The 72,089-nt window shown below is 38.2% G+C and overlaps 2 protein-coding genes across 2 annotated transcripts; one reads left to right on the top strand and one right to left on the bottom strand.

The window, feature by feature from the left end:
- The first annotated feature begins 10,224 nt into the window (after nt 1–10,224).
- Nucleotides 10,225–12,423, top strand: LOC137659873 (uncharacterized). The gene is made up of 3 exons (XM_068394653.1): nt 10,225–10,752; nt 11,170–11,806; nt 11,972–12,423. The coding sequence occupies exons 1-3, from the start codon at nt 10,225–10,227 to the stop codon at nt 12,421–12,423; spliced, it is 1,617 nt and encodes a 538-aa protein (XP_068250754.1).
- Nucleotides 12,424–13,192: 769 nt separating this feature from the next.
- On the bottom strand, nt 13,193–37,123 carry LOC137659872 (uncharacterized). Its single transcript, XM_068394652.1, has 4 exons — nt 37,055–37,123; nt 27,853–28,293; nt 22,715–22,874; nt 13,193–13,200 (listed from the first exon to the last, which is right to left on the bottom strand). Exons 1-4 carry the CDS (start codon nt 37,121–37,123, stop codon nt 13,193–13,195), a joined length of 678 nt encoding a protein of 225 aa, XP_068250753.1.
- Between the last annotated feature and the right edge of the window lie 34,966 nt (nt 37,124–72,089).

The following is a 72,089-nucleotide window of genomic DNA, read 5'->3' as shown; positions in this document are numbered from 1 at the left end:
GAGTACGCTAGAAATTGGGAATGAATGGCGAGCAATTGTGACACAGTTCCAGTAGGCCCAGCCGCTTCCTCCGGTGCCTTGGATGACCGCGGAAGTAGCAGCAGTAGGGGATTCAGCAATATGAAGCTTCATCGGTGGTGGATAATGTGGGAGGGTGGGCTGTGGCACCCTAGCAGTACCAGCCGAACTCGATTGAGTCCCTTGTCAGGCTGGGAGGAACATAGAGAGGAGAGGTCCCCTTTCTTGTTTCATTTGTTTGATGTCAGCTACCCTCCAAAATTGGGGGAAGTGCCTTGGTATATGTATGTATTAATAACTTATATAATAAACTGCAAGACTTACATCTTATGTCAAATGTATTACATTAAATAACACAAAATCAGCCTAAACACTGTCCAATCATTACCGAGTTCAGTTCTTCTCAGGGTGCCTACCTAACTCGTGCAATTTTGGGGTTCTCAATTCAATTTCCGTTTCGTTCTACATCAATTATGCCGATGAAGAAAAGCTCTTATAAGGAAAAGAAACATAAAAATCATCAAGATGTCTGGATACAAGGAAAAGAAATAAAGCAAATAAATAAAATTAAGTAAACCTGACAATACTGAGTACTTCACAACTACATGATCTATAAGTTTGAACACTAATTCACTAGTGTCAGAGACTCACGCTAACCAAAAACTACGGAGATTATTATTATTATTATCATTAGTTGCTAAGCTACAACCCTAGTTGGAAAAAGCAGGATGCTATAATCCCTGGGCACCAACAGGGAAATTAGCCCAGTGAGGAAAGGGAAAAAGAAAAATAAAATACTTTAAGAGGAGTAACAACATCAAAATAATATTTCCTATATAAACTATAAAAACTTTAACTAAACAAGTGGAAGAGAAATAAGATAGAATAGTGTGCCCGAGTGTACCCTCAAGACAGTGGAAGACCATGGTACAGAGGCTATGACACTACCCACGACTAGATAACAATGGTTTGATTTTGGAGTGTCCGTCTCCTAGAAGAGCTGCTAACCATAACTAAATAGTCTCTTCTACCCTTACCAAGAGGAAAGTGGCCACTGAACAATTAGTGCAAAAACCCCTTGGGTGAAGAAGAATAGTTTGGTAATCAGTGTTGTCAGGTGTATGAAGACAGGGGAGAATATGTAAAGAATAGGCCAAACTATTCGGTGTGTGTAGGCAAATGGAAAATGAACCGTAACCAGAGAGAAGGTTCCAATGTAGTACTGTCTGGCCAGTCAAAAGACCCCATATATCTCTATCGGTAGTATCTCAATGGGTGGCTGGTGCGCTGGCCAACCTACTATATAAACCTAGGATTGTAATATGAAAAAAAAATATTAGAATTTATTTTAAAAGTATTTCATTATGAGGGAATTTATAATATATATGTACACTAACTCAGTAGTGTCAGAAAATCATGCTAACCAAAAACAATGGACATTAGACAGTAGAAACCTACGAGTCGGACGAATAAGGTCATCTTTGTCATGTTTCCCTTAAGAAGAACTTCTTATTATCTGGACAAGATTTGTCAAATACGATCCCATAATATTTTATAATCTAAAACAAATGCAGATTCAATGCAAGACCTTTGAATAACTTGCAAAACATTAGTCACAGAGGGCCATTTCACTCTCTCCTTTACACTTTTGATTGTGTCTGGTGGAAAAGCAGGATGCTATAAGCCCAGGGGCTCCAACAGACAATACCCCAATGAGGAAAAGAAATAAGGAAAAATAAAATATTTCAAGAAAAGTAACATTAAAATTAATGTTTCCTTTATAAACTATTAAAAACTTTAACAAAACAAGAGGAAGAGAAATGAGAAAGAATAGTGTGCCCAAGGGTACCCTTAAGCAAGAGAACTGTGACATAATATAAATGTATTTTATTAATTATAATTAAAACATGTTGCATTCTTTAAGTATAAAAATATTCTGATTGAGTAATGTACTTTAAAATCGATCGACCAAAGGAAATAATTTCCTCGGGATCTTTGCTGGTAATTTTATACAATACCATGATAAGAAACCAGACTGGCGTTACGTTATAACCAGCAAGACGAGTCTTGTGACAGAAGAGAAGTGTGCTATTCAAGATTAATTACCTTCGCCAACAAAGTTGGAAGGAGGTTATGTTTTTGCTCCTGTTTGTGGGTTTGTGTGCGTGCGTGTTTGTCTGTTTGTGAACAGCTCCCTGGCCACAATTTCAATCGTAGAGGAATGAAACTTGCAGGGATCAACTGTTATGTAAAAATCTGAAAATTATTAAATTTTGGAAGGTCAAGGTCAAAGGTCAAGGTCCTGGTCAAGCAAAATGTCCAATTCACATAATCAGCCTTAAGTTTGGGCATGGTTGTCACAGAGATTTCAAACTTGGTTCATATTTGAATGTATGAAAACCCACGACAATTAATACACGTTAATGTCAAAGATCAAGGTCGAGCAAAAGGTTGGGAAATAAGTTGCAGTGGCAGAGATCTGCGCTCTACTGAGTGGCCCTGTAGTATTATATTTTCCTTACCAATGTTACTATTTCTCAAGAGATTTTAACACATCCTAACCCCTTGCTAGAAATGTTCTCTTTGAGCATACAGTAGATAAGAACAGGATGAAGAGCTTAAGCGAATTGGAACAATGAAATTTAAAAGCAGCCTTATCTTAACTCAGTCCAAATTGACAATAATCAATTTTCATCATTATTAATACCTGTACTAGCTAAGCTACAACCCTAGTTGGAAAAGCAGGATGCTATAAGCCCAGAGGCTCCAACAGGGAAAAATAGCCCTGGAAAAGCAGGATGCTATAAGCCCAGAGGCTCCAACAGGGAAAAATAGCCCTGGAAAAGCAGGATGCTTTAAGCCCAGAGGCTCCAACAGGGAAAAATAGCCCTGGAAAAGCAGGATGCTATAAGCCCAGAGGCTCCAACAGGGAAAAATAGCCCTGGAAAAGCAGGATGCTTTAAGCCCAGAGGCTCCAACAGGGAAAAATAGCCCTGGAAAAGCAGGATGCTATAAGCCCAGAGGCTCCAACAGGGAAAAATAGCCCTGGAAAAGCAGGATGCTATAAGCCCAGAGGCTCCAACAGGGAAAAATAGCCCTGGAAAAGCAGGATGCTATAAGCCCAGAGGATCCAACAGGGAAAAATAGCCCTGGAAAAGCAGGATGCTTTAAGCCCAGAGGCTCCAACAGGGAAAAATAGCCCTGGAAAAGCAGGATGCTATAAGCCCAGAGGCTCCAACAGGGAAAAATAGCCCCGGAAAAGCAGGATGCTTTAAGCCCAGAGGCTCCAACAGGGAAAAATAGCCCCGGAAAAGCAGGATGCTTTAAGCTCAGAGGCTCCAACAGGGAAAAATAGCCCCGGAAAAGCAGGATGCTTTAAGCCCAGAGGCTCCAACAGGGAAAAATAGCCCCGGAAAAGCAGGATGCTATAAGCCCAGAGGCTCCAACAGGGAAAAATAGCCCCGGAAAAGCAGGATGCTTTAAGCCCAGAGGCTCCAACAGGGAAAAATAGCCCCGGAAAAGCAGGATGCTTTAAGCCCAGAGGCTCCAACAGGGAAAAATAGCCCCGGAAAAGCAGGATGCTATAAGCCCAGAGGCTCCAACAGGGAAAAATAGCCCTGGAAAAGCAGGATGCTATAAGCCCAGAGGCTCCAACAGGGAAAAATAGCCCTGGAAAAGCAGGATGCTTTAAGCCCAGAGGCTCCAACAGGGAAAAATAGCCCTGGAAAAGCAGAAGGCTATAAGCCCAGAGGCTCCAAAAGGGAAAAATAGCCCTGGAAAAGCAGGATAGTATAGGCCCAGAGGCTCCAACAGGGAAAAATAGCCCAGCGAGGAAAGGAAAAAAGGAAAATAGAATATTTTAAGAAAACATTAAGCAAGAGAACTCTAGACCAAAATAGTGGAAGACCATGGTACAGAGGCTATGGCACTACCCAAGAACAGATAACAATGGTTTGATTTTGAAGTGTCCTTCTCCTAGAAGAGCTGCTTATCATAGCTTAAGTCTCTCTCTCTTCTACCCTTACCAAGATCAAAGTGGCCACTGCACAATTAGTGCCAGATTAGGAAGATCATTCCACAATCTGGTCACAGGTGGAATAAAACTTCTAGAATACTGTGTAATATTCTAGATTGACTTATTGTCCAATAAGGTTATTAGATAATTTAGCACACATAGATACTCTAAGTTTTAAATCACCTTATTACCTTCGGCAAGTAACGCAAAAGAAACGATGCTGTTTACCGTAGAACACAACAGATGGTATGTGCAACCATATCAGTCTAGCATGGTGAGGAGTATGAACTTTTAATTATCTATTGGTAAACGTCAATTGGAATAAGCTTAAGTCTACGGACCAACCTTCCCCTTTCTCATATATTGCCTGTGAATGAGTCTACTGTATGATAAAACTAGAAAAGCACTCTGAGTGCAGACCTCCGCCACGGTAGATTATTTCTCGAAACCAGCTTGCCTTTCCAAGAATCAATTTAGACTGTAGGTGTATTTGAAGTTTGTGGGGAAACCATATGTGAACTTGGGGTTGAGGTTAGGGTTAATTCAGCTGACCTTGACCTTTGACCTAGGACTTTCAAAATTAGATCAATTTGTCTCGATATAAAAATGAATCCGTGAACGTTTCACAACTCTTTGAGTAAAATAGTGGCCAAGAAGTTATTCATAGAGAAATTGACAAAAACATAACCTCCTCCTAACTTCATTGGCAGAGGTAAAAATCCGGGCCCTAGTACAGCCAAAATCTATTTACTTCTAAGTCAGCCCATTTCTGATATATTCAGTAATTTTCATAAAAATTCATATGTAACTTTTTGAGTTAGGCTGGTGATAGACAGAGCTATGTACATAACATTTTTATTTCAAATTAAAAACCTATTTGTTGACTTTTGCAGCTTAACGTTGTAGGGATGTGAGTTAGGTTAAGCTTATCCTACAATAAAATTTAACAATCGACATATAAACCAGATTCTTGGAAGTTATTTGTTCGAAAGTTAGGGGGATGCCTTCTGTACTCTAAGATTGAGGAAATATCAGAAGTTATCAAATAATATAAGTGATCCAGCGAGTTATTCTCTATACCTATTAACCGAGAGACAAACCTTTATATGGCTGTAGAAACTGTTTGGACGGGGAGTACGCTCTCCCGCTGGGGAGAGCCGAAGGGCGAGGCTCGGAGAGAGAAATAGACCCTTCTCCCAACGGAGACTTATTACAGGTTGCCTACATTGGCTCTGTTCTTGACTCATCCTGCATCGTAGGTCACCTGCCAAATGAAAATAATATATAATGAACTGCAACTTTTGAGTCATTTCAGGAACTGATACAATTTGATTAACTGATATAAAATAAGTCATATTGGTGTCACCTAAACCTGGATTTAAAATATATATAAAGAATCCGGAAAATCACTGATATTAACCCTAAGAGAATCGGCAAATACATTTTATACATGAATAAATTTACTTCAGTTTACATGACAGTTTTGCAAACTTACAAAATTAAGTTATACGTACAAATATATAAACAACATATATGAGAATTTATTCAACTTTTAGTGTTGCTTTTTAAAACAAGAGGAGCACTAGGTAAAGGGCAGACCTCCGCCACGGTAGCTTATTTCTCAACCTTGACCTTTGACCTTAAAATGTATTAATGGCATAGATTTTCATACACTCATATATGAACCAAGTTTCAAGTTTCTGACAACACTGTCCAAACTTATGGCTGATTACGTGAATTGGACATTTTGCTTAACTGTAACCTTGACCTTTGAAATGCCCTTTCAAAATTTATTTATTTTCAGCTCTATACATAAGGTAATCCCTGCAAGTTTCATTACAATTAAAATTGTGGCCAGGAAGCTGTTCACAAGCAAACACAAATAAACAGGGGGTAAAACATAACCTCCTTCCAATTTTGTTGGCTGCGGTAAATAGGAAAATGATAGATATTGGACAAATTCAATAAACTTTAAGCGTTGCTTTTTGAAATTACAAAGCCTAATTGTCCAATGACTATTGACTCTTGGCTTACAATGCACAAACTCATTAAAATATTGCATTAGCAAACGATTCAAAATTCGCACAACGGTACTAATGAATAAAAATCCCTTCTGGCCTGGTTTTACAAACTATCCTGCATGCAGAGAACTATTAACAAATAATACCTATATACTTTTCTCTATTTAAAAAAATGCTATTTTTACAGAATATTATAAAAAAAACATTTCGCATTTGCGAATGTTTAATTTGCCTAATTCTCTAACTAAAAAACTGTTAGATTAGAATCAAAGTTCTTATATACATAAAAAAAATTTGGTATATTTCTGTGTCTTTTTACCCGTCTGGTTTGATTTAATAAAATGTAATATACTTTTAAACTTGAAATATAGAATGAATTATATCAGAAGTAATTTGTATTTTTCCTAACTTTACAAACTAAAGTTTTTTAGTAAGAATGTCTCTACAGATTGACTTAAATTCAGCTGTCAAAATACGAGATGTCGGTAGTTAGAGATCCATATTGAGCTTAAGATTCAAGCTTTAATCTTAAGCTTAAGGCTTTCATTTAAGATTTGCAGTTGTAGAGGGAAATGTACCTTAAAACTCAGGTTTGAATAATTATGAAAATTACAAATTACTTTTAAAACTTGAGATTTATTCCAACGCTAATATCAAACCTCGTTCTTTAATTGGAGACTTATTAACCTTAGGTAGGAGAAATTTCCTACGACCATACTGGATTGTTCAAAATCAAGGGATGTGAATAGTCTCGGACATGATAAACGAGCTTGAGTACTTTTGGTGTTCTTATACCCCATACTGAAAATCCTACGGTACCCTTCCCATGAAACCACACAAACATATTGTCTAGTCTCGAAACTCTTCGACAGATTTGCCGTCCTGAGTTTCTGTTTCCTTCTACCTCCTCTATGGTAGGAGTGCTGTGAAGAAATTGGTGATAGAATCAGGTGAATTAGTTCCCTGGTGATTCAAATGTGACGAACGCCAGAGGCAAGAGTGTACACTCTAATCCATGTTCCAGATCTTGCGGTTCTCCACCGACAGGTTTCGCATCTCAGTAAACGATTGTAATATGGTTCCCCATCGCGATAACCTTTTCTAAGGTTCCTGATAGCAGTAACTAACTTGGGTAACTGACTGTAACTTTTGCAATAGCAGCGGATAGCCGATGCAAAGAGAAAACGAGGATCAAGAAAAGCAAGGGAAACTTGTCTTGTAAGGAACAAACACAATCAGAATCTTGCCCTAAAGATGAAACACAAAATTGAAGGGCACACGGATGCCTTGCACTAGTGCCGCTAACATCTCGTAACCTCTACACACAATGGGAATGGTCCCAGATTGTTTCCTCTCTCCCAAAAGTTGGAGTCATTGTGCAAGAAAGGAAGAGAATGGAACAGTCCTTATCCCTACTGGTAGTGTGCTAACTCCCCTTTGTGAGATAGAACACAGGTAGTAAATATGTAAGTAGGTGTCTCTCATACCAAAATGTACAGTATAGTATTTTCAAGGAATACTATATTCAAAGTTCGAAGAACATACACTAAACGTATAGTGCGCGCATCCAGGTGAGTATACACTCACGGGAGAATGTTTGGGAACAGGTGGTTACCCAAAGTGTGAGCGGGCTTAAATAATGCGTAGATTTATGTCCTATGACGACAAAATTTTTCTCAGCAGGTATAATTACGAGAACTCTGAGAGATACTCCAATCTGCCCAAGAATCTTAGCCACCTGCTATCCCTACCTCAAACCTCTACCATATCTATTTGTCAAGGACACAACAGTGGGGCATTAGGTAAAAAAATGGCTCTATGGAAGGGGTACCAGTTTGCAAAATGGCTAATTTCAGCCGGTCATAAAAAACCTTGTGCATCAGACGAGTGTGTCCAATATATAGCCGACAAAGCAACTCGGTTGCAGCTTCCTTTACCTTTCTATCTGCCTCTTCATTTATGAGCAGGTTTGTCGGAACCCTGCAAAACTTGACTTGTAAACCTGCTAGAACCCAGCATAATTGAATTGTTATACCTCTGAGCCCAATAATAATGAGCACTCTAAAATCTTAAAAACTCAAGGGTTACTAGAATTAAAACCTTTGAAATTTTGTAGGAGACTCCTTACATCACAAAATATTGTAAAATTGGCCCCCCTTCCTATAAGGTTATTTATGTCCATAGGAGTCAGTATGCCATTAAGTTCGGTAGTAAATGCAGACGATACTCTAAGATAAAAATTCAACACCAGCATCAAATTTGGAGCCTTTAAACCGAAACAAGTTTATAATAGCAGGTTAAATATACAATACAGTCAGATGTACAAACTTTTTTCTTTCCAACGGCTATGGCCGAAATCCATCATAAACAAAGTAGCAAGCGAGTCCGCCTATTCCTCGACTCAGGAAGCCAAAGGAGCTTCATATTGGCAAAAACCGCGAGTCAATTAGGCCTACCGGTGGTAGGACGGGTAGCATTGAATATAGCTCCGTTTGGCTCCGCAGAAATAAGCGGACAATACGATGTTGTGAGCTGTAGGGTTGAGATGGGAAAAAGAACAGTGCTAATGAAGCTAGTGGCACACGAAAACGTTGACGTCCCAATACATAACGCTGGTTATGTAAAAGTCAGACAGCATCTGTTGAGTAAGGGAGTCACATTAGCCGATCCAGCAAACAAGTCCGATGTGCTGAAAAATTTCTACATATTAGTAGGGGCTGATTATTTTAGCTACTTCATCATAGGCGTAGAAAAGGTTGATGGGATCAATCTTTTCCTGACACATAATGGTATGTCGCCATATGGGAAAGTGCCGCAGTGGCTATTGCAAGGGGAAAGGATTGAACAGGTAAAAACGCTTAGAGTGTGCAAAATTGCGAGTGAACCATACCAGTTTGACGTAGATGAGTGGTGGCGTTTAGACCGTGTTGGCATCGCCCCATCAGAGCAATACACCGTTCGCGAGGCGGAAGCCATGTGAAAGGTGTCACAAAGTGTTGTGAAGAAACCTGAGGGATATCAGGTTAGCCTACCATTCGGGTCGGATGCTAGGCCAGATACGAACTATCGAAACGCTGTAGCGCAGTCAGAGTCGTTGCAAACTAAGTTCAGGAAGGATAGGGAGCATTTTGATCAATATCAGGGAGTGATAGATAAATATCTTGAAGCGGGTTTTATATCTGAAGTGAAAGAACCCAAGGTGGAAGGTTATTATATGCCGCACTTTGGAATTAGGAAAGATAGCAGCACAACCCCCCTTAGAATCGTGTTCAATGCCTCGGCGAAATCCAAGGGTAATAAATCATTGAATGAATCCCTCTTACCTGGCCCCAATCTGGTAGAATTAGCGTATTATTTGCTCATAAGGTTCAGGTTGAACCAATATGCTATGTTAGCTGACATCAGCAAGGCCTTCCACCGTGTCTTGTTGGATCCTCGTGATGCCAAATACACACGATTTCTATGGCGCGAGGTAGCAGGTCGAGCGCTCACCTTCGCCTTTAGAGTCGTGGTGTTCGGCATCACGGCGAGTCCGTTTTAAATTATCATTTCAAAGGGGAAGGTAGGCCAGATTTGGTGAAGTCCTTTTATGTGGATAATTATCTGGCCACTTTCGAAGATCTAGAGAGCATGAGGCAGGAGCATGAGTCTGTCAATAAGATCTTAAAAGGGGCTGGTATGCCCTTAGAAGGATGGGCGTCCAATCACTTAGCCTTCGATAGCGAGAAGCAGTGGAGTGAGCCAGTGAATGTGAACGTGCTTGGGCTGCGATGGGCCCGGGACGTAGACAGATTGTGTTTGAAAGAAAGTTAGAGAATCTGTGAATTGGAGGAGGGATGGGTACCTACGAAGCGTAGGGTACTTTCCATGTTGGTCTCAATTTACGATCTGATAGGTTTGATAAGCCCATTATTTGTAAGAGGAAATCTTTTCCTCCAACAACTATGGGAGGATAACGTGGCTTGGGATGATGTGTTAAAAAGAGAGAAAGCTAGAGAAGCGAGTGAGTTGTTGAGTGAATTGAAAGCGGTGAGCGACATCACCTTTCCAAGAACGATAGGTAAGAAAGTTTTAGAACTCCATGTATTCACCGAGGCCAGCAGTAAGGCATACGGCGCAGTGGCATATACTAGGGACAACTGCGATCAGGTAAGCCTAATAACTAGTAAAATGAAGATCACTCCGAGGGGGATGAGCAAATTGAAAATTCCCAAGCTAGAACTGTTAGCATTGTTGTTAGGCTGCAGATTAGCTAAGACACTCAAAGAGCTGATAGAGCCACGAGAGATAGTCATGTGGACTGACAGTAAGGTCACGTTGGCATGGGTAGCATCTCCCGATGCCAAGGACCACAAGAACATCTTTATATCTAACCAAGTGGCGGAGATTGTTTTTCTTCAGCAGGTTTGCCGTTTCAGTTTGAACCATGTCCCAAGTAAACAGAATCCTGCTGATGTCCTGTCCAGAGGTGCAACGACACAACAACTGCTAGATAACTCCCTTTGGAGGAACGGTCCAGAATTCCTCAGGACCACGGGAAAGCCTGTTCCTTACAAGGAGGACGATCCAACCCATGAAAACACCGTAGTGGCGGCGGTACAAGAACTGAGGGAGGAAATGAGTCCTGTCCCACCAGGAGAGATATGGGAAATTCTACAGAGGGAAGTAGAATTCCAATTCTTGTTGAGAGTTACTAGGGTAATCAAAAGGTTTACCAGAATAAAACGGCATCCGTTCAGTATTGTTGTCCAACTAGAGCAAAAATATTATTTGCCTACAGTTTGTGCTTACTTAGAGGGCGGATTCAGACCCCCTCGTGAAGTTGCCAATTTTGTCAGACAATCGAATCTATTATTAATAGATAGCCTAATTTGTACTAGTGGACGAGTGTCCAAAGTAGAAGAAACTAATCATTTAATTCTCTTGCCAGCCAAAGGGCACTTAGTTAGGATTTATCTAAGATATTTACACCGTTTGCACTTACATTGTGGTGTGATTACACTAATGGGTATCTTTCGACAGAAATGCTGGGTGGCGGGCCTACGTTCCATTGCGAAGCGGACCGTGCGACAATGTCCAGAATGCGTGCTAGCCTTCCAGCCCCTGTTGAGACAGCCACCACCACCACCCCTACCGAAGGAGAGGATTACCCTAACGAAGCCCTTTACAGCAGTCGCAGTGGACCACACAGCGGCCATACAGACTGAAACGCGGCCAGGCTACATACTGATCGTGACATGCATGGCCAGCAGGGCCGTGTACCTCGATTTCTGCCCCTCCCTGGAAGCAGAAGAATTCGTCGTAGCCCTAAGACAATTTTGCGCCACCCATGGTGCCCCGTCACTCATCACGTCTGATAATCATCAAACGTTCAAGACTGCCAGTAACCTCCTTCAGGGACTCTATGAAGAGGATGAAGTCCAGCAGTTCCTGAGGAGAAGGGGCATACACTGGCGCTTTCAGATGCCCGGTGCACCTTGGAAAGGTGGGTTCTTCGAGCGCCTGATCGGAGTGACGAAACGTACCCTCCAGATAGCCCTCGGAAAGAAGTACCTACCGGACACCCACGTAATAACCCTTGTGAAAGAAGCAGAGGCAGTGGTGAATAATCGGCCTCTTATGTATAGCGGCGACAAGTGCGAGGATGAAGTCCTCACCCCCTCCCATTTGCTGAGAGGACACCCAGTCCACCTCACGGCACCGATCTTGCCAGAAGACCACCTCAACGCAACCTTCACCTCCCAGAGGCTACGTGATTGCTACATGAAGCTGACAGACTCTTTGAAAGCCTTCCGAGAGAGGTGGAGAAAGGAATATCTGAGTGCCCTGAGAGCCCGACACGACTGTCGGTCTGGGGAACCCTCCAAGCTGCACCCTAGAGACGTCGTGCTGGTCAAGCAAGAAATTCAAAAAAGAGCTACGTGGCCCCTTGGACGTGTCGTGGAGACATATCCTGACGACGACGGAGTCGTGCGTTCGGCCAAAGTGTTATTCGAAGGTGTCGAATCCCTGCGAGCTATTAGCCACCTGGTTCCCCAGGAAATTGCCCCCTCTGAGGATGGTGTTGGAGAAGACGACGACGACGACGGAGAAGAGGGTGCGTACAGTTTGCCAGCAGGAATGCCGGGGATCGTTGAGACGTCTGGGGACAACCAAGAAATGGCTCAGGCTACGACATCTCAACAACCAGCTACAGAAACCTTCGATAACGACGCTAATAGTGAGAACAATACGGTTAGTGAGGCAAGTGAAAGTGAAACAGGATCGAAGCAGACGGACGCACAAGGACGTTCTGCGCGCCCATTGAGAAAGGCCGCCGCGAAGCAGCGAGAACTGTTGGACCGTCTGCTTAGGAGTGACGATATATAATGCATAGCTGCAAACAGTAAGTGAGAAAGGGAGTGCCCCATCTGGTAGGTAGGGAGGGTGAAAAGAAGAGAGTGTAGGTGTGCATGAATCCACAGAGGTTGGAAGTGCGTTGGGTGTGGAGAACGGGGACGGGATGGTCTCTCGTACTTACCAACCGAGCGTTGTACAGAACCAGGCCCCTCCCTCTTGTTCCCCCTAAGGTAATTGCCTATGTGTGGCAGTGTGAGAAGAGTGATTCTATTAATGTGATTAAGGGCAGATTGCCTTATGATTGAATTGGTGTACGTATTATATGTCTGAATACAATTTTTATTGCTATTCTTGTGTATATATACATTGAATGTCGATTGTCGTAGGCCCATTGCCTACTTGCCTTTCCATTTGGACCGTTGTATGTATTATCTGTCTGGGTACATTTTTCTTGTTATTTTTGTATACACCTGTAAGAGTTGATTGCCCCGGGGTAACATTGCTGTTGATGTGCATTGGGTATGCTCTGTTAGAGTCATTGTGAAGCGCTACGCAACGAGCCTAACAGAGTCTTGGAGTGGGTACTCCTCCCCCGAGTCCAGTCTTGCCTAATTGACCAACGTTTCACCGCCCCTTTATTTCGGGTGTGGAGGATGTCGGGAATTTCGAACTGATCATTCAAAAGTCCCGCCATTCAACTCCACAAACGTTACGTTAAATTGAGGAAAGGCTGGAAGATCTCGCGGGCATTGCTACAAATGACTATGGTCCAATACGCGACAGTATTGGGGCCTAAAATTTAACCACCTGGTGGGGAAGGAGCGGGTTTTAAAGAAATTAAGTATTTGTAATTTATGAATCACGAACGTAATATCATGTTACTATGCCATGATGAAAATGTATATGTTTAGAGCCGAGGGCTCTCTAATTTGGTGGATTATAGCAAATTATGGCCCTCAGCCGAATCATTAAGCTCCCCCTTGAATCTAAAGTAAGAATTTAACAGTTTCTCAGTCTTGTGGTAGATAAAGAAGTTTTAACAAACCCCTTATAACTTAATAATGTAAGAATTCCCTCCCCTCTACCAAGGACACTATAGTTAGCGCGGGAAATCGTAGTTTTCTTCGAAGCTGCGAGAGCTACGGTCGTTCTCTTTGCCTAATATCCCCGAACAAGTAAGTTGTATTTTATTGTTACGTCTCTGCTCCTAACCGTGTAAAACCAGGTCGGTTCCCCATAGTTTTTTCTAAGTGTCAAGTGAAATTGTATCTATTTATATTAAGGTGATCCCAGTGATTGGGGATCTAATTCATTCACTAAAATACGTTAGAAAACCTTGGTATGTGGTCTACCAAGGTATTTTGTTAAAATTAAGTGTATTTTGTTCTCTTTTTAAGTCCGACTTGGACTTAGTGTCCCACGAGCACGTGTAATTCCTCAAGTGAAATAGTTTCATTTATTAATCAGTGTAAATGTTTTAACATGTTATTCCCTCATTAAATAACTATTTTTGTAATAAAATTGTAAAGTGTAGGCGTATTTTATTCGATTCCTAGACGGTTTTGGGAGGCTAACCTCTTCAAGGTTTTGTTATCGGCCCAAACCATCGGACCTACAACTAATCATATAAAAGTCGGAGCGAAATTCACGACAATTATTATGATATGTTTATAATAATTGATCATGTTTTTATACACATTTTACGCTCGGCACCTAAAAAGAATTTCATGGACATGGCGATGGTATCGCCTCCTATTGAGTATAAAAACAACTAATTTTGCAACTATTAACTTTTCTATTATATAGCTATTGTATAAACTTTAAATTTATGCTTAATAAATATAATTTTTATTAAATGTTAAATTAGTGAACTAGGAAAATTCATTAAGAATAGCTTTTTATGCCAATAATTCTCTATTTATCAAATAAATATGATATATTGAAGGTACATTGCAAATATAAGTTGGTAATGCAAAAAATCAGCTGATTTTTTTAGCAAGAACACGTGGTCAAAATGAAAAAGATTATATAAATAAAAATTAGTGAAAATTTCAATGAAATTTCCTTAGATTTTATCAAAGTTTAATTTTAATCAAGAAAATTTGTTGAAAAGTCTGTATATTTTTCATAATTCTGAATAATTAAGTTATTTTGTTAGTGTTTGAATTCAGCGCCAATTTCTTAAGTGAAAATAACGACTTTGACGTCATCTATTTTGAGTTAAAATAATCGTTGACAATAATAGATATTTAAAAGGTAACTGTCAACTTCTTATGTAAACAATGGCAAATTACCTTTAATATCTCGCAAATATTTGGCAAAAAATAGCACATATTGAAAAAATGAATATATATTAGTTTGTTTTTCATCTCAATATATAAATATGCTATCAAAATTATATAAAAAATAAATATGCTTTAAAAGAGTAACTAAAAACTCATGCTTAATCCTTATCTAATATATAACTATCATTTCAACTTTAGATTCTTTATATTTAGAATATATTTTTTATCAAAATTTACTGTAAAATTTAATAAATTGATGAATTAATATATAAAAATGGGTATATTTTCTTTATTATTAATAAAAAATCAAATTTTGAAGGTATTTTTCTAAATTTTCCTGATAAAATATGAAAAAAAGACTTTTCTTCTTTTTCCAAATCTTTTAAGGAAAAAGCCGTTTCAATTTTTATTTTTACATTTGATTAAAATCAATCAAATTTTACAATTATTGAATCTGCAATTTTCATCTAGATTTATTATAAATGCCATCCGTCTAGCATTAAATGCTCTTTGACCTCTATTTAGAGGTGTCATCCTTCTAATATTAGATGCTCTTTGACCTCTATTTTGAGGTGTCATCCTTCTAGCATTAGATGCTCTTTGGCCTCTATTTTGAAGTGTCATCCTCCTAGCATTAGATGCTTTTTACCACTATTTCGAGGTGCCATCCTTCTAGCATTAGATGCTCTTTTACCATTATTTCGAGGTGCCATCCTTCTAGCATTAGATGCTCTTTTACCACTATTTCGAGGTGCCATCCTCCTACCATTAGATGCTCTTTGACCTGTATTTTGAGGTGCCATCCTTCTAGCATTAGATGCTCTTTTACCACTATTTCAAGGTGCCATCCTTCTAGCATTAGATGCTCTTTTACCACTATTTTGAGGTGCCATCCTTTTAGCATTAGATGCTCTTTGACCTCTATTTTGAGGTGTCATCCTTCTAGCATTAGATGCTCTTTTACCACTATTTCGAGGTGCCATCCTTCTAGCATTATATGCCCTTTTACCACTATTTCGAGGTGCCATCCTTCTAGCATTAGATGCTCTTTGACCTGTATTTTGAGGTGCCATCCTTCTAGCATTAGATGCTCTTTTACCACTATTTCAAAGTGCCATCCTTCTAGCATTAGATGCTCTTTTACCACTATTTCGAGGTGCCATCCTTTTAGCATTAGATGCTCTTTGACCTCTATTTTGAGGTGTCATCCTTCTAGCATTAGATCCTCTTTTACCACTATTTCAAGGTGCCATCCTTCTAGCATTAGATGCTCTTTGACCTGTATTTTGAGGTGTCATCCTTTTAGCATTAGATGCTCTTTTACCACTATTTCGAGTTGCCATCCTTCTAGCATTAGATGCTCTTTTACCACTATTTAGAGGTGCCATCCTTCTAGCATTAGATGTTCTTTTACCACATTTTCAAGGTGCCATCCTTCTAGCATTAGATGCTCTTTGATCTCTGATTTGAGGTAGCATCCTTCTAGCATTAGATGTTCTTTGACCTCTATTTTGAGGAGTAATCCTTCTAGCATTAGATGCTCTTTGACCACTATTGCGAGGTGCCATCCTTTTAGCATTAGATGCTCTTTTACCACTATTTCGAGGTGCCATCCTTCTAGCATTAGATGCTCTTTGACCTGTATTTTGAGGTGCCATCCTTCTAGCATTAGATGCTCTTTTACCACTATTTAGAGGTACCATCCTTCTAGCATTAGATGCACTTTTACCACTATCTTGAGGTACCATCCTTCTAGCATTAGATGCTCTTTTACCACTATTTCGAGGTGCCATCCTTCTAGCATTAGATGCTCTTTTACCACTATTTCGAGGTGCCATCCTTCTAGCATTAGATGCTCTTTGAACTCTATTTTGAGGTGTCATCCTTCTAGCATTAGATGCTCTTTTACCACTATTTCGAGATGCCATCCTTCTAGCATTAGATGCTCTTTTACCACTATTTCGAGGTGCCATCCTTCTAGCATTAGATGCTCTTTGACCTGTATTTTGAGGTGCCATCCTTCTAGCATTAGATGCTCTTTTACCACTATTTCAAGGTGCCATCCTTCTAGCATTTGATGCTCTTTTACCACTATTTCGAGGTGCCATCCTTTTAGCATTAGATGCTCTTTGACATCTATTTCGAGGTGCCATCCTTTTAGCATTAGATGCTCTTTGACCTCTGTTTTGAGGTGTCATCCTTCTAGCATTAGATGCTCTTTGGCCTCTATTTTGAGGTGTCATCCTCCTAGCATTAGATGCTCTTTTACCACTATTTCGAGGTGCCATCCTTCTAGCATTAGATGCTCTTTTACCACTATTTCGAGGTGCCATCCTTCTAGCATTAGATGCTCTTTTACCACTATTTCGAAGTGCCATCCTTCTAGCATTAGATGCTCTTTGACCTCTATTTTGAGGTGTCATCCTTCTAGCATTAGATGCTCTTTTACCAATATTTCGAGGTGCCATCCTTCTAGCATTAGATGCTCTTTTACCACTATTTTGAGGTGCCATCCTTCTAGCATTAGATGCTCTTTGACCTGTATTTTGAGGTGCCATCCTTCTAGCATTAGATGCTCTTTTACCACTATTTCAAGGTGCCATCCTTCTAGCATTAGATGCTCTTTTACCACTATTTCAAGGTGCCATCCTTTTAGCATTAGATGCTCTTTGACCTCTATTTTAAGGTGCCATCCTTCTAGCATTAGATCCTCTTTCACCACTATTTCAAGGTACCATCCTTCTAGCATTTGATGCTCTTGGACCTGTATTTTGAGGTGTCAACCTTTTAGCATTAGATGCTCTTTTACCACTATTTCGAGTTGCCATCCTTCTAGCATTAGATGCTCTTTTACCACTATTTCGAGGTGCCATTTTTCTAGCATTAGATGCTCTTTTACCACTATTTCAAGGTGCCATCCTTCTAGCATTAGATGCTCTTTGATCTCTATTTTGAAGTGGCATCCTTCTAGCATTAGATGTTCTTTGACCTCTATTTTGAGGAGTCATCCTTCTAGCATTAGATGCTCTTTGACCACTATTGCGAGGTGCCATCCTTTTAGAATTAGATGCTCTTTTACCACTATTTCAAGGTGCCATCCTTCTAGCATTAGATGCTCTTTAACCTGTATTTTGAGGTGCCATCCTTCTAGCATTAGATGCTCTTTGACCTGTATTTTGAGGTGCCATCCTACTAGCATTAGATGCTCTTTTACCACTATTTAGAGGTGCCATCCTTTTAGCATTAGATGCACTTTTACCACTATTTTGAGGTGCCATCCTTCTAGCGTTATATGCTCTTTTACCACTATTGCGAGGTGCCATCCTTCTAGCATTAGATGCTCTTTTACCACTATTTCGAGGTGCCATCCTTCTAGCATTAGATGCTCTTTGACCTCTATTTTGAGGTGCCATCCTTCTAGCATTAGATGCTCTTTTACTACTATTTCGAGGTGCCATCCTTCTAACATTAGATGCTCTTTGTCCTCTATTTTGAGGTGTCATCCTTCTAGCATTAGATGCTCTTTTACCACTATTTCGATGTGCCATCCTTCTAGCATTAGATGCTCTTTGGCCTCTATTTTGAGGTGCCATCCTTCTAGCATTAGATGCTCTTTGACCTGTATTTTCAGGTGCCATCCTTCTAGCATTAGATGTTCTTTGACCTCTATTTTGAGGTGTCATCCTTCTAGCATTAGATGCTCTTTTACCACTATTTCGAGGTGCCATCCTTCTAGCATTAGATGCTCTTTTACCACTATTTCTAGGTGTCATTCTTCTAGCATTAGATGCTCTTTTACCACTATTTCGAGGTGCCATCCTTCTAGCATTAGATGCTCTTTGACCTGTATTTTGAGGTGCCATCCTTCTAGCATTAGATGCTCTTTGAACTCTTTTTTGAGGTGTCATCCTTATAGCATTAGATGCTCTTTGACATCTCTACTTGAGGTGCCATCTTTTTAGCATTAAATGCTCTTTGACATCTATTTCGAGGTGCCATCATTTAGCATTAGATGCTCTTTGACCTCTGTTTTGAGGTGCCATCCTTCTAGCATTAGATGCACTTTTACCACTATCTTGAGGTACCATCCTTCTAGCATTAGATGCTCTTTTACCACTATTTCGAGGTGCCATCCTTCTAGCATTAGATGCTCTTTTACCACTACTTCGAGGTGCCATCCTTCTAGCATTAGATGCTCTTTGACCTCTATTTTGAGGTGCCATCCTTCTAGCATTAGATGCTCTTTTACTACTATTTCGAGGTGGCATCCTTCTAACAATAGATGCTCTTTGTCCTCTATTTTGAGGTGTCATCCTTCTAGCATTAGATGCTCTTTTACCACTATTTCGAGGTGCCATCCTTCTAGCATTAGATGCTCTTTAACCTCTATTTTGAGGTGCCATCCTTCTAGCATTAGATGCTCTTTGACCTGTATTTTGAGGTGCCATCCTTCTAGCATTAGATGTTCTTTGACCTCTATTTTGAGGTGTCATCCTTCTAGCATTAGATGCTCTTTTACCACTATTTCGAGGTGCCATCCTTCTAGCATTAGATGCTCTTTTACCACTATTTCTAGGTGCCATTCTTCTAGCATTAGATGCTCTTTTACCACTATTTCGAGGTGCCATCCTTCTAGCATTAGATGCTCTTTTACCACTATTTCGAGGTGCCATCCTTCTAGCATTAGATGCTCTTTGAACTCTATTTTGAGGTGTCATCCTTCTAGCATTAGATGCTCTTTTACCACTATTTCGAGGTGCCATCTTTCTAGCATTAGATGCTCTTTTACCACTATTTCGAGGTGCCATCCTTCTAGCATTAGATGCTCTTTGACCTGTATTTTGAGGTGCCATCCTTCTAGCATTAGATGCTCTTTTACCACTATTTCAAGGTGCCATCCTTCTAGCATTTGATGCTCTTTTACCACTATTTCGAGGTGCCATCCTTTTAGCATTAGATGCTCTTTGACATCTATTTCGAGGTGCCATCCTTTTAGCATTAGATGCTCTTTGACCTCTGTTTTGAGGTGTCATCCTTCTAGCATTAGATGCTCTTTGGCCTCTATTTTGAGGTGTCATCCTCCTAGCATTAGATGCTCTTTTACCACTATTTCGAGGTGCCATCCTTCTAGCATTAGATGCTCTTTTACCACTATTTCGAGGTGCCATCCTTCTAGCATTAGATGCTCTTTTACCACTATTTCGAAGTGCCATCCTTCTAGCATTAGATGCTCTTTGACCTCTATTTTGAGGTGTCATCCTTCTAGCATTATATGCTCTTTTACCACTATTTTGAGGTGCCATCCTTCTAGCATTAGATGCTCTTTTACCACTATTTTAAGGTGCCATCCTTCTAGCATTAGATGCTCTTTGACCTGTATTTTGAGGTGCCATCCTTCTAGCATTAGATGCTCTTTTACCACTATTTCAAGGTGCCATCCTTCTAGCATTAGATGCTCTTTTACCACTATTTCAAGGTGCCATCCTTCTAGCATTATATGCTCTTTTACCACTATTTCGAGGTGCCATCCTTTTAGCATTATATGCTCTTTGACCTCTATTTTGAGGTGTCATCCTTCTAGCATTAGATCCTCTTTCACCACTATTTCAAGGTACCATCCTTCTAGCATTTGATGCTCTTTGACCTGTATTTTGAGGTGTCAACCTTTTAGCATTAGATGCTCTTTTACCACTATTTCGAGTTGCCATCCTTCTAGCATTAGATGCTCTTTTACCACTATTTCGAGGTGCCATTCTTCTAGCATTGGATGCTCTTTTACCACTATTTCAAGGTGCCATCCTTCTAGCATTAGATGCTCTTTGATCTCTATTTTGAAGTGGCATCCTTCTAGCATTAGATGTTCTTTGACCTCTATTTTGAGGAGTCATCCTTCTAGCATTAGATGCTCTTTGACCACTATTGCGAGGTGCCATCCTTTTAGCATTAGATGCTCTTTTACCACTATTTCGAGGTGCCATCCTTCTAGCATTAGATGCTCTTTAACCTGTATTTTGAGGTGCCATCCTTCTAGCATTAGATGCTCTCTGACCTGTATTTTGAGGTGCCATCCTACTAGCATTAGATGCTCTTTTACCACTATTTAGAGGTGCCATCCTTTTAGCATTAGATGCACTTTTACCACTATTTTGAGGTGCCATCCTTCTAGCATTATATGCTCTTTTACCACTATTGCAAGGTGCCATCCTTCTAGCATTAGATGCTCTTTTACCACTATTTCGAGGTGCCATCCTTCTAGCATTAGATGCTCTTTGACCTCTATTTTGAGGTGCCATCCTTCTAGCATTAGATGCTCTTTTACTACTATTTCGAGGTGCCATCCTTCTAACATTAGATGCTCTTTGTCCTCTATTTTGAGGTGTCATCCTTCTAGCATTAGATGCTCTTTTACCACTATTTCGATGTGCCATCCTTCTAGCATTAGATGCTCTTTGGCCTCTATTTTGAGGTGCCATCCTTCTAGCATTAGATGCTCTTTGACCTGTATTTTCAGGTGCCATCCTTCTAGCATTAGATGTTCTTTGACCTCTATTTTGAGGTGTCATCCTTCTAGCATTAGATGCTCTTTTACCACTATTTCGAGGTGCCATCCTTCTAGCATTAGATGCTCTTTTACCACTATTTCTAGGTGTCATTCTTCTAGCATTAGATGCTCTTTTACCACTATTTCGAGGTGCCATCCTTCTAGCATTAGATGCTCTTTGACCTGTATTTTGAGGTGCCATCCTTCTAGCATTAGATGCTCTTTGAACTCTTTTTTTAGGTGTCATCCTTATAGCATTAGATGCTCTTTGACATCTCTACTTGTGGTACCATCTTTTTAGCATTAAATGCTCTTTGACCTCTATTTCGAGGTGCCATCCTTTTAGCATTAGATGCTCTTTGACCTCTGTTTTGAGGTGCCATCCTTCTAGCATTAGATGCTCTTTGATCTGTATTTTGAGGTGCCATCCTTCTGGCATTAGATGTTCTTTTATGACTATTTTGAGGTGTCATCCTTCTAGCATTAGATGCTCTTTGACCTCTATTTTGAGGTGTCATCCTTCTAGCATTAGATGCTCTTTGACCTCTATTTTAGGTGTCATCCTTCTATTATTAGATGCTCTTTGATCTCTATTTTGAGGTGTCATCTTTCTAGCATTAGATGCTCTTTAACCTCTATTTTGAGGTGTCATCCTTCTAGCATTAGATGCTCTTTGACCTCTATTTTGAGGTGTCATCCTTCTAGCATTAGATGCTGTTTAATCTCTATTTTGAGGTGCCATCCTTTTAGCATTAGATGCTCTTTGGCCTCTATTTTGAGGTGCCATCCTTCTAGCATTAGAGGTTCTTTGACCTCTATTTTGAAGTGTCATCCTTCTAGCATTAGATGTTCTTTGACCTCTATTTTGAGGTGTCATCCTTCTAGCATTAGATGCTCTTTGATCTCTATTTTGAGGTGTCATCTTTCTAGCATTAGATGTTCTTTGACCTCTATTTTGAGGTGTCATCCTTCTAGCATTAGATGCTCTTTGACCTCCAGGATTTCCTCAGAACCAAATCTCTCTTCTTCCTCTGAGAACTCTTCATTACTGCTCCGCTCCTTTGAGAGATTTCTATTTCTTCTCTCTGCCATTGAGAGCTCTCTTTTCCTCTTCTCTCTCTTTGAGAGCTTTTTATTATTCTTCTCTTTCTTTGATACCTCTCTGTTATTCATCTCTTCCTTAGTGACTTCACCATTACTGGTCTCTTCCTTAGACACTTGAGCATTACTGGTCTCTTCCTTTGAGAGCTTTCTTTTTCTCCTCTTTTTATTTGAGAGCTTTTTATCACTTCTCTCTGTCTTTGAATCGTCTTTAGACCGATGTTCTTCAAGAGTAGGAATTTTTTTTCTTCCTCCTTCTCCTCCTTCTCTTCTTCTGCATCCTCCTCTTCTCCTCTTTGAGGAAGACCCGGCTCTTTTTCTTGTTCTTCCACTGGAAGATCGATTTTATCTTCCAGTTCATCCTGGAAAGTTTCTTCAGCTGGAAGAAATTCACCATCTTCCAGCTCTTCCTGGAACAGTCCTTTAGCTGGAAGAAATTTGCCATCTTCCAGCTCTTCTTGGAACATTCCTACAACAGGAAGATCTATTTCATCTTCCAGTGCATCTTGGAACACTCCATCAGCAGGAAGATCGATTTCATCTTCCAGTTCATCCTAGATAGTTTCTTTGTGGAGGATTTATTTTTGCTTTATTTTTATTTTTGTTTTGCCAAATCCTGTGTGTGTGTGTGTGTGTGAGAGAGAGAGAGAGAGAGAGAGAGAGAGAGAGAGAGAGAGAGAGAGAGAGAGAGAGAGAGAGAGAGAGAGAGAGAGAGATTGTGTTAGCGAGCGAAAGTAGTTAGGTTAACGATCGTTTGTGGTGAGAAAGACTGTTGGTATAAATGAGATTGTTTGTTTACATTTTTAGTAAGGTTACGACAGTGGTGAATGTTTCGGAGCGAATGCTTTTTTTATTTGACTGCAGCATAAGGTAGTTGTGTGAGAGCTGGATTATATATATATTTTTCTACCAGCGTGGAAGTGTTTTTTGATTTTCAAAGTAAGTACAGTTTTGTTTATCTTTGCTTGTCGTGATTGTGAATGATAGGAACAATTTATTATTTATCTTTGATTATAGTGCGATAGTTCAGTTAGCTAGAAGTGTTCGTAAGTGTTTTTCTTTTTTATTTTGGCAGGCTGCGATTCCTCCTTTGGAGTGACTAAATTTCTAGAAAGTGGATTACTGTTGATGACCTGGCCTGGAACTGATCATATTTAGACTGTTTTTTTGGATTAACGATTGTCGATGACCTGGCCTGTTTACTTCGATTGCTGCTATTGATGATGATAATGATGATAAGGATGATGACGATGATGATTACGACCCCGATTAGGGAGGCAGTGGTGGCAACTTGCCATACAGTTTAACCTGTTAATCACAGATTGAGGGTTGTGCCGTGAAAGACAGTTCGGCAGTTTGTGAACGACTGTGTTGCAAATAACATATATGAGCATACAAATTTTGGTGTTGAACTCGTAATATATATGTGTTTTGTGTTTTCATGTTTGGGTTGCGGTTAGTTTTAAGTTTCGTTAGGATTTATTGGATTGCGGAAAGGTTTTTTTTTTGTTAATTATATATTTAGTTTAAAGTGTTAAATTTTGATTAGTTTAAAGTGTTAAGTTTTGATTGGTTTAAACTATTTATTTTGAATGTGGATGGTTTATGATTTGTTTTAAGTTTTAAGAATTATAGTTTTAAGGTTATGTTTTGTTTTGTTTTGTCCTTTTGTCCAAGAGTCTGGTTGTAGATTACGTAAGGGGAAAGTTTGTTTTGTGGAGACCATTGTAAGTAAGTAAGATTCAAGGGTGTGGGGGTTGTTTTTGCAACATCCCGCCACATTATTTTGGCGCCCGAACAGGGACTGCTGAGGTGGGACTGATAGCTGGACTCTTTGACGAAGGACTGATAGGATACGAATTTAGAATTAAGGTTGAAGAAAAATGGAAGGTAAATATAAGGCTTTGGAGGAGGAATTGCGGCTGAGTAAGGAGCGTGAGGAGAAATTGTTGGAAGAGAATAAGTGGTTAAGGTGTGAGAATGAGGAGATGCATAGGAAACTGAGGGAAATTCAGGGAACTGTAGAGAGAGTGGAAGAGGGTGTTGAGATGAGGATGCGAGAGAATGAAAAACGAATGGAGAAACGAATGGAAGATATGATGGGGCAAGTCATGGGGATGATGAAAACTATAACGGGGGAAGGTGCAGTCGGAGGAGTGTCCTCAGCTTCGGGTAATGGGTTGATAGTGGATGAGAAGGTTAAGGTTAGTGAGAATGGGAAAGGAAGTGATAGTGATAGTAGTAATAGTGATGGTGATATTGAAGATAAGGGAATTAGGCATAGTAAGGATGAACAGAAAGGTGAGAGGAAAGATGAAAGGAAAGGTAAAAGTGATGTGAAGAAAGAGAAGAAAAAGTATCAGGTTGATAGCAAGGACGATCGTGAATGGGTGAAAGTGGTAAGTAAGAAAAAGGGTAAGAAGGGAATGGTTAAGGATAGGAATTTAAGTGTGGAAGTGGATTCATTATATTCGAATGAGGAAGAAGGTAACAAGGGAGTAGACAGTGATGATAGCAGTGAGAATGAACGTGATGTGTGTAAGACTGTGTTTATGAGAGAGGTACCTCGGTGTGAAAGGTTCAATGAGCATAGCAGTAGGGATGTATATGATTTTTCAAGGAGTATGAGAGGTATTGTCAGGATAAGTATGGTGATAGTAAAAGAGTTTGGGCTAGGGAGTTAGGAGAATATTTGACTGGGTATTTGTTGACGATGTATGGAGTGATAATGAGTGTAGGGGACGTTGATTATGAAAGTGTGAAAAAGAGAATAATTGAGCAGGTAAAACGTATGAAAGGGAGTGTTAAGTATAAGCGTAAGAATGATTTTGATGAAGCACGGATGAATGCAGGAGAAGCGATATCGATGTACGTATGTAGGTTGGAAACGTTAGCTAGGAAGAAGTATGGGGATGAAGGCATAAATGAGAATAAGGAGTTAATGAGGAAGTTTTTGGCAACAGTACCTGAGAATGTGTGTGAATTTATCAATTTGAAACGCAAAGAGAAAATGAGGTGGACGCAAGAGAGATTGACATGGGATGATATACTAGAGATAGTTGAGGATTATGAGTTAGATAGGTGCATGAAAGAAAGTAAATCTGTGAGTGTAAGAACTGGAATGGAAGAAAGTGTAATAGAATTTGGTAGTTATAAGGACGCAATTTTCAGAGGACCAATGAGGGTAGCTGATAATGTAGTAGATAGGAGTGTTAGGGCGAGTAATGTGGGAATACCTGTAAAGACAAATGAAGGATTTAGGCAGGGTAATTGGTGCAATAGGGATAGGAGTGTGAGTGCACATCGAGGTATGTCAGATAGCCGTGTCCGTAATGAAAAGTGTTATAGGTGTGGAAAGGAAGGTCATAAGAAGAATGAATGTAGATGGGCTCTAGGTGCTTGTTTTGGATGTGGTGAGGTAGGGCATAGAATTAGTGAGTGCAAGAAAGAGAAAGGGATAAAATGTTATCGGTGTGGTATGACTGGGCACATAGCGAGTGGATGTCGTAGTAATCATATGAATGTAATTTGTGGTAATTGTGGTAAGGATGGTCATTATGCTAGAATGTGCAAGGAGCCGCGGAGTAAGTGTACTGAATGTGGTGCAGATGGGCATGTAGCTAGAGTATGTAGGAAGAAGGGATTAAGTCAGCCAGGATGTTCGGGAAACTAGAGTGTGAGAGGGTTCAGCTGGGTGAGTCCTCCTGTGTGTGTGGAAGGAATAGGATCACTGTTTGTGAGAATGGGATGAATAATTGGTTAGAAATGAGCAAGTATGAATCTAGTATGCATGAGAAATTAGGGCTGGAAAATAAACAATTAGTGTTAGTTGAATATAGGAAAAAGAGGCGTTTGAAAGTTTTAAGTGAGGAGAAAGTGCAAGGGAAATTTATAGGTATAGGTAAGAATACGAAAAAGTATGACAAGGGTGTAAATGTGCGAGTGAGTGTGGAGGATAAATGTATTAATACAGATGAAACGTGGCTGAGTATGAATGATACTTATAGTGTGTGTGGCTTTTCGTTAGATGATGTAAAAGAAAAAATGAATAACGCAAGAATGAGAGACAGGAGAATGATAAGTAGCATGAATGAATCTTTTACTAAAGTTGAGAATGTTTTTGATGAAATGGATGAACTGTTTACAGAAATGAGTGTAATTATAGGGCCAGATGAGAACGAGGTAGATATGATTGTACATGATATATTAGATGATAGGGATTTAGATAGGAATAGTGTTAATGTAGCGAATGATTGTGATAAGGAAGAAGTGAATGAGAGAGTATATGGAGGCCCAGTTACTCGGAGTAGAGGTCCCGTTCCCGACTGCGACTGGGTTATGAAAAAAATAATGTAAGTGTTGTGTGAGAAGGATTTGGCAAAGTAAGGTGGGAGGAATGTGGAGGATTTATTTTTGCTTTATTTTTATTTTTGTTTTGCCAAATCCTGTGTGTGTGTGAGAGAGAGAGAGAGAGAGAGAGAGAGAGAGAGAGAGAGAGAGAGAGAGAGAGAGAGAGAGAGAGATTGTGTTAGCGAGCGAAAGTAGTTAGGTTAACGATCGTTTGTGGTGAGAAAGACTGTTGGTATAAATGAGATTGTTTGTTTACATTTTTAGTAAGGTTACGACAGTGGTGAATGTTTCGGAGCGAATGCTTTTTTTATTTGACTGCAGCATAAGGCAGTTGTGTGAGAGCTGGATTATATATATATTTTTCGACCAGCGTGGAAGTGTTTTTTTGATTTTCAAAGTAAGTACAGTTTTGTTTATCTTTGCTTGTCGTGATTGTGAATGATAGGAACAATTTATTATTTATCTTTGATTATAGTGCGATAGTTCAGTTAGCTAGAAGTGTTCGTAAGTGTTTTTCTTTTTTATTTTGGCAGGCTGCGATTCCTCCTTTGGAGTGACTAAATTTCTAGAAAGTGGATTACTGTTGATGACCTGGCCTGGAACTGATCATATTTAGACTGTTTTTTTGGATTAACGATTGTCGATGACCTGGCCTGTTTACTTCGATTGCTGCTATTGATGATGATAATGATGATAAGGATGATGACGATGATGATTACGACCCCGATTAGGGAGGCAGTGGTGGCAACTTGCCATACAGTTTAACCTGTTAATCACAGATTGAGGGTTGTGCCGTGAAAGACAGTTCGGCAGTTTGTGAACGACTGTGTTGCAAATAACATATATGAGCATACAAATTTTGGTGTTGAACTCGTAATATATATGTGTTTTGTGTTTTCATGTTTGGGTTGCGGTTAGTTTTAAGTTTCGTTAGGATTTATTGGATTGCGGAAAGGTTTTTTTTTTTGTTAATTATATATTTAGTTTAAAGTGTTAAATTTTGATTAGTTTAAAGTGTTAAGTTTTGATTGGTTTAAACTATTTATTTTGAATGTGGATGGTTTATGATTTATTTTAAGTTTTAAGAATTATAGTTTTAAGGTTATGTTTTGTTTTGTTTTGTCCTTTTGTCCAAGAGTCTGGTTGTAGATTACGTAAGGGGAAAGTTTGTTTTGTGGAGACCATTGTAAGTAAGTAAGATTCAAGGGTGTGGGGGTTGTTTTTGCAACATCCCGCCACATCTTCAGCTGGGAGAAATTCACCATCTTCCAGCTCTTCCTGGAACCCTCCTTCTGCTGGATGAAATTCACCATCTTCCAGCTCTTCCTGGACCACTCCTTCAGCTGGAAGAAATTCACCATCTTCCAGCTCTTCTTGGAACATTCCTACAGCTGGAAGATTGATTTCCTCTTCCAGTTCATCCTGGAGTACTCCAGCAGGAAGATCTATTTCATTTTCCAGTGCATCTTGGAACACTCCATCAGCAGGAAGATCTATTTCATCTCCCAGTTTATCCTGGAAAGTTTCTTCAGCTGGAAGAAATTCACCATCTTCCAGCTCTTCCTGGAACCCTCCTTCAGCTGGAAGATATTCACCTTCTTCCTGGGTAGTTTCTCCAATATCCTAGAGAAGATTCTGCAAAAGCAATTCATTTCTCACAGTCTCACCTAACCAGGTTCGATAAACCGATGTACCCATTGCCATTCTCCGTTAAGGAGAATTCTTACCGCTTTCTTCATTGCCTCCATTTCAAAATTCATGCAAAATGCTATGAAAACTTGAAAAACCATATCTATGATTACCGAAACCTTTCCTGAATTCAGCATTATTTAAAAAAAAAAAGCGAGTTGAGGAGAGAGAGAGAGAGAGAGAGAGAGAGAGAGAGAGAGAGAGAGAGAGAGAGAGAGAGAGAGAGAGAGTATACAGCAAATTCTCTTATGGCTTCAACAGGAGTCTAAATGTCTTCAGGTATGAGAGAGAGAGAGAGAGAGATAGAGAGAGAGAATAGTGTATAATAACTTTTTTATATATCATACATACATATACATACATACATACATACATACATATATACATACATAGACGAATACACCAACCGAGAATCCATAAGATAAAGAAATACAGAAAGAAATAAAAAAAAAAGAGGAAAGACCTATTCATAGTTTTCTTTCTGAGGCAAATCTAACACTCTGGAGTCCTTTCTGGAAGACTTTCTCTTTCATCTTCATTCATTACCAGTAAGTAATGTTTGCCTTCCCTATGAATTTCCTTTGTAGTCGTGTTAACTATTATGGAAATGACCGAAAGATTCACGAATTCCAAATATCTCTGATCGATTGGAAGCTTCGTGACTTCACTGGTGGAAAACAGGAGAAATTTTAGGATGAAGACAATTTGGACTCTTCCAAGATTTCGATTCCTTCATTCTTCGTTAATTCTGACTCCATTTCTGGGAATTCTTTCCTATTATAAAGACCGGAGAGAGAGAGAGAGAGAGAGAGAGAGAGAGAGAGGAGGAGAGAGAGAGAGAGAGAGAGAGAGAGCATTCACATCATATTTCATTTCCATATATTCGCAGAAAGTAAAGTTCATCTCTCTCTCTCTCTCTCTCTCATGGTCTTTCTATTTCAGTTTATCCCCGCAAATTTCTTTAGTTCTTCAATCCATCGTCTTCTTTTCCTTTCCCTGCTGGTTTTGAGATAACTAGGGACCCATTCGGTTATATTTTATGAGAGAGAGAGAGAGAGAGAGAGAGGGAGAGAGAGAGAGAGAGAGAGAGAGAGAGTAGTTGCTGACTGTTTTAACTGAAGGTAAATAATTCCTTAAGACAAATTGAATACTGACATAACATGACTTGTCATTACTCAAATTGATCAGTTGTAGCAGAAGCGATTATGAATAATGAGGGAATGAGGACACGACGAATTTAGATAACCATCACAGACAGACACACACACACACACATTATTATTACAGAAATATCCAGACGAGGGAGTCTGCTACAACTGATCAATTTAAGTAATGGCAAGTCATGTTATGTCAGTAATGAATTTGTCTTGAGGAATTATTTACCTTCAAATGGTACAGTCAGCAATTAGTCTCTCTCTCTCTCCTCATCTCTCTCTCTCTCTCTCTCTCTCTCTCTCTCTCTCTCTCTCATAAAATATAACCGAATGGGTCCCTAGTTATCGCCAAATCAACAGGGAAAGGAAAAGGAGACGATGGATTGAAGAACTAAAGAAATTTGCAGGGATAAACTGACATAGAAAGACCATAAACAGACGCAAGTAGATAAAAAAGTTCGAGGCATTTGTTCTGCATTAGTAACGGCTGATATATATATATATATATATATATATATATATATATATATTTATATATATAAATATATAAATATATATATATATATATATATATATATATATATATGTATATATATATATATATATATATATATATGTATATAAATATATATATATATATATATATATATATATATAATATAGAGAGAGAGAGAGAGAGAGAGGAGAGAGAGAGGAGAGAGAGAGAGAGAGGAGAGAGAGAGATGAACTTGACTGTCTGTGAATAAATGGAAATGAAATATAAGAATGCTTTTCTCTCTCTCTCTCTCTCTCTCTCCTCTCTCTCTCCTCTCTCTCTCTCTCTCTCTCTCTCATTAGAATAGGAAAGAATTTCCATAAATGGAGTGAAAACGAACGAAGAATTAAGGAATAAAATCCTTGGAAAAGAACAAAATCATCTTCAGCGTTAAATTTCTCCTGTTTTCCTCCGGAGACACTTTGAAGAATCCTACGAGAGAGAGAGAGAGAGAGAGAGAGAGAGAGAGAGAGAGAGAGAGAGATTTGAGATTCCTTATTCTTCCGATTATATTCTTAATTGTTAACACGAATACAGAGGAAATTCATACGGAGGTTAACATTACATTCTCGGAATTAACGAAGATGAAATAAGAATGCTTCCAGAACGGTCTTCAGAGGGTGAGATTTGCCTCAGAAGCGTCTTACCTGATAAATGTTACGATTCGCACAGTAAGAAAACTATGAATATATCTTTCCTTTTGTTATTGTTTTTTAATTCCTTTCTGTATTTCTTTATCTTATGGATTCTCTCTCTCTCTCTCTCTCTTCTCTCTCTCTCTCTCTCTCTCTCTCCTTCATACCTGAAGACATTTGGACTCCAGTTGAAGCCAAAAGAAGAATTTGTTGGATTTTCTCTCTCTCTCTCTCTCTCTCTTCTCTCTCTCTCTCTCTCTCTCTCTCTCTCTCTCTCTCTCTCTCAGTCTTTAACTTGCCTTTTTTTTTTTAAATAATGCTGAATGGCAATGGCGATCAGCTCTTGAGGAAGAACTGGACTTGTGTGACTCTGCACGTCGGAATCTGCAGGATTACAGGACCGAAAACAGGATGTGGCGGCGTCTGCATTCTGCCCTTGGGTACATCGGTTTATCGAACCTGGTTAGGTACGAGGAACCGAACCTGTCACCCTATGAGGGACATTGTCGGCAGCGAAGCAGCGGAGATGGATGAGGTTCTCCGTTTGGTCTACCGACATGTCTTTTGGACGAAGATGGCATTGATCTTGGGCACAGCTGCCTTTGGCACTACTGCCGTCGGAGCATTTTTCTTTTTCAAGTGCCTGTGTGGAAGAAACGGAAGACGAGGAGAGACTGTGAGAGATGAAGAGCTTTTGCAGAATCTTCTCAAGGAAATCGAAGGAGAAACTACACAGGAAGATGGTGAATTTCTTCCAGCTGAAGGAATTTTCCAGGAAGAACTGGAAAATGGTGAATTTCTTCCAGCTGAAGGAGTGTTCCAAGATGCACTGGAAGATGGAATCGATCTTCCTGCTGAAGGAATGTTCCAAGATGCACTGCAAGATGAAATCGATCTTCCAGCTGAAGGAATGTTCCAAGAAGAGCTGGAAGATGGTGTATTTCATCCAGCAGAAGGAGTGTTCTAAGAAGAGCTGGAAGAATTTCTTCCATCTGAAGAAACTTTCCAGGATGAACTGGAGGATGAAATCGATCTTCCTGCAGGAAAAGAGGTCCAGGATGAGCTGGAAGATGAAATCGATCTTCCAAGAAGAGAATGAGGAGACGGAGGAAGAAGAAAAAGTTCCTACTCTTGAAGAACATCGGTCTGATAACGATTCAAAGACAGAGAGAAGTGATAAAAAGCTCTCAAATAAAAAGAGGAGAAAAAGAAAACTCTCAAAGGAAGAGACCAGTAATGCTTAAGTGTCTAAGGAAGAGACCAGTAATGGTGAAGTCACTAAGGAAGAGAAGAATAACAGAGAGGTATCAAAGAAAGTGAAGAATAATAAAAAGCTCTCAAAGAGAGAGAAGAGGGAAAGAGAGCTCTCAAAGGCAGAGAGAAGAAATAGAAATCTCTCAAAGGAGCGGAGCAGTAATGAAGAGTTCTCAGAGGAAGAGGAGAGATTTGGTTCTGAGAAAATCCTGAAGGTCAAAGAGCATCTAATACTAGAAGGATGGCACCTCAAAATAGAGGTCAAAGAGCATCTAATGCTAGAAGAATGGCACTTCAAAATAGAGGTCAAAGAGCATCTAATAATAGAAGGATGACACCTCAAAATAGAGGTCAAAGAACATCTAATGCTAGAAGGATGCCACCTTCAAATAGAGGTAAAAGAGCATCTAAAGCTAGAAAGATGCACCCTCAAAATAGAGGTCAAAGAGCATCTAATACTAGAAGGATGGCACCTCAAAATAGAGGTCAAAGAGCATCTAATACTAGAAGGATGGCACCTCAAAATAGGTGGTCAAAGAGCATTTAATGCTAGAAGGATGGCACCTCAAAATAAAGGTCAAAGAGCATCTAATGCTAAAAGGATGGCAACTCAAAATAGAGGTCAAATAACCTCTAATGCTAGAAGGATGACACCTCAAAATAGAGGTCAAAGAGCATCTAATGCTAGAAGGATGGCACCTCAAAATAGAGGTCAAAGAGCATCTAATGCTAGAAGGATGGAACCTAAAAATAGAGGTCAAAGAGCATCTAATGCTAGAAGGATGAAACCTCAAAATAGAGGTCAAAGATCATCTAATGCTAGAGAGATGACACCTCAAAATAGAGGTCAAAGATCATCTAATGCTAGAAAGAATGAACCTCAAATAGAGGTCAAAGAGCATCTAATGCTATAAGAATGGCACCTCAAAATAGAGGTCAAAGAGCATCTAATGCTAGAAAGGTGGCACCTCAAAATAGAGGTCAAAGAGTATCTAATTCATATCAATATTTTTTTATGTTTATGGCACATAAACGCAATCATATATATTATATATAAGATTGTCCGTAATTCTAACAGTCTCACCGTCTCCATCATAAGACTAAATTGTGCGTAGTATTCTAGAAGTTTTATATTGCATCATATTGTTGAATGATCTTCCTAATCTCGCAGAAAACGTGTTTATATTTAATAGGGTGACATATGTCTCTCTTCATAAATTACCCACAGACACACACACACACACACACACACACACACATATATATATATATATATATATATATATATATATATATAAATATATTTATACGTATATATGTATATCTATATATATATATGTATATATACGTATATATATATTATTACTATCCAAGCTACAACCCTAATTGGAAAAGCAAGATGCTATAAGCCCAGGGGCTCCAATAGGGGAAAATAGCCCAGTGAGGAAAGGAAATAAGGAAATAAATAACTGAAGAGAACAAATTAACAATAAATCATTCTGAAAAAAGTAATGTCAAAAGAGATATATCATATATAAACTATTAACAACGTCAACAACAAAAATGTCATATATAAACTATAAAAAGACTCATGTCCTTCTGGTCAACAAAAAAGCCTTTGCTCCAACTTTGAACTTTTGAAGTTCTACTGATTCAACAACCCGATTAGGAAGATCATTCCACAACTTGGTAACAGCTGGAATAAAACTTCTAGAGTACTGCGTAGTATTGAGTCTTATGATGGAGAAGGCCTGGCTATTAGAATTAACTGCCTGCCTAGTATTACGAACAGGATAGAATTGTCCAGGGAGATCTGAATGTAAAGGATGGTCAGAGTTATGAAAAATCTTATGCAACATGCATAATGAACTAATTGATCGACGGTGCCAGAGATTAATATCTAGATCAGGAATAAGAAATTTAATAGACCGTAAGTTTCTGTCCAACAAATTAAGATGAGAATCAGCAGCTGAAGACCAGACAGGAGAACACTACTCAAAACAAGGTAGAATAAAAGAATTAAAACACTTCTTCAGAATAGATTGATCACCGAATATCTTAAAAGACTTTCTCAATAAGCCAATTTTTTGTGCAATTGAAGAAGACACAGACCTTATATGTTTCTCAAAAGTAAATTTGCTGTCAAGAATCACACCTAAAATTTTGAAAGAGTCATACAAATTTAAAGAAACATTATCAATACTGAGATCCGGATGTGGAGGAGCCACCGTCCTTGACCTACTTACAATCATACTTTGAGTTTTGTTAGGATTCAACTTCATACCCCATAATTTGCACCATGCACTAATTTTAGCTAAATCTCTATTAAGGGATTCACCAACCCCAGATCTACATTCAGGGGATGGAATTGATGCAAAGAGAGTAGCATCATCTGCATATGCAACAAGCTTATTTTCTAGGCCAAACCACATGTCATGTGTATATAGTATGAAAAGTAATGGGCCAAGAACACTACCCTGTGGAACACCGGATATCACATTCCTATACTCACTATGGTGCCCATCAACAACAACTCTTTGAGATCTACCACTTAAAAAATCAATAATAATGCTAAGAAACGACCCACCCACTCCCAACTGTTTCAGTTTGAAAACAAGGGCCTCATGATTAACACGGTCAAAGGCAGCACTAAAATCAAGGCCAATCATACGAACTTCCCGACCACAATCAAGGGATTTCTGTACTGCGTTGGAGATTGTAAGAAGAGCATCACATGCTCCAAGGCCTTTCCGAAAACCAAATTGCAAACTAGGGAATAGATGATTACCTTCAGCAAACCTATTAAGACGTTTTGCCAGAAGACGTTCAAAAACTTTAGATAATATGGGAGTTATGGAAATTGGGCGGTAATCAGTGGGACTTGAGCTACCACAAACACATTTACATAGAGGAGTAACATTACCAATTCTCCAACAAGTGCTAAAAGCTCCTCTTCTTGCTAACTTGCGTAAAATAACAGATAACTTTGGAGCTAAGAAATCTGCTGTCTTTATAAAAAACAAAGGAAAAATACCATTAGGGTCTACACCTCCATAAGCATCAAGGTCCATCAACAGAGCTTTAATCTCACGAGATCGAAAAGCTAAACTAGTTAGTTTAGCCTCAGGAAAACAGGAATGAGGAAGTTCAAGTTTTTCATTACTCTGTTTACTGTCAAAAACATCAGCCAAAAGGGTTGCCTTTTCCTTTGGACAGTGAGTGACTGAGCCATCTGGTTTAAGTAAAGGAGGAACTGTTGCATCTACACCAAAGAGTGCAGATTTAAGGGTAGACCACCATTTATGCTCCTGAGTTGTACCAGAGAGGGTTTCTTTTATGATTAAATTGTACTCCTTTTCAGTTGAGGCATAAACTCTCTGAGCAAAAGCTCGAAGCTGAGTATAGTTGTTCCAGGTCAAATCTGATCTGTTACCCTTCCAAAGGTGATAGGCCTCCTGCTTCTCCAAATAAGCACGTCTACAATCATCATTGAACCACGGTTTGTCCTTCATTCGGTACCTTAGCACACGAGAAGGGATACGCCTATCAATTATATTGACTAGATTCTCATTCAAAGGAACAACAGGATCTACACTATTATATAATTGTGACCAATTCAAGCACAAAAGATCATGCAAAATCCCATTCCAGTCTGTTGGGATTTCATATAAATTTTACAAGAATATGATATATCAGGGACAGGCTGCTCAGTCTTCACTAATAATGAAATCAAGGCATGATCAGAAGTCCCGACTGGAGAACCAACCTTACTAGTTATAACGCCAGGGGAGTCAGTGTATACGAGGTCCAAGCAATTACCAGACCTGTGAGTCGCTTCATTTATGATTTGCTCACAGCCTGATTCTGAGGCAAAGTCTAAAGCTCTTAAGCCATGGCGATCGGTAGGAGAGATAGAACTCAACCACTCCCTATGGTGAGCATTAAAATCACCAACAAAGACAAACGAAGCCTTTCTATCATCTTTTTGTATCTTAGCCATAATGGTAAGAAGACAATCAAAGATAGAATCATCCATGTCTGGATTCGGTAGATTGAACACAAATAAAAGTTGTTATGCCTGCCACAAACTTTTATTACCTGAATCTCATGACATCCACATTGATAGCAGGACTTATGAGAAGCAGGGTACTCGGTCCTAATATACACCGCCATTCCCCTGGCCCTAGGAATGGAATCACGTTTCAGCAATATTGGCTTCTTAAAACCAGTTATAAGGAGCTCAGATGAGTGCCTCATATTAGAAACCAAAGTTTCTGAGCACAAAAGAATATCATACTGTCTGGACGCAACTGTAAGGTCTCGGATATTTGCATGAAGACCACGAATATTGCAATACAGAAGACGACATTGACGAAATCTAGGACGTACTGGTCCCGGATTTTGCTCAATGTCTCCAGACAGCATAAGAAAATGTATATATGTATATATACGTATATATATATATATATATATATATATATATATATATATGTGTGTATATATATATATACATACATATATATCATATATATATATATACTGTGTATATATATATATATATATATATATATATATATATATATGTGTATATATATATACATACATATATATCATATATATATATATACTGTGTATATATATATATATATATATATATATATATATATATATGTATATATATATATATATATATATATATATGGAATCTATTTTAACGTTGATGCCGATCTTGAAGTATTTTATATTGTTAGCTCACTACTTCTCATCCATAGTTTAATCATTTTTCTTATTTTCTTCCTCACTGGGCAATTTTCCCTGTTGGTGTTCCACGGATAGATACCTCTTGCTCTTCCAACTAGGCTCTACAGTAACTTAGTAAATGATAATAATAATAATAATAATAATAATAATAATAATAATAATAATAATAATAATAATAATAATAATAATAATAAAAAGATATGTTTCTTTTTGCCAGAAAGTCTCGGCCTGTGAAACTGATAATATATGACACTTCCACCAGGCTGCTTTTATCCTATTAATAATTTCAGGCTCACATCCTCCTCCTGACTTATAGCAGAGCCCAATTATCTAAATTGTTCCGCCTGTTATATTACCGAGCCTCTACTTTCATGTGTAGCTCTCCTGTCTCTGGCTTCCTTTCTCCTCTCCATAAGATCAATCATATCCACATTTACCCTCAACCCAGCCTTTTCCAAAGTATTCAAAAGATTTTATTTCAGTTGTGACTAGATTATGGAAGGATCTTCCTTATCTGGCTGTTGAATCACTGGTGCTTCAGAAGCTGAAACTTTAAGTAAATGTTTTTATGTTGAACAGGTTATCTCAAGTCTGGTTTTGTAGTTTATATATGGCATATCTATATTAATGTTATTCATCTTGAAATATTCCATGTTTTTTATTCATTACTTGTACACAGTTTATTTTCTATTTTCTTATTTCTTTTCCTCGCTGGGCTACTTTCCATGTTGGAGCCTTTGTGCTTGTAGCCTCCTGTTTTTTCAACTAGGATTGTAGTTTGGCTAATAGTATTGGATTGTAATTCCATCATCAACCAATGTAGTCCTGACGACGATTCACATAAAAAGGGGGATTTAAAACACCTGTCGACATCAAACATAAAATGAAAAAACGTAGATGCAGTTTTCTTGTTACCTTGTAACCTAACTGGAGTTCATTTTACATGCCATATGAGATAACGAATAAAATATAAACGATTCCATAAGAAAACTGATAGTGTAAATTACTTTTCAACAAAAATCTAAACTTTTGTTCACGTTACTACGATATTTCCTCAAATTTTTCGAACAATTCATATATTTTTCCTTCACAGGGTATACATTTTCTTTCGATCTTTATTCCTTACTCGGGTACAATTCGAAACGTTAACATGAGTAGGTTGGAAAATCTGAAAAATGTAATTTGCAGAAAATTTGCATTTTTTAATTAGTAACAACTCATTAGCAAACACATGCATAGCAAAATGAAACATGAAATATCTACAATAAAAGGAAGTCTCCAAATATAATTTTTGTATTTTTCATGATTATTTCAAAACATTATTTGGGAGATTCCTTAAAAATTTCACGATCATCATGCCATTTTCATTATTTTTTAGCCTCGCAAAGCTATTCTGATTGGTTTACCATAATTTTCAATCATTTGCCGCTATTATACAACATACCAGAAGCGTATATTCATAATTCCTCCTATACATTCAGATCTTACTGGGTATGCAGTTAATTTTAATTGCCATGCCTTCTCCATCACGAGGCTCAATAGTGTGACCAAGTTGTGGAATGATCTTTCTAATCAAGTAGTTGAATCGGAGCAACATCAAGAGTTCAAACTTGCAGCAATTGTTTTTGTGTTGATCAGGCTGACAAAGGTCTCTTTTTTAGTTTTTATATAAAATATTTATTTCAATTTTGTTATTATTGTTTGTTTTAATATTTTATTTTAATTGTTCATTACTTCTCAAATAATTTATTTATGTCTTTATTCCCTTCCCTCACTGAGCTATTCTTCCTTATAGGAGCCCTTGGGATTATAGTATCCTATTTTTTCAACTAGGGTTGCAGTTTAGCTAATAATAATAATAATAATAATAATAATAATAATAATAATAATAATAATAATAATAATAATAATAATATAGTTTAGACGTGCCAATATTTACCAAAAAGGAATAAAAAAAAAAACGTTTCCGCTGTACCTGCCGCTATTTTGGATTGGGTATGTGCGCGAGAGGGTTAATAGTTATGAGAATAGGCCCTAATCCAAAACTCTAAAATCCCTATTTCTCTTACATCTTACTAAAATACTTTATTAAATAAATGATACTGATAATAATATATTATATTTTTTTCTCCATCTGTTATGTTTACACATTTTTGCCCCCCCCCCCAAAAAAAAAAAAAAACATCATAGAGAAAAAACTAGTTTTCCAGCTATTATGTTGAATAGAATTTTCCTGCTGTATGGAATTTTTATAACATAACTACTACCACCTCTCTCTCTCTCTCTCTCTCTCTCTCTCTCTCTCTCTCTCTCTCTCTCTCTCTCTCTCCCTTAATCCATAAAAATCCACTCCGCAATCTGCCGACTATGCATTTCCTTTTCTCACACTCTCTCAATCCATCCTTGAAATTTTTTAACAGCCTTTAAGGCATAACATATTCTAGTTTTGGGCTCAATTTAACATGAAAAGAGTCACTTTCCTTCCAAGAATACTTTTAATATGTCTTCTTGTGTTACTTCCTCATGTAATAGAAATCCTTCATTGTATACCAAATAACGATAGGACACTATAATTCTTACAATTCCCTTTTTATCCCCTTTACCCTTTTACAATGAGACCATTATTCTTCTAATCCTTTCTAACAGAGCATTCTTGCTATCTAGAAATACCTTACAAAACTTGGTCAGCCTTTACAGCAAAATATCGCCAGTGTGCCACTACTCCTCCTGTCGTCTTTTGCTATGCTCTCTTTCTTCGATAACTTAATTACTTGACTTACGTCTTCGACAGTCACCTCTATAAGCCTTAATCTATCCATTTGAAGTCTTGTAAATGTATTTGCCTTTTAATTTTCAGATCTGATTATTGATTAACCTTTCTCTGAGTAATGGCAAATCGATATTCGTGTAATAAAAAACAAGTAATATCCAAGTGAGTGAAGCAATCAATAGATCTGAAAAATAGAGTGAATACATTTTTCATCTTCTCCTCCCAAGAGTTTTAAATACAAAGATATACAGTAATAAGTCTAAGGTAAATTTCAAGGAAAGATGCCTACAGATTGCGTTTAAGGATTCCTTTGAGCGTCTGATTTACATCTTTTATTTAAATTTCGAATTTCATTACGTCGTATTGAAACATTTTATGAAACACTGATGAGTAAAACTAATTTACTTCTCGTCGATTGTCTCCTGTTTCTTTATTATTATTATTACATTTTGTTGCTCAGAATTTAAAGATTCCAAAATAAGTGGAGAGAGAGAGAGAGAGAGAGAGAGAGAGAGAGAGAGAGAGAGAGAGAGAGAGAGAGAGAGAGAGAGAAGGGGGGGAATACATTCTTTTAATTGCTTGAGGTAATAATGCAAAGATATTACTTTGATACACTGTAGAATCACATTGCTTCTCATTAACTCGGGAAACTCCGCTTACATTACATCTCCCACTAGAATTGAATCTAAAAAAGAAAGAAAAAAAAAATCAGTTATTCTAAAAATATTGATAGATTTCTTCAACAGAATATTTCTATGAAATCATAACTAAATCATACACGGATGTTCAGCACAGCCATTGCTGATAAAGGTCATGTGGTGGGATTATTATTAGTGTTAGTATTATTATTATCAATAGTAGGTCAGCTACAACTCTAGTTGTAAAATCAAGATGCCATAAGCCCAAGGGCTCCAATAGGGAAAATAGCCCAGTGAGGAAAGGATATAAGGATATAAATAAACTACAAGAGAAGTAATGAACATTTAAAATAAAATATTTTAAGAACAGTAACAACATTAACATAGATCTTCCATATGTATAAATTATAAATATAAAAACTTCAAAAAAAAAAGGGAAGAATAATAAGATTGAATGGTGTGCCCGATTGTACCCTCAAGCCAGAGAACTCTACCCGAAAACAATGGAAGACAGAGGCTGTGGATCTACCCAAGACTAATGAACAATCGTTTGATTTTGGAGTGTCATCCTAGAAAAGTTTCTTACCATAGCTAAAGAGTCTCTTCTACCCTTACCAAGAGGAAAGTAGCCACTGAATTATTACAATTCAGTAGTTAATCCTTTGAGCGGAGAAGAATTGTTTGGTAATCTCAACGTTGTCAGGCGTATAAGGCCAGAGGAGAATGGGGAAAGAATCGGCCAAGGAAAAAGAAAAATCAACCGTAACCACAGAGAGGGATCCAATGTTGTGGTGTCTGGCCAGTCAAGGCCCAAATAACTCTGTAGCGGTAGTATCTCGGGGCTGATGCCCAGGTCAACTTACCACTAACTTCCTTACTAATGATATAGAAAATATCTCATCATGCTCCATATTTTTCCTTACAGATATGTGCTGCATATATTTTGTTTCTTTCAATTCAGAAATTCCACGCTGGCCTTTCAACAGCTGGTCCCAAAAACCAACCTTTACCAGTTTTCTTTACAGACAGACAGTTGAGGTTATCCGGACCTTGACACCCAATGACTGTGGTCTATAATTGACTTTGTCTATGATCCAGGACTGGACTTCTTAACACAGAGAAATAGCAATGCAGAAGCATCATAAAAGTATTGCCTTTTGTTCATCATTAATTCATGTCATTGATTCCTTTGCTATTTGTAATCAGCTGACGCTCTTTTCATAAGAAGCTATCCGAGCAAATAATTAATTTTCTTTTGGTGACTTTTGCCGGGAAACAATGTTTGCACTATTTTGCTCTGTTATTAATACTACTACTGTAACCTCTAATAACAATAATGATAGTTTATGTCGACTATATTTTACTCAAGTGTCTAACTTTAGAGTTACTGAAGAGGAAATTAATTGGAGAGTATGATGATAAAATGTATGTATTGACATATGTAGACTATTTTATCAGAGTAAATAGTTGCTCTACTGGATTCGCTAATGCAGGAACTATTCGATTATCTAAGAAATTTTTATCTCTTATTTTGCTCGTGATTTTAACGAAAAACTGGAGGAAACTTGTGTTCTCGGTGCCTTACTCATGGGTAACCTATACATCATCATCATCATCATCATCATCATCATCTCCTCCTATGCCTATTGACACAAAGGGCCTAGGTTAGATTTAGTTAGTCGTCCTTATATTAAGATTTAATTCAATACTTTCCATTCATCACCTCCTACTTGACGTTTCATAGTCCTCAGCCATTGTAGGCCTGGGTCTTTCAACTCTTCTAGTATCTTGTGGAGCCCAGTTATACGTTTAGTGAACTAATCTCTCTTAGGGAGTACGAAGAGCATGCCCGAACCATTTCCATATACCCCTCACCATGATCTCATCCACATATAGCAATCGAGTAATCTCTCTTATAGTTTCATTTTCAATCCTGTCCTGTCATTTAACAACCAGTATTCTTCTCAGGGCTTTGTTTTCAAAACTACTAAATGTGTTCGAGATTGTTTCGTTGTCATACCTTGACTCATGTTCATACAGTAACACTGATCTCACTAAACTGATATATAGCCTGATTTTTTTATGTAATTTCAGGAGATTTAATTTCCAAATTTTACTTAACCTAGCCATTGCCTGATTTGCTTTTTCCAATCTTATATTAAACTCAAATTCTAAAGACATTGTATTAGGGATCATAGTTCCTAAATATTCAAATGAGTCTACCTCATTAATCCTTTCTCCTTCCAATGATATTTCATCTTCCATTGCATATTCCATTCTCGTTATCTCTGTCTTTCTTTTATTCATCTCGAGCCCAACCTCATGTGATATTTCATGAATTCTGGTAAGAAAGCATTACAAATCCTATGGTGTTCTGCTAATAGGGACAGCGTCATCAGCATACTCTTGTTCATGCTAATTTCCTATTACCAATCCGGGCCAATCCTTCTCCACCATCTCCAACTGTTCGACATATTACAAAATCCATGAGGATAAACAGCAAAGGCGACAACACATTCACTTGAAGCACTCTGTTATTCACTGGAAATTCCTTTGATAGGACTCCACTAACATTAACTTTGCACTTGCTATGCTCATGAACAGACTTAATCAAATTTACATATTTAAGAGTAATTCCATGGAAACTCAGGACTCTCCATGAAATTGGCCAGTGCACACTATCAAAGGCTTTTTCACAGTTCAGAAATGCCATCAAAAGTGTATTTCTATATTCTACTCATTGTTGTACAACATGTCTCGAAATTAAATGCTTTTCTAAATCCTCCTTGTTCATCTTTCAGTTTTTCATCAATCCTTATCTCTAGTCTCTTTAGATAAGCATACTATATATTTTCATGACAATAGACGTGTGCAAATGCAACAGTTAGGTATTAACGGAAAAGCGGAGTGAATGCAACTAACCTTTATTGGACGGATCATACATTTATATACAACTCGTTCCAGTCAAGAACGGCACAAAAAATAAATACAATGAGACAAGCATGTACAGGCAAGGGAAAAGGAATAATGATAATATACACACTAAAGCAAAAGAAATACCATTACAGTGTATGAGTGTTTGTGATACATGTGTGTTACATGTCTTCTACCTAAAAAGACATACATGGGAGAGGCATACTGTAGGAGGGTCATCTGGCAGGAGATATGCAGGTTTTAGGCAATCAATGAAGACCCAGTTTTCTTTGCTGCACATCTTGAGGTAACATACATTGTCGAGTGCAGATCTGTCGGTATGTGTTGCTTAGGTGGGGGATTGTAAGTCTTGCAGCATGGAGTGGGATTTCGCACAACATTACGTAGGAGATATTGTCGGAGGAAGTTGCAGATGGAAAGAATTTGGAAGGACGACCAACGGGTCGCCATACACCATTTCAGCTGCTGGTACCCCTATCGAAAGTAATAGGCTCAGAGATACCAAATTTCGCTATCCATCCGTAGGGTAAGTCAGATGTACACGAGGCGGACATTAGATTTTCCATGGGAATGGCTTCAGGCTAACGAGTGGAGCAGTCGATTATGGTAAACAGGTAACGATGCCCGTTTTCATGTGGGTCAGGGACTTACAACATCAACCTGAATGTGGGCAAAGCACTGCTGAAGTTCAGGAAAGGTACCCACTCCTGAATCTGTGTGTTAATATACTTTTGAGGTTTCGCATGGAGTACAGGTGCGGGCCCAATCCTTAGCATCCTTAGTAATGCCATGCCAAATGAGCTTTGTCTTCAGTAGCTGTGCAGTAGAACAGCAACAGGGATGTGAAAGGCCATGAATGGAGTCAAACAAGTACTGACATCACAGAGGAGGGTAGCATTGGAGTCGTCGAGAGGGACGTCCTTCCAACGTAGGGGTATGCAGGATGTCCTACATGCATAGTTCTCTGGATACTTTTGTTGGGCTTCTGCCAAGGCATTGTAAACTAATTCCTGGTGAAGGGCATCAAATGTGTTTCTTCACAGGGCATCAACAATGGATCATTTCCCAGGGACACGCTAAAGTGTACAATTGTATTCAGCCACGGCGGAGAGATGTTGGCATTGACGGGCAAATCAGGCATTGGACTGTCAAGTAAAGGCGTACACCAGAGGCATGTGATCTGGGCAAATGGCGAAGGGTGTACCTTCAAAGAAGTGGCAAAAAGGACGATCAGCCAAGTGCATCACTAGCAGTTCGCTGATGAAAGTAAAGTACCCGGATTCCGCCTTGAACAGTTTTCTACTGAAGAAATTCAATAGGTGGGGTGAGATGTTGACCACCTGGTCAAAGACTGCTTCAATAGCGACATCGCTGGCATTGGTGGCGAGAAAAAGAGGTGCTTATGGCACGGAAAAAGTGAGAGCAGCTGTGGTTGATAAGGCATTTTTTGCATTGCATTAGTCCTCTTCTTGAAGGGGAACCCACTTCAGCTATTAAGGTTTGCCCTTGATAGAGGCGTAGAAGGGGACAAGAGTGGCAATGATGGCTGGCAGGAAATGGTAATAATAGTTGATCATACCAAAGAGTTCTTGGAATGCTTTAATGTTTGAAGGCGTGGGGAAGTTAAGAACAGCTGCTACCTTCTCAGGAAGGGAGTGGACCTCTTCAGAGTGATGCGGTCCCCTAAGAATGATACTTCGTTGGCGCTAAAGGTACACTTTCTGCCCTTCTCACACTCTCCAATGCTGTACAGAAATCCCTTGATTGTGGTCGGGAAGTTCGTATGATTGACCTTGATTTTAGTGCTGCCTTTGACCGTGTTAATCATGAGGCCCTTGTTTTCAAACTGAAACAGTTGGGAGAGGGTGGGTCGTTTCTTAGCATTATTATTGATTTTTTAAGTAATAGATCTCAAAGAGTTGTTGTTGATGGGCACCATAGTGATTATAGGAATGTTATATCCGGTGTTCCACAGGGTAGTGTTCTTGGCCCATTACTTTTCATACTATATACAAATGACATGTGGTTTGGCCTAGAAAACAAGCTTGTTGCATATGCAGATGATGATACTCTCTTTGCATCAATTCCATCCCCTGAATGTAGATCTAGGGTTGGTGAATCCCTTAATAGAGATTTAGCTAAAATTAGTGCATGGTGCAAATTATGGGGTATGAAGTTGAATCCTAACAAAACTTAAAGTATGATTGTAAGTAGGTCAAGGACGGTGGCTCCTCAACATCTGGATCTCAGTATTGATAATGTTTCTTTAAATATGTATGACTCTTTCAAAATTTTAGGTGTGATTCTCGACAGAAAATTTACTTTTGAGAAACATATAAGGTCTGTGTCTTCTTCAATTGCACAAAAAATAGGCTTATTGAGAAAGTCTTTCAAGATTTTCGGTGATCAATCTATTCTGAAGAAGTGTTTTAATTCTTTCATTCTACCTTGTTTTGAGTATTGTTCTCCTGTCTGGTCTTCAGCTGCTGATTCTTATCTTAATTTGTTGGACAGAAACTTACGGTCTATTAAATTTCTTATTCCTGATCTAGATATTAATCTCTGGCACCGTCATTCAATTAGTTCATTATGCATGTTGCATAAGATTTTTCATAACTCTGACCATCCTTTACATTCAGATCTCCCTGGACAATTCTATCCTGTTCGTAATACTAGGCAGGCAGTTAATTCTAATAGCCAGGCCTTCTCCATCACGAGGCTCAATACTATGCAGTACTCTAGAAGTTTTATTCCAGCTGTTACCAAGTTGTGGAATGATCTTCCTAATCGGGTGGTTGAATCAGTAGAACTTCAAAAGTTCAAAGTTGGAGCAAATGCTTATTTGTTGACCAGGTGGACATGAGTCTTTTTATAGTTTATTTATGACATATTTGTTTTTGATGTTGTTAATAGTTTATATATGACATGTCTGTTTTGACGTTGTTACTTATTTTAGAATGATTTATTGTTAATTTGTTCTCTTCATTTATTTATTTCCTTATTTCCTTTCCTCACTGGGCTATTTTTCCCTGTTGGAGCCCCTGGGCTTATAGCATCTTGCTTTTCCAACTAGGGTTGTAGCTTGGATAGTAATAATAATGATAATACCGGACTACAAGGCCGTTCTGTTGTAGGCGGTCGACCACGATGCGAAGATGACGGAGGTGTTCCTCTTTGGAGGAAGAGAACACAAGTATGTTGTCCACATAATGTACACAGAAGGAGAGGCCCCCTTAGATCCCGTTCATGAGACATTGAAAAGTGGTCCCAGCATTACTAAGGCCAATATTGGAGTAATTGAAGGTGTATGTACTGAAGTGGTTGGTGATGATGGTCTTAGAGATGTCTTCTGGGTTAAAGGGCCTCTAATAATACCCTTTCACGAGGTTCAGCATGGAGAAAACCTTTGCTTTGTGCAGGTAGGAGGTAACATTGACGATATTTGGGAGGGGGTAGTGATCCGGTTCTGTCTGCATGTTTAAGCTCCTGTAATCCCCACACAGATGAAGAGAGCCTTCTTTCTTTGGGACAATGTGTAAGAGTGATGACCATGGGCTTGAGGCCTTTTGGCAAAGACCCATTTCTTCCATTTCGGTAAACGTTTGTTTAGCGCCTGCCAAACGGTCCAGTAGCAGACACCTGAATCTGGCAAACACTAGGGACCCAGTCATCTTGATATGGTGATAAATACCATGTTTCGCTGGAGCAGTGGGCGTTTCACTAAGTTCTGGATGAAAAACTTCTGGGTATGACCACAAGGAGGGGGGCATAGGCCTCCGTGGGTGCTCTGATGTGAAGAGCGAGGTTGGAGGGGTCAGGTTGTAGGGGCATCGAAGAGTACGAACGCATGTTGACTAACCATTGGGGAGCTACATCGACCAGGAGGTGGAAGTGTGAAAGGAAATCCGCACCGAGGACTGGCAATGTGATGTCGCAGATCCATTGGCAGCTACCAGGTGGATGTCGGCAGACTTAGACAGACTAGATTGTGCTCTGGAGAGTGGCTTTGGCCGAAGAGAACAGCAAGCACCCATATCTACCAAAAAGCGCACTCCCGTTACTGCGTCTTATAAAAGGAAAAGATTAGTGGCAGGAGAGGCCACCACCATGATGGCCTACTTAAGAAATTTTTGGCCACTGACAAACATTCACACATTTTTTCACAGCAGCCCAAAATTTGGAGTGGTAGTAGCAGAACAGCAGTGCACTTCAGTAAGCAGCTGTAAAGGTCGCTGGTTGTGGCGTAAGCAAATGCTGACTGGTAGGCAGTTCTCTCACCGCTCCATCACATCACAGGGTGGGCGTCTGTGTCCTACCACATTCATGTCAGTATCAGTTGATATTTAATAATTGTCTACTTTTTCAGGAGTGGAGACATTGATGGAGGACTAAAAGGTGGTAAAGTGGCTCTCCATAAGGGCATTAACTTTCGTCATCAGGTCCTTCATGGGCAAAATATCGACATCGGAGATGATAGCACGTATAAGTTCGGGTAGGCACTGTACCCAAAGGGCACGTATTAGATTCACTTCATGAGGAGAGCCCTCTGTGGAAGGTGGCAGATAAGCGATACTGGTCCTTTTCCTGAGGGTGAGTGAAGACTTTTGGTTACCCGACAGAGGTTGAGAGAGCTGAAAAAAGTTTCGCTATGCGAGCAGCTGGCGATGGCGAGCACTACTGCAGGAGGTATGACTTGTGGGCATTATATGTTACATGTTTGTCCCCTTACTCGCAGAGACAGTTGGAGATTTCCGGGAAAGTGTCCTCGGGGTTTGCCGCGGGAACATTATCTGCTTTGGTTCTTGACCAAGTAATGGCCATGATACGAAGCGACTTCAGCACACTGGAACCAGGCGAACACTGCTCCGCTGGCAAAGGACGGTAGTTTCAGGGGCATGGCATTGATAGTAGAGTCAGTGACTGAGGAGGGCATCATCAAACCATACGATACAGCAGTGCAGGAAAATGCGGGAGGGAGCTAGACACTCCGGCGGTCATCAATGTGCAAATGCACCAGTTAGGTATTAACTGAAAAGCAGAGTAAATGCAACTAACTTTATTTGGACAGAGCATGCACATATATACAACCCATTCCAGACAAGAATGGCTAAAAAATTCAAACACAATGAGACAAGCATGTGAAGGCATAAACAGGTTATCAGTGCGAGGAGGGAGTGATAACGATAATATACAAAAAACAGAAATACCGTTACAGTGTACGAACGGGTGTGATACACGTGCGGTACAGATGTAACTCTGATGCCTCTGTATTTATTGTAACCAGGTCTCCTTTTTTAGACATTTTCACCAACACTCCTAATTCCCATTTATCAGGTTTTGCTTCTTCATGCCACATTCTACAAAATAATTTCGTAAGTATTCTGGGGATCACTTCATTTTCAGCCAGTATCATCTCGACAGTTATTCCATCGTAACTAGAGGCTTTTTCATGATAGTTTGACACTAAATTTATTCATGGGCGCATCAAGGTCGTCCTCAGCTTCAGGTATATCAACCAAATTATTCCCCTCATATCTGCTATTCATGGCCTATCTAAAGTGTTTTATACAACGTTGCCTTCCTTCATCTTCTATTGCTATAACAGATCCCTCCCTCTTTATGATGGGTTTACGCTTCTTTTTTGCCGCCCCCCCCCCCCCCCACGCCCCTTAGAGATTTCATCAATAATTCTATGAGCAATTTTTCACACCACTGAATTCATAGCTTTGTCAGTGTTACGATCCTCGTGGGGATCGAACCGGGTTCTGTTGAATTGATTAATGAAATGGGGACTTTCCGACTAAAATAAGCAATCAAACAAAGGGAAATATAGAAAGAAAACTCGCAAAAGAAAACATAATTTTATTTACAACTAGTCAAAGGTAAATGTTTCTTGATTGAGTAATTAGGAAGCACTGAACTAAACAAAGAAAATCATTTGATTAAACTACACTCCAGCAAATAGGGGAACAGTCAAGAGAGTAAATAAATAATACAAAAAGAATACTACTCTTCACAGCAGCTCTCGACGGTTGACAGGAGCGTAGATATTTCAGGTCCAGGCGTTTCGTGGTTGGTAATGAGGGCGGGGGCAACTCGTTCTGACATCTCGGACAAAGCTGGTTACGTCTGCATTCTGGTCCTTACGTCTTCTCTTCTTCCCTGAGCTTGTTCTCCCTCTCTCTCTCTCTCTCTCTCTCGGGCTTCCTCCTCTTCTGTCTTTCGTACTCCCTCCTCTCTCTCTCGTTCGCGTGGAAGTTCATGTATCCCTGTATGGGAGGGGTTAACTATGGACAGTTCCATATAAGGAAATTCTCTCGTTTCTTCATCCTCATTGGTGTTCCTTAAAACCATGCCGCTGATAACACCTAGACGAACGCTCTGCTGGTGTAATCGAAATCCTTATCGCCCTATAATTGAAGCGAGGCGTCTGTTTACCCTCAGCTAATGTATATTCTTCGGCGACAAACACTGTTCTTCTTGTTCTATGGTTCTTTCCATAACTTGACTCCTTGTTCTTCAGACAGGGGATCGTTATGCCTAATGACCGCCGGCCTAGGCATATAATAAATATCTTGACGGTGACAGCTTCAATAAACACTAACGGGACCTGCTCTCTCTCTCTCTCTCTCTCTCTGATTCTCTAAGAGTAGAAAAATCACATGTTTTAACATTCTTTTCTGTATCATTCTATCTACCCATGACACGTCCCCCTAAAAGAAAAAAAAAAGGAAAATCTACGGATTTTATCTTTTTTTTAAACAAAATTATCAAAGGAGAAAATCACTTATCCCTAAACTGAGAGACAATTTCTTCATCACTCTCGTATCATGTAACTAAAACCAAAACACACTTTCACGTGTTGATAGGAGAAAAAAAAACAAAAACAGAAAGAAAACAAACGTCCATATCATTCTGAAAAGTCCCTAGAAAGACTGTCGGCTATTACATTATTCTTTCCCTTTATATGAACTATCTTTAAATCATAATCTTGTAATTCCAAACTCCAACACATGAGACGTTTATTCTTATTCTTAAACCTATCTAAGTAAACTTATGGATTGTGATCAGTATACACAGTTAAAACATGACCACTACATACATAAATCTCAAAATGTTGTAAAGTTGATACTAAACTAAACAATTCCTTCTCAATGGTTGAATAATTCTGCTGTGCTTTATTTAACCTCTTCGAATAATAAGCTACAGGGTGCTTGGTCCCGTTCACTTCTTGCAACAGAACTCCTCCTATTCCAATATCACTTGCATCTATCGCTAAATTAAATTCCTTGCTAAAATCGGGCAACATTAGTACGGGCTCGTGAATCATTATGGCCTTTAACTTATTGAAAGCCTCGATACATTCATTATCAAATACAAAACTTCGTCCTTTCTTGAAAAGATTAGTTATTGGAGCACTTATTTCTGAAAAATTAGGAACAAATCGGCGGAAATATGAAATCATTCCGATGAATCTCATTGCCTGTTTTTTACTGGTAGGAATTGGGAAGTTGATGATAGCTTCTATGTTCCTATCTTTTGGACAAATCTTACCTATACCTACTTTATGACCCAAATATGTGATCGAGGTTTTTCCGAATTTACATTTCTTCAGATTTAAAACAAGTTTTGCTTTCTCAAGGACTGCTAATACTTTAGCTAAAATGCGTAAAGGTTGCTCCCACGTATCTGAAAATATTACAAGATCATCCAAATACACAACACAGTTATGAATTCCATTTAAAACTCTATTCATTAATGTTTGAAAAGTACTCGCTGCATTCCGTAGACCAAAAACCATAACTTTGGGTTCATAACTACCCAAAGGTGTTATGAAAGCAGATATTTTCTGTGCTCGACTACTTAAAGGTACTTGCCAATAACCTTTGGCCAAATCAAGTTTAGAAATAAACTTGGCATTTCCTATTTTATCTAAACAATCTTCTATCCTGGGGAGAGGAAAATTACTTTGTTTCGTAACACTATTCACTTTTCTAAAATCAATACACAGCCTATCTGATCCATCTTCCTTCTTAACAAGAACTATTGGAGAACACCAGTCACTTTCGCTGGGAACAATCAAACCATTGTCTAGCATATACTTAATTTCCTGTCGGACTGAATTTGCTTTTTCTGGGCTTAGACGATAAGGGCTTTGTCTAATGGGTTTTGTGTCCTGCAACTCAATATCGTGTTCTAAAAGATTGGTCAAACCCAATCTATCACTAACAGTTTCTGGATAATTTGAAAACACATTGAATAATTCCCTTGTTTTTTCTTCCTCTAAGCTAGAATTAAACAACACGAAATTATTAAGGACATCAGAGTTCTTCTCAAAAGTAATCTCTCTTTGCGACACGGTTACAACTGGCATTGGACGTTCATTATATTTCTTTAGCAAGTTGATGTGCAACCACTTAGCTCTACGCCTACCCATATCAATTAAGTAATTCAAATTTCCCCTTTTTCCTATGATAGGAAATGGACTTTCGAACTTATAAGATAATGAGGGACCTTCTTTCTGGACTAATACTAAGACTTTATCACCCACATGGAAAATTCTGTCTTTAGCTTTAAGATCATACTTTCTTTTAGTTTCCCCTTGACGGTTGCTCTCATTTTCTTTTGCCATCTGCCAGGCTTTCCTTAAATCCTCTTTGTGATCTTCGATATTCTGTATGTAATCCTTTCTACCTTCTTCTTGCATTAACTTACACTTTAAAATTTCTAAAGGTCCTTTGGCGGTGTGACCGAACAACAAATTAAAAGGACTAAATCCCGTGGTGCCATTAGGAGTTAATCGTAAAGCCAACAAGACAAAAGGTAACTTTTCTTCCCAATCATGTTCGAAATTATTACACAACTTCTTTAAGCAACTTTTCAACGTTTGATGAAAACGTTCAACAATTCCTTGTGATTCAGGGTGGTACGGGGTGGAAGTTACAAGTTTAATCCCTAACTCTTTCATTTTATCTCTGAAATACTTTGATACAATATTGCTGCCATTATCACTTTGTATAATGCAAGGAAGACCAAATTTAGAGAAATAGTTCAGCAAACGTTTAACTACAGTTTTTGCATTGCAATTTCTTACTGGGATTGCTTCTGGATATCGTGTTAGTCTATCAATGATTGTTAACAGATAGATATTCCCTCCCTTACTTCTGGGCAAAGGGCCTACGATATCAATTACGACATTTTCAAAAGGTTCTCCTACCGATGGAATATTACATAATGGAGCCCTGGGAATTACTTGATTAGGTTTGCCAGCCATTTGACATTCGTGACAACTTAAAGCATACCTCTTCCCATCACTTTTCATTTTAGGCCAAAAGTACGTTTTACATATACACTTGAATGTTTTATTTACTCCTAAATGTCCTTGTTCATCATGTGCTAATTTCAAAATTGATTCACGAAGTTTCCTAGGAGTTACTAATTGCTCTATGACCTCCTCTTTGCTACCTGTCTTAGGACGAACATAGCGACACAAAAGTTCGTCTTTTAAACTAAATGTTTCCTTACAAACATTTTCAGGTTCATCATCCAATTCACATTCAAAAATTCTAGTTAGTGTTTCATCTTCCCTCTGCATCTTAACTAGTTCATCCTTATTCAATAAGCTAGTTTCTGAAACACTAATCTGTACATCACTTCTTTCGACAGCTACATCATCATCTCTGCTCACATCATCAACATTTGTAAAGTCAGTTTCCTCAGCTACACTCATGCTAAACTCATCATCACTGCCTCTATTACCTACGTTCGAATCCTCGAACAACATATGACCGTAGTCAATATCTGTATCTAATCCTGACCTGGTTACTATCATTTTAGGCACTTGAACTTCACTTAAAATAGGATTCACACACTTGGAGGTAGTTAAATCATTGCCAACAATAATGTCAACGCCGTCTACGGGCAAAGTATCCACGACTGCTAGTTTTACATCTCCTGTTACTAACTGACTTTCCAATTTCATCTTTAACAAAGGACAAACTACACAACTGTTCGGAAACCCACCTAGCATAACTTTTTCTTTCATGCTGATTATTACATTCCTTGGTACACTCTCTCTCCTAACGAATGATACGGCCGCTCCCGTATCTCTAGGCAAAACTAGTTCCCTTGAATCATCCCCTTTAAGAGAAGAAACTAAACCTTCAGACAAAAATTCACCATAATGTTTCCTAGTTTCTTTCTAGAGTCTATTCCTTCCTGAAGAAAGATTATTAATTAGTGACACAGGTTTCTTCACATTCGTACTTTCTACTGTGCAATTCCTAGCTATATGACTTTTCTTATTACAATTGTAACAAGTGACCTCTGAATTACTGACTACCCATTGGCTCCTACAGTACCGAGAAATATGACCTTCCTTCCCACATGTGTAACAATAATAATAATAATAATCCCTGTAATACAAAAAGAATACTACTCTTCACAGCAGCTCTCGATGGTTGACAGGAGCGTAGATATTTCAGGTCCAGGCATTTCGTGGTTGGTAATGAGGGCGGGGGCAACTCGTTCTGACATCTCGGACAAAGCTAGTTACGTCTGCATTCTGGTCCTTACGTCTTCTCTTCTTCCCTGAGCTTGTTCTCCCTCTCTCTCTCTCTCTCTCTCTCTCTCTCTCTCTCTCTCTCTCTCTCTCTCTCTCTCTCTCTCTCTCTCGGGCTTCCTCCTCTTCTGTCTTTCGTACTCCCTCCTCTCTCTCTCGTTCGCGTGGAAGTTCATGTATCCCTGTATGGGAGGGGTTAACTATGGACAGTTCCATATAAGGAAATTCTCTCGTTTCTTCATCCTCATTGGTGTTCCTTAAAACCATGCCGCTGATAACACCTAGACGAACGCTCTGCTGGTGTAATCGAAATCCTTATCGCCCTATAATTGAAGCGAGGCGTCTGTTTACCCTCAGCTAATGTATATTCTTCGGCGACAAACACTGTTCTTCTTGTTCTATGGTTCTTTCCATAACTTGACTCCTTGTTCTTCAGACAGGGGATCGTTATGCCTAATGACCGCCGGCCTAGGCATATAATAAATATCTTGACGGTGACAGCTTCAATAAACACTAACGGGACCTGCTCTCTCTCTCTCTCTCTCTCTCTCTCTCTCTCTCTCTCTCTCTCTCTCTCTCTCTCTCTCTCTCTCTCTCTGCTTCTCTAAGAGTAGAAAAATCACATGTTTTAACATTCTTTTCTGTATCATTCTATCTACCCATGACACGTCCCCCTAAAAGAAAAAAAAAAGGAAAATCTACGGATTTTATCTTTTTTTTAAACAAAATTATCAAAGGAGAAAATCACTTATCCCTAAACTGAGAGACAATTTCTTCATCACTCTCGTATCATGTAACTAAAACCAAAACACACTCTTACGTGTTGATAGGAGAAAAAAAAACAAAAACAGAAAGAAAACAAACGTCCATATCATTCTGAAAAGTCCCTAGAAAGACTGTCGGCTATTACATTATTCTTTCCCTTTATATGAACTATCTTTAAATCATAATCTTGTAATTCCAAACTCCAACACATGAGACGTTTATTCTTATTCTTAAACCTATCTAAGTAAACTAATGGATTGTGATCAGTATACACAGTTAAAACATGACCACTACATACATAAATCTCAAAATGTTGTAAAGTTGATACTAAACTAAACAATTCCTTCTCAATGGTTGAATAATTCTGCTGTGCTTTATTTAACTTCTTCGAATAATAAGCTACAGGGTGCTTGGTCCCGTTCACTTCTTGCAACAGAACTCCTCCTATTCCAATATCACTTGCATCTATCGCTAAATTAAATTCCTTGCTAAAATCGGGCAACATTAGTACGGGCTCGTGAATCATTATGGCCTTTAACTTATTGAAAGCTTCGATACATTCATTATCAAATACAAAACTTCGTCCTTTCTTGAAAAGATTAGTTATTGGAGCACTTATTTCTGAAAAATTAGGAACAAATCGGCGGAAATATGAAATCATTCCGATGAATCTCATTGCCTGTTTTTTACTGGTAGGAATTGGGAAGTTGATGATAGCTTCTATGTTCCCATCTTTTGGACAAATCTTACCTATACCTACTTTATGACCCAAATATGTGATCGAGGTTTTTCCGAATTCACATTTCTTCAGATTTAAAACAAGTTTTGCTTTCTCAAGGACTGCTAATACTTTAGCTAAAATGCGTAAAGGAACGTTTAACTACAGTTTTTGCATTGCAATTTCTTACTGGGATTGCTTCTGGATATCGTGTTAGTCTATCAATGATTGTTAACAGATAGATATTCCCTCCCTTACTTCTGGGCAAAGGGCCTACGATATCAATTACGACATTTTCAAAAGGTTCTCCTACCGATGGAATATTACATAATGGAGCCCTGGGAATTACTTGATTAGGTTTGCCAGCCATTTGACATTCGTGACAACTTAAAGCATACCTCTTCACATCACTTTTCATTTAAGGCCAAAAGTACGTTTTACATATACACTTGAATGTTTTATTTACTCCTAAATGTCCTTGTTCATCATGTGCTAATTTCAAAATTGATTCACGAAGTTTCCTAGGAGTTACTAATTGCTCTATGACCTCCTCTTTGCTACCTGTCTTAGGACGAACATAGCGACACAAAAGTTCGTCTTTTAAACTAAATGTTTCCTTACAAACATTTTCAGGTTCATCATCCAATTCACATTCAAAAATTCTAGTTAGTGTTTCATCTTCCCTCTGCATCTTAACTAGTTCATCCTTATTCAATAAGCTAGTTTCTGAAACACTAATCTGTACATCACTTCTTTCGACAGTTACATCATCATCTCTGCTCACATCATCAACATTTGTAAAGTCAGTTTCCTTAGCTACACTCATGCTAAACTCATCATCACTGCCTCTATTACCTACGTTCGAATCCTCGAACAACACATGACCGTAGTCAATATCTGTATCTAATCCTGACCTGGTTACTATCATTTTAGGCACTTGAACTTCACTTAAAATAGGATTCACACACTTGGAGGTAGTTAAATCATTGCCAACAATAATGTCAACGCCGTCTACGGGCAAAGTATCCACGACTGCTAGTTTTACATCTCCTGTTACTAACTGACTTTCCAATTTCATCTTTAACAAAGGACAAACTACACAACTGTTCGGAAACCCACCTAGCATAACTTTTTCTTTCATGCTGATTATTACATTCCTTGGTACACTCTCTCTCCTAACGAATGATACGGCCGCTCCCGTATCTCTAGGCAAAACTAGTTCCCTTGAATCACCCCCTTTAAGAGAAGAAACTAAACCTTCAGACAAAAATTCACCATAATGTTTCCTAGTTTCTTTCTAGAGTCTATTCCTTCCTGAAGAAAGATTATTAATTAGTGACACAGGTTTCTTCACATTCGTACTTTCTACTGTGCAATTCCTAGCTATATGACCTTTCTTATTACAATTGTAACAAGTGACCTCTGAATTACTGACTACCCATTGGCTCCTACAGTACCGAGAAATATGACCTTCCTTCCCACATGTGTAACAATAATAATAATAATAATCCCTGTTCCTATTATCGTTATTGTTAGAACTACCTTTACTATGTTGTGCCTTACTTGACAAAAGATCGTTTTTCTTTTTACTGCCACTTAAACCATGTGTGAGATGGTACTCATCTGCTAATCTCGTAGCATCGGCAAAAGATGTTTCACGCCTATCTTCTATATATAATTTGATGTCTGGAGATATGTTATCTTTGAAACTTTTTAACAAAACTAAGTTCTTGAGATCTTCAAAATTATCGACTTCAGCGGAAGTCAACCAATCACAAAACGATCTTTCTAACTTCTTTCCGTACTCTACATAAGTACTAGTATCATCTCTCTTCAAACTTCTAAACTTCTTACGGTACGCCTCTGGTACCAATCTGTATGCACTAAGTACGGTTTCTTTCACAGTATCATAATCTTCACTTTCATCCTCAGACAAACAACTATACACAGAATGTGCTTTACCACTTAAAACTGATTGTAAATACAAAGTCCGCTGTCTTTTAGGAGCGCCTACTCTGTTCATTAACTTTTCAAAAGACATAAAGTATTTCGTAACATCTTCCTCATCAAATTTCGGTATAAGTTTAAGCACTGCACTCATATCTAAACTATCAGTGTCACTATTTAAAGATGAATTACTCCCTGATCTGCTACCTGACCGACTGTTATGAAGAGTTTTGTCTTAAACGAGCCATTTCTAACTCATGCTTACGCTGTTTTTCATTTTCTTCTCGCTTTCTTTCATTTTCTTCTCTTTCAGGTGCTCTTTCATCTCTCTCTAACACTTTCTGTTCTCTCTTAATAACATAATCACGGAGATCATCGCCATCTAGACCAAGAAGTTTACCTGAATCTATCAAATCTCTCGTAATCGCACTCATTCTGCTTCTTTCTATATTCTCCCTGTTTCAATGGGTTATGTAGTCGAAAATTCTGGCAAAGGTCGCCTACTGTTACGATCCTCGTGGGGATCGAACCAGGTTCTGTTGAATTGATTAATGAAATGGGGACTTTTCGACTAAAATAAGCAATCAAACAAAGGGAAATATAGAAAGAAAACTCGCAAAAGAAAACATAATTTTATTTACAACTAGTCAAAGGTAAATGTTTCTTGATTGAGTACTTAGGAAGCACTGAATTAAACAAAGAAAATCATTTGATTAAACTACACTCCAGCAAATAGGGGAACAGTCAAGAGAGTAGATAAATAATACAAAAAGAATACTACTCTTCACAGCAGCTCTCGACGGTTGACAGGAGCGTAGATATTTCAGGTCCAGGCGTTTCGTGGTTGGTAATGAGGGCGGGGGCAACTCGTTCTGACATCTCGGACAAAGCTGGTTACGTCTGCATTCTGGTCCTTACGTCTTCTCTTCTTCCCTGAGCTTGTTCTCCCTCTCTCTCTCTCTCTCTCTCTCTCTCTCTCTCTCTCTCTCTCTCTCTCTCTCTCTCGGGCTTCCTCCTCTTTTGTCTTTCGTACTCCCTCCTCTCTCTCGTTCGCGTGGAAGTTTATGTATCCCTGTATTGGAGGGGTTAATTATGGAGAGTTCCATATAAAGAAATTTTCTCGTTTCTTCATCCTCATTGGTGTTCCTTAAAACCATGCCGCTGATAACACCTAGACGAACGCTCTGCTGGTGTAATCGAAATCCATATCGCCCTATAATTGAAGCGAGGTGTCTGTTTACCCTCAGCTAATGTATATTCTTCGGCGACAAACACTGTTCTTCTTGTTCTATGGTTCTTTCCATAACTTGACTCCTTGTTCTTCAGACAGGGGATCGTTATGCCTAATGACCGCCGGCCTAGGCACATACTAAATATCTTGACGGTGACAGCTTCAATAAACACTAACGGGACCTGCTCTCTCTCTCTCTCTCTCTCTCTCTCTGCTTCTCTAAGAGTAGAAAAATCACATGTTTTAACATTCTTTTCTATATTATTCTATCTACCCATGACAGTCAGCCTCATCTGCTCATCATTCCTGGCTTTCATTTTGACTTCACTATCAATACTGGAATACTTAGTATACTCTACCTTGTAATCTTTATTATTCTATCTACCCATGACAGTCAGCCTCATCTGCTCGTCATTCCTGGCTTTCATTTTGACTTCACTATCAATACTGGAATACTTAGTATGCTCTACCTTGTAATCTTTATTACTTCCTCGAAAACATTCAACAATCAATTTTGGTCTTTTACTCCTTTATATAGTATCCCACGTATCGTTTGATATCCATGGATATCTCCTTGTAATTGCATGTCCCTAAACTTCACCACCAAGTGACTGATATATGCTTTTAACATCACATCATTCTTCATTAATTGTCTGCTCTTCATCTCTCAAAGTCTCTAAGACTGTAAATCGATTTCTACACTCAATTGCAGATGTTTGTCTGTGCTCATCTTCTAGAGAATTGGTGGTATCAAACCTAGGTATTCCATCTACATTTCTGTTGAGTGCTTTCAGTTTCAATTCAAGTGTGGCAATGAAGAGCTGGTGATCACTACCACATGGTGGAGTCCAATGACAAGATTGTCTGTTGAACAGAAACTTATAAAACCTATACACACAAGTTAAAATAAGTCACTCTTTACAGCAATACACCCATTTATTATCGATTTTCTGGTGGAGATGGATTGATGCAGGTCCTTTATAATACCCTCAGCTAAGAATGGTGCTTGCATATCCAGGTATTTATAACTAATTTTCGGTTACATCATCTACTTATGTTAATGGAGGTTATATGTGTGTATTAAAAAATGGGGCATGTTAATAGACATAAATTGAAAAGATTATATTTAGAAAAATGATAAAAAAAACTAGTGCAGAGCAAATTATTGGATTTTTATCTGAGAAAAAAAAAAGATAATTTGATTGAAGCAGAAATTAAGATGAATAAAACTTAAGGTTGAGCAGTATAAATGACTATGGGGATATTTATATGATTAAGAAAAAAGAGTATATGCGGTATGCAGGAAGAAAAATACAGTATATATTGGTTAAAGACACACAAGTAGAAAGAGAAAACGAGATTGAGGGTAATTTTTGTTAAAAGTTATAGGGTCAACAGAGTATTATAAGCTATAAAAGCAGGTGAGGCAAGAAAACGATGCAGGGTGAGCTGAGGAAGTGAGAGTTTAGGAAATCAAAATGAAACCGGGGAGAGGGAACTTTAAACAATAATAAAGTATTGACTGATCTGCAAAGGTAGTTCAAATTTAATGTAATGTATGATGGTCTAATTGATTGATGTAATAGTAGTAAACGAATGTATATGAATAAGAAAACCTTATCTCTTCTCCAATTTAAGAAATCCAGTTAGTGTTCTGTCAAAGATTCTATCATCTCTATTACTGCTAGCAGCAATTGATCTTAGATAAAAATCTTTTGTCTTTCTGGAAACTTGACTGGCTTGACAACACATCGAGTCCAGATTGTACCAAAATATTTGCCCTAGACGTTTCTATGGCGTGACCAAAGTGGGCGCTTTGAATGAAACCAATAATGATACAGGATATCAAAGCATTCCTTATATGGTAGTGTCAATTAGCTCTGCCGACTGATATAAGCAGAGGATCGAGATAGGAAAGAGAGCAAATTACTTTTTGACAGGAGTCTCCCCTTCACTCTTTGCCTAACAAACACCTATCTCCAAGATTCTGTCATATCAGTAATGAAGAGAAGAAGCTAGCCCTTCTTCAATGTTCTCAGGCCTCACCATGTCAGTAACATTTCAGCAACAGATGATAACTCTCCACCCACGTTTTATTTTGCTCTATTGTTAAGCCCGTTCACCCTTTTTATCAATATCTTAAATTGATGTTGGTATTTGGAAGGAAAGGAACAGCAATATTGATTTTGTATGTAAATAAATTTCAGAGTAAATGTCTGTTTTCATAGTGTGATTCTTTTTATATTCGTTTCACATATGTCAATTGCTGTTTAAAGACTGAAACAACCTGTAACGATTCTGTCTACTCGTTGAAACCTTTTTGTTTAAAGGCTGAGATCGTAACAGATCGTCAGATGAGAACAAGTGATGCAAGGAGTCGAGGGCGGTAGTAAAGGAATGATATAGATTATATAGCATTCGAAGAATCGGTCAAAATTATACTGGAAGTGTATGAAGCGGTGATTGAGCTAATTCTCTTTCGGGATAATGAAGTGTGAATGCTGAATAGTTTGAAAGGAAAAGTTAAAGGTATTGAAGAGAATTATTTGCTTAGCCTATATAACGCAGTTGGAACTAAGAGGGGAGAACGATATCTATTCGCTGCATAGAAATGGTTGTAAAAAGGTCAGCAGATGTGAAAAGAAACACCAAAAGGTTTTGAAATGGTTTAGTCATGCGAATATATGTACGCCAAGAAGTTGCTGAAGCGAGTGCACAAATTGGAAGTGTTAAGAGAAGGGATGCAAAGAAGAAACAAAAAGCTGTGAACAGTCGGAGTGAAAGAGATGGAATGCCCTGGAAATACGAGAGTGTGTGTCAAAATAGAAAATACCTGGAACTGTAGAGATTCCATACGCTAAAGATCAGACTTATGTACAAATGAGGGAAGAAACAAGTGATGAGGAAGTTTTCTGCTGAGGAGTACAGTATATAAATTATTACAATTAAAGTGTGGACAAGGCATTTATTGTTGCATTGCTCTAATTTTGTAGACCGACGCAGGTTAGAGGGAACTGATCTTCATATAATGGATACACACACACACACACACACACATATATATATATATATATATATATATATATATATATATATATATATATATATATATGTGTGTGTGTGTGTGTGTGTGTGCGCGCGTGTGCGTGTGTGTGTATACATATATAATGCTTACATGAATATTCTTCTTCAGAAAGGTTAACTTTAGGGGTTTGTTTTGTGAAGTATTTTTCATTCTTGTAATTATTTGTTTTTCTTTCAAGTTTACTTTCTTTGTCAAAAAAAAAATATCCTATGTCTCCCATATGTTTTTTTTCAAGGAGCCAACTCTCGTTGTTAATAAAACTATTATTATTTTTCATGAGTCACGATGCCCATCAGTTGCTTTTCAAAATCCTATTATTCACTTTAGAAGTCTGGAAGATGCTTTAACCAAAAAAATCAAAAAAGTTTTTAAATAGATAGATGGATATTTCATTAACCTTCCGATACTGCCTGGTTTTTAAATAGATCAAACGTCCTAATCTAATTTTGAAAATCGGAACTCCAAAAAGACAATATACATTTTTTTGATAATACTGTTAATCAGGGTACTCACCATTCATATGAAGGGCCACTAATTAAGCCGTAGCCGGAAAGGTCACCTATTATAGTAAAAAACATGGATTGGTGTCACCTAGTATCTTGAAGGGGATCTTGGCTATAGATTTTCAGAGTATCCTCTATATGTAATTTTTTTTATTTCCCCTGTTATCTATTTTACGCAAATCTTATATTTTCAAATATGATACAAAATATTATGTAACAAAAGAGGATAAAAAAAGCAATGAATTTACGTAAAATTTCAGACATTTGCACTAGCAGACACAACTCTCTCTCTCTCTCTCTCTCTCTCTCTCTCTCTCTCTCTCTCTCTCTCTCTCTCTCTCTCTCTCTCTCTCCACGGATTAGTGACAAAAGCACATAGTTTGATCTTTTACTTCAATTTCAATTGCCTACTGAAGGTGTCACGATGACAATTGAGTATTTTCAGCCAATCCTTTGCATCATCCCCTGTAACTAAACAGAACATGCAAATGAGAGAGAGAGAGAGAGAGAGAGAGAGAGAGAGAGAGAGAGAGAGAGAGAGAGAGAGAGAGAGAGAGAGAGAGAGAGAGTAATGTCTATATAAGAAACAGTTTTAGCTATATTCCTTTTTCAGATATGTGAGTACTGAAGATTCATAAAAAAAAAAAAAAAAAATCGGTTATAGCTGTTGGTTGGAGGCTCAAACAGTGTCAAACATCATCAACCCAGTAGCAGTTACTGTTAGACCAACATGCAACCCTTTTATTTACTAGAACCAGCAATGGAATCATGGATGAATGTAGCATGTAATTTTGAAAGAAAGTGTCACTGATAGTTATTGCTAAAAGTTTTCAACTTGTAGATCAGTGGTAGGCTACTGGTTCCCAACCAGGGGATGGGGGCCCTACAAGGGGGCAATTTGATTTTTAAGAAGGGCAGTTCGAGAGAGTTATTTTATTATTATTATTATTATTATTATTATTATTATTGTTGTTGTTGTTGTTGTCAAAAATTGACATTTATTCCCCTTGAATAAAAATATTCTTAGTTTTAAGAGTATTCGTTTTCTAAGGTATTTCCCAGTTTCTATGAATATATGTTTAAAATGTGATAATTTTACTCCACAAAAGTAGTTTTATTATATTAACTATATAAATGAGTTTGTATGAATTAGTATAATAATATTTAAAGTAATAAGCTAACTTTCTTGCAAATTTTATCCATCTAGATCAGATAAAATGAGGTATCATCCCATTGTTGTCAAACTTCTTCCTGTGGGGATTATATATATTGTTTGATTATTGTAAGGGCACATGCCAGTAATTTAAACTTGCCTTCTGGACGAAACCCCCTTTTTTTTATGTTGGGTTACAATTAAATCACTTGATTGTTACGTAACCCTTGCAAATTTGTAAATGTGACAACATTGTACTCTTCCCGAGTTCTCTTCCAGAGTGGAAATGTGACACGGGCTGGCTTCTACCAGCGGACTCCAAAAAGCAAGTAATTAGAAGATATTCTCCTGAATCCGACCATCATCACCTCGTGAACCATCGCATCATTGCAGCAATGTTCTTATAAGAATACTCTGTAACCCCGTTTGATATTTGTTTAATTTTTATCAAGTAACGTAAATTTTGTTCATTTGTGGTAATGTTAATGTTCGCTCTTTAAATTAACTCTGATGATTTTTTTGTTTGCGTACTTTAAATATTAAATATATGTCAAAATTTTAATTGAGTCTTTGTGAACCCGTGTGGCATCACCCCCAAAAGAATTAGCGCAAGAAATATAGTTTTGAATCAAAGGTAAAGTAAACGGCAGATGTATCCTAAGTAAGTGTGTTTCTCAGTTATGTAACTTGGCCTCGTGCGAAGTTGGTGCACGAGGGTTTACAGGTAAAAAGGTTAGTTTATGTGGTTGTAAATTCCCCAGTATTTCACCACATTTTCTGGTCCTTCGAACGAACCGGATGCCATAACGATTCACAAAGAATTTTTTTGGATGTTAAAGATAAATTGCGATAAAGTTCACGTGGTTGATGGTCGGCGTCAAAGTCATTCTAGTATAGCTGGCACGTGTCCAAAGTTATTTGGTGAGCAGGGTAAGGTATTGAATTACTTGGAGTGTTTTACCAAGTAATCTGTTTTATGGAACATTATTTGTTCGTTAATTACTTTGTGAAGAAATTTTGTTGAATTTCGTTGCCATTTTTTTTAACTTAGGTTTCGTGACCAGATGTATTTAAGAGCACGTGGTCAAATTGTCTAGCATTTAGTGCATGTTATATTTGAATCAGGGTTAGATAATTTGCCATATAATTCTGATATTTGTTCAAGTTTGCTATTGATTCATTAACGAGATAATGGAGTCCAAGATTAAGGTAGTTATTGAAGGGGAAATTATTTCCTTACAAGATTTGCTCGATGAGTCAGGTAGCTGCATTGGTGATACCGATACACCAAAATCGACTCTTGTAATGTATGAACGTTGTCTTACTGAGGGACTACGACGTTTTGAAGATTGTTGGTCACAGAATGTGACGATTATTTTACAGGACAGTGAATATGACAAGTTATGTAGAAGTTATAGAGCAATAACTAGATGTGTAAGGAAAGCTATTGCTGCTACTCAGCAAACTATGAGCGAGATTGACGCTAGAGATAGAAATCAACGGCCCGTTATGCCTCCTCCTTCGGCTCCCGTTAATCCTCTCCCTCCCCCTAAACTCCCAGAAATTAAGATACCTGAATTTAGCGGTGGGGAAGAACAATGGCTTGCAGTTTAGTTCACGATCGTAGGGATATTTCCAATGTAATTAAGTTTTCTATACTCAGAGCTAGTTTAAGGGACAACGCCCTCAAAGCCATAGAAGGTTTGCCTGTCACTAATGCCAATTATTCAGTAGCTATTCAGACCCTTAAGGAGAAGTATGATAATAAGGAAAACTTGAAACGTAGACTCATGTCCAAATTAACACATTTAGTCCCTCCCAGTCATTCAATAGAGGATTTGAACACTTTTAAATTGGATTATGAAAAAATTATTTTACAGATGAAAACATTGAATTTAGATGTAGAAGCCCTGAACCCCATTTTCTCTAGTATAATATGCGAGAAATTATTACCTGAAACGCTTAAGGCTATAGCTGATAAAGATAATAGTATGTCTCTTGATTTAAAGCAAATTTCCTCAGGTTTGAAATATGTTTGTGAATTGATGGAATTTTGTCACGAAAGTGAGAATTCTAATAAAAGAAAACGGGATCAGGGCAACTATTCTAAAGTAATTCCCTCAAATGTGCCTAACGTGCAGAGAGCACAACCAAGTAACAGTAAAACTAGTAATAGTAGTCCTTACGATAATTGTGTGTTTTGCTCATTGAACCATGCTTCTCGCGATTGTAAGACTTTCAAATCCGTTGATAGTAGAAAGGACAGAGTTAAATGTTTAAGATTGTGTTTTGCTTGCCTCAAAGGAGGTCATTTATTCTCTGAATGTAGGAATAAGCCTAAATGTAATATATGTGATGGTCCTCATTCCCCGATGATTTGTAAGAAAACAGAAAACCCTGTAAATCCTGCTTCACCAAAGTTGAGTGTAAATAGTACTAATGTTAGTAAATCAAATGTTAACTTTGGGTGTCCTAATAAGGATCCCAAAGGTGCTGTTAGTCAATCAAATGTTAATGGGAATTCTCATAAGGATCCCAAAGGTGCTGTTAGTAAAGGTGATTCCCCAGTAGTTATGACTGCTTCTTTGGGAATTGGTCATTCTCAGAATAATAAGATTTCTGTTTCGACTGCTCTTCCTACTGCTAGCGTAATTGTGGCAGGCAATGGACATCGTTCCTTTGAGAGAGCACTCTTTGATTCTGGTGCGCAAAGAACGTTTATTGCAACGGAATTAGCCCATAAGCTTAATCTATCGTCCATAGCAATGGTAGCCTTAAAGGTAAAACCATTTGGCAGTGATGCCATGGAAGTTGATTGTGATATAGTAAGAGTTGTGGTGAGACTAGGGAAAATTCGTACTGTCATTAATGCCATTGCATTCGATAGAGTTAATTCCAGAATTTATTCTCCAGGATTATGTAAGTCAGCTGCGTTCTTGACGAGTAAAGGCATAAAATTAGCAGATAATGATTTATATTCAGATGAAGTAAATGGTATAGAATTAGTCATTGGGGCTGATTATTATGGAAAATTCATTCAGAACAGTCAAATTTGCTCTGGAATACAGATATTGAATAGTTCTGGTGGTGCACTAATTTTTGGACCCCTTCCTAGTTGGTCTTATGACGATGTAGAATCTAATGAGATTACTACATCAAATGTATGTTGTTCCAGAATAGAAGTAGAGGAAATTCCTATTAATTCTTGTTGTGAAGTTAGAAGATTATAGGATTTAGAAAGTGTTGGTATTCGTCAATCTGAAATTAGTCCTGAAGAAAGAGAATCAGTTAAGTGTTTTAAGGATAAAGTTAAAAGGGTTGACAATAAATATGAAGTGTCCTCACCATTTAAAGACGAAAGTAGACCGCCTGTTAACTATAGAATAGCCATTGGTCAATTAAATTCCTTGTTACATAGATTTGAATCTGACCCCTCCTTGTATGCTAAATATGATAAGATTATCAAAGATTATGTTCAGTCTGGGTTTATAGAATTAATTCCTGCAGGTTCCCCTATTATCGGGCATTATTTACCCCATCATGCTGTATTGAAGGATTCCGAAACAACTCCCATTCGAATAGTTTTTAATGCTTCTTCAAAGACTAAAGGAGAACTTTCCTTAAATGATTGTTTATTAACTGGTCCCTCATTAACTACTAAACTTTTCGATGCCCTGTTGAGTTTCCGTACAAACCCAGTAGCTGTGATTTCAGATATCAGTAAAGCCTTTTTAAGGATAGGCATTTCACCTGATTGTCGTGATTATTGCAGATTTCTATGGATAACTGATCCCTCAGATTTGAAGTCAACTGTAACTTACAGGTTTTGTGTAGTTTGTTTTGGAGCTACGTGCTCACCCTTTCTCTTGCAGCAAACCCTCTTGCATCATTTATCTTTACATGATAATCCTCTTGCATCATCTCTGATGAAGAATTTCTACGTAGATAATTTTAGTAAAACTTACAAGGATGTGTCAGTCTTGATGGATGAGTATCCAGTAATAAGTGAGATTCTTGAAGATGCTAATATCCCTCTACAAGAATGGGTCAGTAATGATTCAGAGTTCAACAGAACCATAGACGTTAGCAAAGAAAGAGTAAACGTTTTGGTTTAGAGTAGTATCTAGCACAAGAAGAGATGTCACTAAAGGAAGTAAATTGTGAGCATAAAGGACCTTTAACCAAACGAAAGGTTTTATCAGTAGTAGCTCGGATGTTTGATCCTCTAGGATTATTGTCACCAATACAGGTGAGAGGTAAATATTTTCTGAAGTGTTTGTGGAGTAACTACGGGTGGGATGACCCTTTGCCGGAATCATTATGTTTAAGGTTTGAAGAAATTTGTAAGTGTTTTAGAAATGTAGAAAGTTTCAGGTTTCCTAGGTTTGTTGTACATCCTGAATGTTCCCACTTACATGTATTTTGTGATGCCTCTAACAAGGCATATGGAGCTGCTGCATATGTGACTGATTCCAAGAGAAGTGTGAGCAATTTACTGGTCGGTAAGTGTAAAGTGGCACCAAACCCTAAACAGAATATCCCCCGTTTGGAATTGACAGCCTTGTCCTTGGGTGCGAAACTTGCTGGAAGATTAATGCAGAATGAGGATTTAAGATTGAGTTCTTGCACTCTCTGGAGTGACTCCATGGTTTCCATTTGTTGGGTGAAGAACAATAATAGTAAAATTCCCTATGTACGAAACAGTCACTGAAATTAATGAGTTAAAGTTTCCCCTACGGTATACCCCCTCTAAGGATAATCCAGCTGATATTCTATCCAGAGGTAGTAATAGTAAAGATTTATCGCAAAATTCCTTGTGGTGGAATGGTCCAAAATGGCTTTTAACTGGTGATTACCCCCAATCTTTAGCTACAGAAACTGTGCATGTTAATGAAATTCTTTCAGAACCTAAGTTTGTACAACCGCCAGCCCAATTAATTGACATCCCACGTTACAGTAATTTAAGTAAGCTTAAACGTATCATGAGGTCAATTTTGCTTTTTCTTAGTAAGTGCAGTAAAGGTTCTAAGTTTGTTGTTAACGAAATGAAGGCACTTGTCCTCCTTGAACAGAAGCAACATTTTTCTACTACCAGAATGTACCTCTGTGATAAGAATTCACATGGAGTGTCTATGGATATTAAGAATTTGTGTAATCAGTTAAACTTATTTGTTGATGAGGAAGACCTAATAAGGTCTCAGGGTCGCATGAAAAACGCTTCCATGTCTTATGATACTCAGTGCCCAATGTTATTGCCTTCCAGAAGTTATTTGACAGTATTGATAGTTGAAGATTTGCATAGTGTGATGGCTGGTTTTGACCACCACACAAAACACTACACTTATCAAATAGTATTCACCATCATAACGTACTAAGTCCACTAAAGGTGGAATAGTACCCAAACATCAATACGAGTGCAAAGTCAACTCAGGGGGACAAAGAAAATACCACAAAAATCTCCTTAATTTTAATACATAATATTTAGACAGAAATAACACCTGAACCACAATAATACAATAACAAATGATACACACTCACTCTTAAACTCCCTGCAAAAGAAAACAATTACACAATTAAAGAAAGGTCATCAACACAAACATACTAAAAGGAGAGAGGGTCCTGAAAGGAGAAGGCCAACGAAAAGTAAGAACATCCTAACAAATACAAACTAAATATCCCTAACAGATTCCCCAAGCACTTCTAGGGGTCTCCTCCAAGAGGACAATAAACTCCCCGGCTGGAGGCTTATTCCGGGTGGCAGGAAACAAGGATCCAAGACAATGGTGTTAAAAGTCTTTTTTTTCTTAATGCTCCAATAATGAAGACCGCCCAGGATTACAGGTCGTGGGCCCGGCACACAAATATAAAGATAAAAATTTTTACCTTGGGGCAGAGAGGTCCCCTTGGCTTTTACTGAACCAAGGGCAGTACACAATATGTGGAATAAAAGTCCTTGTTGCAGAGCGAGGATATCCAAGAAAAGCTAAACAGCTTCACAACGTAACTCTGCAAAGGCGAGGAATAATATGGATCCAATCGCAAATGTCGTGCCCTACAAGTTTGGAGGCTCAGAAACACACTGAGGAACCATCCTCAAAAAAAAGCCCCTCCAAAACTCCGTTCACGCAGGAGCGCAGCCACGTAATCCACACCACTTGAAAATATAAAACAGCCGTTAGTCCATTATAAACACTAACATAACCACCAGTGAAAAGACAAACTACTAACGAAGGTAAACAATAAGTCTACAGTATATTTAACCTTATACATCTATAAAAGCTTAAATAATTTAGAAATATATAGCATTAATATTACACCTCCTCACCCAACCAAAAAAAAAAAAATTCCCAAATTTTTTTTTTTGTTTTTTTTTTTAAAGTGATTTGAATTACAACATACAGGTTATCATATAATGAAATATTAAACCAACACTCAAAAATTTGAAATATTAAGCCAACACTCAAAAATAATTATTAAACAAACTGCAAAAACATGACAAACAAAAGGAAAGAGGGGGACAAGTACCAAGGTTTGCAGCTCACAAGGATAGCAATATATAACCAATATTAAAAAAAAATCTTAAACCTAAATTAATCACAAGTAAACTTTCCAAAACCCGAAAACCAAAACATCACCATTCGATAAATAGGTACCCAACCTAAAAATTTCACATCACTCATACCGTTAATAAACTTAGTTAAGAGTCATTGCACTAACAACCGGATTCTGTATATATAGTCCAAAAGCTATAACCTTTTCCACACTCAATACACTGTTAATTTTCAGGGATACACATCACCCACTATCAATAAATGATGATCACAAAAACCACTGTCTATTTCAGTGTTATATATCACACTTATCACCATAGTGTCCAATACATACACACACACCGAACGACACAGAGAAGACCACCACAAGACTCCCCTGCGCAAACAAACAAACAAAATCGATGAAGCGTAATTATTAGCCTGAAAATACAGAATACCAGATTAGTGCCTATCTCTTTTCTTAGCTTATTATAAACCTTATCGTACCTGACACCTCTAAACCTTAGTAGATTAACCTTAACTCAGTCTAGGGTACCACTCATACACCAGCCTGTAGCGCCTAAAAAACGTCTGTGTTGTGCTACAGACCCGTGAGCCCATGACCCATCTAATTAATCAATCATTCGAAAGTACCAGTGATCACCCTCACCTTTTAACCTTAAAGATCCCATATAATATACCCAAAACAATATAGTCTTCTGTAAACAAACCATGATTAATAAATCTTAAATATACATTTACTTCTACTCACTACGTGCCCGCTTCAACAGCACACACACCATAATTAGAACGATACAGATACTACCTTTAATAACTGCATAGACCTCTGCCAATAATCTAATATTCAACGCTGCGAGAGAGAAAATCGGCAACAATATTATCTTTTCCTGGGATGTGGGAAAATTCTAAATTCCATTCTTGCAGCATGAGACTCCACCTCATCAATCGTTGATTTTTATTCTTGTATCTGCTGATGAAGGTCAGGGGATTATGATCTGTCAAGACCTTAATAGGTGTATCTGAGGAGGAGAGATAAACCTGAAAATGATTAATAGCGAATATTAACGCAAGAGTCTCTTTCTCCACCGTTGAATACCTACGTTGGGCGGAGGACAATTTTTTTGAAAAGAATGCGACAGGATGAGAAACTCCCTGCTCGTCATTCTGCAACAACACCGCTCCTACACCAACGTCACTTGCATCCGTGGCAAGAGAAAAAGGAAGGTCAAAATCAGGAGCTCTCAAGACAGGGAAATTAATTAAAACTCTTTTTAAATTATCAAAAGCCCTTTGCGTTTCATCCGTCCAAACAAATACTACCTTCTTTCTCAAGAGATTTGTTAACGGATCGGCTATATCCGAAAAATTCCTAACAAACCTTCGGTAGTACCCACTCAAACCAAGGAATCTTCTGACATCCCTCCTACATTTAGGGACTACCATGTTTTCAATACTTTCGATATTGGCCTGCTTAGGAGCAACTTTACCATTACCAACCTCATGACCCAAATATACCACCTTCGCCTTTGCGAAATCGCTTTTATTTAAATTAATTACCAAATTTGCCTTTTTCAACACCTCAAATAGTGCCCTAATACGTTTTAAATGGGTTTCCCAATCATCGCTATAAATAACAATATCATCAATATACACAACACATCCTTCTAAACCATGGACTAAAGTATTCATTAACCTCTGAAAGGTGGCAGCCGCATTCGTCATACCAAACGGCATAACCTTACATTGAAACAATCCCTGTGATGTTACAAAAGCAGACAGGGCCCTTGCCCGTTTTGAAAGAGGAACTTGCCAATAACCTTTCAACAAATCGAATTTGCTAATGTATTTGGCCTTCTCCATTCGATCAATACAATCCTCAATTCGAGGTAATGGATAACAATCAGATTTAGATAACTCATTCAACTTACGGTAATCAAAACATAACCTGAAATCACCGTCGGATTTCTTTACCAATACAACAGGTGATGACCAAGGACTTTGACCAGGTTCAATTAGGTCATGTTTTAGCATATAATCCACTTCCTTTGCTACAACCTCATTTTTGAAGGGATTCAACCTGTAAGGAGATTGTTTCACAGGACTGGCGCTACCTACCTCTACATCATGTTCAAGGACCGAAGTCCTACCCGGTACATCCGAAAATAATTCTTTATAATTAGATACTAAATTTTTCAAAGACCTTTGTTCGTCCTTACCTAAATGTGAAATTACTCCCGAAAAATTTTCCAAAGACTTTCTGTTATCTGACCGCCATTCACATCCATTAAAACAATTATCATCAATACCCTCCCCCTCTAAAAAAGAAAAATGGTTATTGTTCTCAGAATCTACCGTATTCCCAATGGCTGCCACAGGAATGACTTTTTCCCGTTCCATATAAGCCTTCAACATATTTACATGACACAATTGAAAAGGTTTCCTTCTTTGAGGTGTCTCCACTAAATAGTTAACTTCACTTACTTTTTCAAAATTTTCCAAGGACCTTAAAAATAAGCTTTCAATGGATTCCCTGGG

This window comes from Palaemon carinicauda, chromosome 20 (genome assembly GCF_036898095.1).
Source record: "Palaemon carinicauda isolate YSFRI2023 chromosome 20, ASM3689809v2, whole genome shotgun sequence".
Classification (NCBI taxonomy): Eukaryota; Metazoa; Arthropoda; class Malacostraca; order Decapoda; family Palaemonidae; genus Palaemon; species Palaemon carinicauda.
Note: the sequence above shows the minus strand (reverse complement) of the source record. Positions and strands in the feature narration are given on the sequence as shown.

Coding starts and splice junctions, on each gene's coding strand:
- LOC137659873 (XM_068394653.1), top strand. CDS start 10,225: ATGAAGATCACTCCGAGGGGGATGAGCAAATTGAAAATTCCCAAGCTA. Junction 10,753..11,169: donor TCTTGTTGAGAGTTACTAGG/GTAATCAAAAGG, acceptor CTGTTGAGACAG/CCACCACCACCACCCCTACC. Junction 11,807..11,971: donor CTTCACCTCCCAGAGGCTAC/GTGATTGCTACA, acceptor TTCAAAAAAGAG/CTACGTGGCCCCTTGGACGT.
- LOC137659872 (XM_068394652.1), bottom strand. CDS start 37,123: ATGATTGATCTTATGGAGAGGAGAAAGGAAGCCAGAGACAGGAGAGCT. Junction 28,294..37,054: donor CACATGAAAGTAGAGGCTCG/GTAATATAACAG, acceptor AATCTTCTCTAG/GATATTGGAGAAACTACCCA. Junction 22,875..27,852: donor AATCTTACTTACTTACAATG/GTCTCCACAAAA, acceptor GAAACTATCTAG/GATGAACTGGAAGATGAAAT.